The sequence below is a fragment of the Rhipicephalus microplus genome, chromosome 6, assembly GCF_043290135.1.
Source record: "Rhipicephalus microplus isolate Deutch F79 chromosome 6, USDA_Rmic, whole genome shotgun sequence".
NCBI lineage: Eukaryota > Metazoa > Arthropoda > Arachnida > Ixodida > Ixodidae > Rhipicephalus > Rhipicephalus microplus.
This window is the reverse complement of record NC_134705.1, coordinates 147,360,990-147,421,937: the sequence shown is the minus strand read 5'-3', so window position 1 is coordinate 147,421,937 and position 60,948 is coordinate 147,360,990. Positions and strand designations below refer to the sequence as shown.

The following is a 60,948-nucleotide window of genomic DNA, read 5'->3' as shown; positions in this document are numbered from 1 at the left end:
AGAACACAGTGCAGATATGTCGAACACCGACTAACAACAGAAGAAATGCACAACGGCAGAGGAAAAAAAAAGGCACACTGTTGAATACGTGTGATGAACACGTATCAACTAGTTCAGCTCTGTGTAATTGTTAAGTTTTAAACGCGTACCGGAATGTCTGTAAGTTGCTATTGTTGTGTTACAGGGGGTATCTATTCTTTTGAACCGAAAGGCTTTTCCCAGATCACTACTCATATGATAGCCCTGATGGCTTTCTTTCAGCTTCCTAAATTGTGGCTTACACGGCTGGCAGACAATCAGGAAGTGCAGAATTTAGAACGCATTATACTGCACCGCTTCCAGAATTTTCCAGGGCCCCTCATACTTATCAAGAAAGAATTATCAAATGACAAGAACGGATGCAATGTCAAATGCACTGTAGCCCGAGTTAAATAAACAAATTACGTTAATAAAATACCCCCCCCCCCTCTGCTACCACTACTTTTAAATTAGGTACATGCGAGTATATTATCGAGGAATTAAGACAACATTTCCATCGTGGGCTAACAGTTTTTCATGTGGTTGGTGTATACACCTAGGATTTCTTCAGCGAAGGCCGTGATGACGCTCACAAACGCTTCACACTGCGGAAACCACAACAAGTGCTTTGTCGTGTCTGTGCGCTGCACGATAACGTGCTTCGTAAATAAATTCGGTCGCACTAAATGGGTTTGCATCGTCGCGAAACTGTGGGGCCAGGATAACCCAGATTCTTCAAAAACTTCAGCAGAAACTGGACAAGCATCTGAGTGTCCACTTGCTTGTCCCAGTAGCCCTGCTCTTGACAAATCTTACGTAGGTCATTTATGAGCATAAATTCGTTTGTGATTTTTATAATAACAATACTTGTTGGGGTTTAATGTCCCAAACCCACTGTATACTTGAGAAACGCCATAGTCGAGGGCTCCGAAAATTTCGACCCCCTGGGGTTCTTTAAACATGTACCTAAATTTAAGCACGTGGGCCTCAAGAATTTCAGCCTCCATTGGAAATGCCACTGCCGGTTCCGGGATTCCATCCCCTGACCTGCGAGTCATCAGTCGAGTGCTTTAGCCACTAGATTACCGTGGCGGGTATCTGTGCATTTCACGCCAGGGTGCATTGGTCGTGGGTGGTAGTATGCCTTTTTCCTTGCGCATAACAAGCTTTAAGTATAAGAATCTCTTTAAAACGCGTCATCATTCATCTGAGCGCACAATAAATTATTCTAATGATGACAAACACGCAATTAACCTTCTCGAAAGTTCCTAATTTCTGCTCATATTCGAACAATAAAAATAAAAGCTTGAGCTGGGATAACGACCCTGTATATTTCATTTATCTCGTAATATACACCACACCGATAACACATGATTTCGATGTTGTATTCACCAATTATTTGTTATCCTGACACTCTAATACAGATATCTCATACTCTTAACGTCTTTTCAACAGCAAAGTGCCAGGAGCCACAAGATTTTCCCGGAGGACTCAGCTGTGGCACTATTCGGAATAAAATGGGTGCGGGACACGCTGTTCTGAATGAGAGCGGCTCGTCTGTTCCAGATTGTGCTTCGGTAGTCAACTTTCATTCTCGGAAATGCTATATCTGCGCATAAACATCAAATTGCGGCGACAAGTAATCACTTGCAAAAGAGGCAGCACGTGCGTCCACCCACCGTTGAATCATTGTTTTTTTTTTTACTTTTTACAATGTGTTCAAGCTTCACGAGAACAGTAAACCATAATTTCTGCTGTTTCCGAATATTTTCATTTTGCGAGTCCCATGTAACTGAAATGTTACAAAACTTTATTAAACGTTAAATGTACCCCACTTACCATGGGAATCAATGCTATGCGAAGCATGCATTGGAAAGGTGAGTTTGGTGTAGTTTATTATTAAGTGAAACATTACGAAATGCCTCTATAGATATGTACAAATATTTTGTACCTTAGTTAATTGAACGTGGTCTTAACGGAATACGCATATACGAACGTGTCTGCGTTTTGAAATGAGTGGCTGACATCAATACCACGAATTCATTATCATGATCACAACTTCTGACGTCCCATGGCGATGTACGCTTCGAACATGCAATATTAGTGTGACATTGCCTATTGTATTGCGAAGCCTGTATACACGACGCATATGTTTGTGAAGCATGGCGTTATTTTCACTGCGTTTCCAAGAAGAACTGCGTTTCCAAGAAGAACCCCACACCAAAGGTAGGGTAGCCAACCGAGGCAAGCTTGGTTAATCTCTCTGCCTTTCCTCTCTACTTATCTCTCTCTCTATCTTGCGTAAACCTTTTTGCGACGATATCAAGTCGCAAGTAAGGCATTTTCCGGTATCCTCTTTTATCGTCTTACCTTCAGTGTATTCTGTTTAGACAGATACCAAAGCTCTGCACTTGTCAGATGCGTAAATCAACTAAATTATGTCGCAACGAACATTTAAACTTGCATTCATTTTTTTTTATTACCCGATAGCCTCGCTTCTGATCTCTGCAGGCGAATGCGATCGCACCGATGTGCATTCTGTCCTGTTGTAAACAGTGTACACGTGTTTCGTGACGCAGTTACGCAAGAAGTATTCTTCGCAAGACGCATGACGAGCGTCCAATGCGTCTTGCTTCACCCACAGCACGCAGTGTCGTCCGTCGGTATCCTCCTTTGTCGACTCTTTCTCCACCTGTAGCACTGCAAAAAAAAAAAAAATGAACCCTCGTTATTGAAATGTTGTATCGCGTAAGCTGTGCGTGGTCGCTTGTAGAACAAGCAGCCCATCTCCTACCAACGTAACCAGTTTATCAGTGGTGGTGCATTTTCATGGGGATTTTTTAATAGGGTTTAATGGTCCAAAATCAATTCGGGCTGCTGGACACACGGTATAAAAGGCTCTGAAAAATTTCAACCACTTGAGCTTCATTAAGGCGCACTTCTGTTGCGCAATGAGGAGCATCTGTAGGGTTTGGCCCCTTTTGATATGTGGCTATAGGGGAGACCCACGCCGAGGGAGCCGCTGCGGAGCGTGGCGCTGTCAGTCAATGCGGGGAGAAAACTGGTTACTCGAGTCGTCGCCCCTCCACTGTCCTATTCAACGTGCCTTGAAAACGCGTTTCTTTGCTCGCGCGCAGCACGCGTTCTGCACGTGTTTTTGAGAGTTTCGCGTCGCGTACGGTGCGCTCTGACCGCATTTATTAGGATGCCGCAATTGAGGATTTTTTTTCGTGGCAGCAATTTAGTAAAAGGGCAGCGAAGCGAGTTGTAGCAAACGACGCCGTCCTCGTCAGAGCGAAGTGCGTTTCGCAAGTGAAAGACGACGCTGTTTACGACGATAGAGGTGAATAAAACTTTCTGTACGTTCATTATTATATACTTGTTTTATTTGGTTTACTCTGTGTACTATGCACTATGTTTGTTCCTAGATGGATGGGTAAGGCTGCTTCTCGTGCTTTAGGTTAAGCGGTGCTTTAGGTTAAGCGGTTAAGCGCATTGCTACAAAGGCATTTTATCTTGGTCACGTATCAAAAATGCACCGTGTTGTTCGGGCTGCCCCTGCACACTCAGTAACAATTAGTACACTGTATCTGCCAACGAACGTGCAACAACGGCTAATGCATTTTTTTCTTTTTTTCATAGTTGTCCAAGCTTTTGGCAACCACACTCTTCCGTCGGCGCTACGTAGATTTAAAAATATATAACAACACATTACCAATACCACATGTGCACACAGCTTCAACTACTACGTCCCCAACAATATCGAATAATAGTAGCAGCATAAAATATTTATGCACTATTTTTTAACAGTGCTCTAAAGACGGGCGTTGAAAATCTATACTTCTAAGATGGGGACGTGCATCTCCAAGTAACTCGATAGATAAGAGAAACGGTGGCGCTGTAATTAACACACGTAATTTTGAATGTATTGTGCGCGTGCTAATGTTTATGAAAAAAATTGTTTACATACTTTTTTCGGCGCACTGCTTTAATCCATTTCTGTCGTCTGCTTGTTTCGTACCATCGGTTTGGGAATTGGTAGAATTTCACTGGCAGAGTCGACCTCTTCGTGTTTGCATGGTTATTGTGACAGTTGACGACGCAGCGATGTCACCCCCTTTTCTGTTGGGGTGACATCGCGGAACGAGGGACGTTTCACGTGCAGCGCGTGCTTCGCAAATGCGTGGAAGCCAAAGGGAGCGGAAGGGTCGGAAGGCTTTACTGTTTTGCGCTTTTTCTGGCAGGGGAAAGGCAAGCGCTGGCGTCGCCGGGCAAACTTGAGCGGGTCTCCCCCATATCCACGCTGTAGATTTTTCGGGGCAAAGATGGCGGAGTATATATTCTGAAAAATGAATTTGAACCTTTTGACGAACAGCTCACTTGTATTTTCTTGTCCTCCAACGATGGTAGGAAAAAAAAAAGAAGAGAGGGAGCGTGACGTCAGGTGGTCGGCCTTGAAAAACCGTGTCATTTTGAAGCCGGCATTGTCGGCCCAACACGTGACCTTTTGCTCAAAATCACGCCAGCAATGAGACTTGCAGATAGTTTGAAGCACAGCACCCGGTGGCTTTTATTCGAAACGCACTGGTTCGGCACAGACAGGCTGGCTCACGCAGGTGTTTCAAAGGCTGTGTTCCAATACTCCCCGTAGACGGCTAAATACACAGCTAAATGGACGGCGGCCATCTTTAGTCCCGTTCCAATTCTCATGTAGCCGGCAAAGTAGACAGCTCCGAGAAGACCGCATCGTAGACAAATACGATGCAGGCTACTTTGCTGTCAAAACAAGATGGTGGCTCAGTGAATCACTCAGGTAGATTGAATCTCGCCAGAATGGCCGTCTGCACACAAGCAGGCACTTCTCCAGAAGCTCAACGTGAGTAGCGTTCAATTTTTTTTCAAATTTTACCACAAATTAAGCAAGAAAATACAACTTTTTTGTTTGTACACTTTGGATTTCTCTTTTCGACGCGAGGTGACGCCTCGTCGCGTAAGAGCCGTCTAAACGTGTTCCAATTCTCGGACAGCATGGGCTCGGTGCTGTCTTCCAAGCAGTCTGCCCAGGACTGTCTACGTGCTGTCTAAGAATTGGAACACAGCCAAAGACGGAACAGCACCGAGAGTACTAAAACCTACCGCAAGCTCTGATGTTTTAATCGCGTGTTGGGCCGGCACGATGGGCTTCACTCTCGCGACGTGACGCTCCCTCTTCTTTTTCTTCCTCTATGCTTCCAACAATATCTGGCCCGGGACTGACTTCCTGTTTTACCCCTTCCCGCGTGTACGGTAGCAAACCGGGTGCAACTTGGTTAACCTCCCTGCCTTTCGTTTGCTGTTACCTCGCTCTACTTCCAGTTTTACAAATATCTATAAAAAGTCACCTCGCAGAAGTAATGAGCTTATGTAAAAAAAAGGTTACCTTCAAACTACCGCGCCAATTTTAACTTCTGGCGAGGTGCCCGGTTGCGTGTAGTCTCTTATTTGTTTTTTTTTGTATGTGTAAATGCCAGAATATTTTTGTTTGAAGTGCCGAGATGACGGTGCTTGCGAATTAGCACAAGGTCTCTTGAAGGTCACTGGCAATGGATGCCCAAAGCACTTCACGCCTAATTTTGAAAAAAGGGAAAAGGACGAACAAGAAGTCTTTAACACGATCGATTGAGCCGAGGGAATAGCGTTTCCTTGCAAACCCTGGTTTACTATACACTACGAACTAATTCTGGGCAAGCTTCGGTGTGCTTTAGTTTTCTGGTCATGGCTCTTTAACTCCCACCAGTGTAACAAAGGGAAAGTCTTTCCACGTGGTAGCTATAAGGCTCCGGATCTTAACCATAGACCATTTTGGCGTAAGAACTACACTGAAAGTTTGAAGATGCTATCGGTTGCGATTGTCTAGGGGTAATGATGCTTGATATGCTATCTCACAGGTAGCGCCATCTAGTCCCGACCATGGCGGCCATTTCGATGGAATTGAAATGCTGGAGAGGCTCCGGTGGTTAGATTTGGAGCCCGTCAAATACACCACATTGTAGAAAGCCCCGTCCACTACAGTGCTTGTCATAGTTACAAGCAAAACGCCAACAATTCTAATCAGTCACTATGAATAATCTGGCTCCACAGATAACGACAATGGCTTTGTCGCCTGGCAAAAGCAGTGTAGCAGACCATGCTGCAATTTTAAATTGCTTTCTGTTTCTGTTCATACTATGATCGATGTCGGAAATCATCTATACGTCGTGAGGAGATGAGACACTGTACAGTCTGTGCTGCTCACGAGACGAGAGAAAATATCCGCAGATTCTACTGAGTTGACCTGGAGGTATTGTTTCGTGGTGGCGGTAGTGGTTGGAAGGAAAACAGAAGAGGCACTTAGTTCTGCAACCCTTGGGAGACCGCACAAATTCTGCCTTGACACAGCCAAGGCACGCCGCAGTTTGACTGAGTCGCAAGCAACGCTTCCCGCTGCACTCTAAGCCAAAAATGGCCAAAATGGGAGCAACGGCTGTTTTTACTCCTTCAGACCGACTGTTACTCTCCGAAAAGACCAAGCGGAACAAGATGGCCGACTTGTTCGAGAATGGGGGAGGAACTGTATTCATCTTAAGTTTGTAAGGGAGCAACGGAAGGAGGAACCGCTGTAAATGCTCTCGTCACGCAACGGTTACTCCCCGGCAGGACACCGCACACAAATATGCATGCCGCCCACATTGATATTCATGGGCCAGGTTATTGTTTGTTCTGTGTGCCAAACTTCACCAAACCAAAACAGTGATTTATTTTAGCATCCGTAGATAATAAGATAGCAGCGCTGGCTGAACACAGAAGGCCTGAGAATACAGTACGGCAAATACCTAACACACGCAGCAGCAGAATGGAGAGTTGGCACGTCAAAGCGGACCGAACGACGAAACACGTGCAAAACAACGATAAAAAAAGCCTAGACACGCCGTTCGTCCGCGAAGTAAGGGCGTCAAAGTCGATCAAGCACCGAAACACGTGCATAAGGACCCCCCCCCCCCCCCCGCCCAAATATATCGGAGAAGAAAAAAAAAAGCGGACCCAGACGCGCTTCTCATCAGCCATTCACTTAGTAGCACGCTTCACCGTGTAGTTTGAGGGCAGAATGACAAATCTGCGCCATCTGCGCCCGCACGACAAGTGTGGCGCTAGTGTAGCAAACGATGTAAGTTACAAAGTAATTTTTATTCAGTGTTTATGTTGACTAGCACTAAACGAAAATTACACTCAACTTTTTATATTTATTTATGAGTTTTAGTGTACCTCAGTTTTTTTTATAATTGTATTAGGAGAACACACTGAAATTATTGCGCTGACGCCTGTGCTGCCACTGCTCGACGTTTTTTTTTTTTTTTTCGGCGCAACTAGGTTCGCGTTCGCACTACTTACTCATTTTCATATGGTCTGTGGTTGGCGAGCACATGGACGTGCGAGCTTGTCAGCTATGTTTTGATCGTGTGTGTGTGTCGCAGATTTGCGTTTCTACTTATTCGTGATGAAGGTTAGTGTATATTTATCTTTATGGAGCGCGAGGTAGTTGTGGATTTTGCTGCTGGGTGGAACAAACACATCGTAAACACGTCTTCAGCTATCTGCAAGCCTGTTCGCTCGTCGAACAAAGGACTGTGCATGCATCAGCGTGCAGGTGAGTGGCATTTCCAGCAACATTTAATGCTCTTACAATACATTGTTGAGTGGTTGCGCTATTGAAAGAGAAATGATTTGCTCTTATTCACCGTATCCATTGCTAGCCGTATCGGACTAAATTACCTCTATTACCGCCTGCATACCCTCTTGCTTCCCCTGTCACCACTGCAGTGCCAGTGTACTTTTGCAGTTAAAAGTTCATTTCCGCAACACTACCTCGCTTGAAAAAACATTGCGGCGGGGTTGTAGCTGCATTCATACTGGCACTTTTCTACCATTGGCTTTATGTAATGTTAACGGCTGAGTGTTGGGGCCTTGGGCCACATTTTTTAGAGATGTAAAGTGTATGTAAATCAGTAAGTGAACAAATCATTGTCGCATCACTTCACTGGCATAGCCAGGCGGTTGCGCACAGAATTTTTTTAGACCGGGCGTAGGGAGCCCAAATTGACGACCATATTCGCTTGCCCGGCCTATTCAGATAAGCGGACCCCCCCCCCCCCCTCCCCGCACGCCTAAAAAAAAAATAAAAAAATCTGCCCACATCACTGCGTCACTTGCTTCACCTCTGCGCTGAACGTACTATTTTATAAGCGCACCATCAAGCGAGCAGTTTACATGTTCTGTTTACATATTGACAGAACAATTGGAGAAGGAATGACCCAAATATTTCAGATTTCTTTAGTGATGCAAAACCTTAGCAAAACTGAATATTGCAAAAGACAATCATAAATGCTGTATGTTCTCGTTAGCGCTGTCATTATTCTGCATCATGAAATCTTTATGCGCTGTGAAAACTTGGCATGCCGTTGAAGTCACATATCGACGTTAATACCAATCGACGAAAATTTCGACAACCTCAATAACGCTGTTTGGGATTTGCCGCATGCACATAATTAGGCTGATTCCCACTTGGCTGTTCTTAACCTGACTTCACTGCTACCAAATGAAACAATATTTGATGCATGTCTTTAAATTTTTTTCAGGGATATGACACAAATTTGGTTATACTGCAGATAAAGATGCTCCCAACGATGCTAAAGTACAGAAAGCAAGTGAATTTTGGTAAGTGCAGACTTTTTGTACTACGTATATGAAAGCATCGCTTTTTAGGGGCAAACTGTGCATGTGTTGGCCAGAGAATAGTTCATTATGCCACATGGTTACACTGGCACTGACAATTCGACATGGCTCCGCTGGCCTGTGTGTGTGCTCACACTGTTACCGTTAAGATAAAATGTTTATGTTTTCATTGCAGGGATTGCTGTTTGTACTAAAAAGCCAACTGCCAAGATTTGTTTACGCTGGCACTCCTAAAAGTATGCTTTCCCTATTTACATGGATTTTGGCTTGTACAAAGCATAACACTTGGGCCTAGATTCACAAAGCTGTCCATGCGCAGGCCTTCATAACAGCGTTTCTTGACTTGCCTTTACCCTGTTTTCTGCAGATGTTTCGTGGGTTTAAAAATGCCACAGCATGTTGGCCTCCCCCACTCTGAAATATTCGCGTTCAAAGTTCCGCAAGAGTGGGCTTAACTTTCTTGTGCACCTCTTTGCTAGTCCAAAATACTGAAGTGTTATGCTCTTACTAGAGGTGGCAGTGTTTCTAATGTTTGTATTTCTATCACATTGACCAAGTATGCGATCTTGGCTTGACTGGTAGCACATCCTCAACAAATGTCTTTGTGGCACATGTAGAAGGCAGTACAAAATAAATAGGCAGACATTCACACCGGGAGCTAACTTCTAATAATGCTTTTTTTTTTTTTGGAAACCGTGGTGTGCTTATTCCAATTTGTCTAACAAGCAGTAACCTGTTTGGCTGTGAACCAACAAGACGTTGAGCTAATAAAAGCTTCACATCTTGTTGCTCTCAAATATATATGTATTGGCAAGCTATCTGTGACACTGCCAAACAAAGAATCAGAATATCTGTGCATGCCTTAAGATATATTGCTTCGTTTACATATCTCGTGGCTGTGACTCGTCAACCGAGTGAACAAATGCACCCTAGTTTTCTAAATTTAAAGCATTTTTTGAAGGTAGCACGGTCTACATTTATTTGTCTATAGTTTTGTCCAGCCGTTTGCGTCAGGTACAAAGAAATATACTGAAGATTATCATGTAGCCTCTGCAAATGGTTGCTTTCAAGCAGGCTTTGCATGCTTGGCTTGTGCCTACAGGTATTGCACAATTCAAGGCGCAGCAGCGTATGATAGAACAGTGGATTTGAGAGCAACTATGTGCACGAGCTAAATAAGTATTTTAACATGAGCGGACGGTACGTGTTATTTGCCACACACATGACCTCATTTAGAATGCCCATTGGTGAATGGGCTCATAAAAATGTCACTCAGCTGTGTATAGGAAACAAGTTAACTGAACCTAAGGGTATCTTTAACTGCTACAAATATGCCTTGTTGAGGTGCTGCACATTTTCTTCCAGAATATTGCTGTCTGAGACATCATGTGAAGAGCGTCTACCACATCAGCATTTATATGGCTTGCCAAGTAACGTTTGGCCGAACCTTCCTTTTTTTTCACATTTCGTTTTGCAGTAGACATCCTAGAATGTAAGCGCTGCTGCAGTGTGTGTGACATTGTTATGAATTGATTCTGGCATGTTTAACCTCACACTTCTATTTTTTTTTCTTGCAGCAATGAGATGCTTCACATATGCCTGCGGTGACGTTCTGCTGCGCTAGCCTGATGGAAACACCAGCTGCGAAACTTGAGTTCTTCAGAATTGGAGAAGTTGCCCTTCTCTCACCAATGATGACACAGACTGCCCTATGCTAGAAATCGAAGATTGTTTTTCCACGGATGACGCAGAAAACCTTTGATGTATTATGGTGTTTGTTTAGTGCTGGCTGTGGTGTGGCGAAGTCTACTTTTACGTGTGGTCACACGTCGCCTCATAAAAAGAACAAGAAAGCATTTATTTTCCTTTCAATATTGTCCACTTTTTGTGTTAGAAGCACCCAAGCAGTGCTCTTCCAAGGAGCTCTCGCCATGTGTTAAGCGTATGACAAGCATACTCGAGATACTCATTTCCCCAAGGAGTAACTGGAAGCATGTGCAGTTGGTTTTCAGAGAGTAACTGCGAACACGTAGGAGGAACGGTAAAGAGTAACTGTTGCTCTTAGAAGAGCAACTGGTGGGAGTAATGGTTGGTCGGCGGGGAGCAACTGGTGGGAGTAACTGTTGGTCTGCAGGAGGAACTGGAGGGAGTAACTGTTCATCCCCCGAAGGAGGAACTGAAAGGAGAGCAACGGTTCCTCCCTCTGCAGTTACTCCTTTTAGGAGAGTAATGGGAGTGGCAATGCAATTGCTCCCTGAAAGGAGCAACCCCTATACCCCTGTTGCTCCGTTTTGGCTCAGAGTGTGTTTGCGTGTCTTTTCACTCGCGATAGTACGTACCTGATGAAGTCGCTTCCGCAAACTGCAGTGCACGTGTTCTAGACACTCCGGTCAATCGAATGAGGGCTCCTCAACGTTTCACATCAGCACGAAATTTCAGTAGAGGAAGAGCACAAAACATCGGTTTGTAAAGTTTCGTGTTTATTTGCGGAGCGTCTGCTTGCGTGACAATGCAGGGTGTTGCTTCGCCGCGCTCGCAACAGATGGCGCGACCCGCTTTTCAATATAGCAGCACTGTCTGAGCTTGCTGTGTTATGGTGTATAGCACCATAGAAGTTGTACCTCCTAAAACTGAAGATATATGTCTAGTGGCTGAAGTACTCAGCTGCTCTGCCGCAGGTAGCGGGATCGAATCCCGGCTGCATTTTCAATAGAGACGAAGGCCCGTGCGCTCAGATTCGGGTGCGCGTTAAAGAACCCCAGATGCTCAAAATTTCTGGAGCCCTGCACTACGACGTCTTTGATAATCATATGGTAGTTTGGGGACGTTACATCCCACATAGCAATCAACGCGCACACCTAATCCTTGCTTAGCTCAATGCTCACTGGATCATGTTTGAAGCAGCGGTCACAGCGCCATACCTATATTTGGTTAAGGCCAAACCTCATAAGCGCGAAAGTGCACGCGACAGCGACAAGCGACGCGGCGTAGATCGGCTTCGCACGATCAGTCGCTAGCGCAGGCAAACCTCATTCACGCGACGGCTTCGGCGAGTGAATTCTCCTGTTGCTGGCATGAGGCCGTCTACTCGCACCAAGAAAACCGCGTAGCGAGCGGTATGCAATTTAAAAATAAGATATATTGTTGTGTAATGAAACGGGAAGTATTCATTATTGCCTTACAGCACTTTTTATATGCACATGCGTAATAAACACTGCGTTATTTTTTGTTGCGCATACGTGACTCGGGCAGGGTCACGTGCACCTATGTAGTCTTTGTCTTTTCCGGTATTTCGCTATTGGCTGCTTGAGCCCAGCACTTCCGGGCGATGAGCGACGGTCTCCAAATCTGGAGAACCGAGCGATCGCGCGAAAACGAGCACGCGACACGTCGCGCGAACGCCCTGTTTCGTCGCTCATAGCGTCGCTCGTCGCTGTCGCGTGCATTTTCGCGCTTATGAGGTTTGGCCCTTACTGGTTGCACCCGGTAAATCTGAGCGAAGATGTCGGCTCACGTAGCCAGACAAAGATAATTAGACTCACCCGTCCTCTTGGCTCCAGCGTAGGTCACCTCCATAACGCAGCAGCTTTTCTCCGTATGCAAAAATTTGTACGACATTTGGGGGCCGGCTAGAAAAAAAGTAAAAACGCCCTGTAGAGCTTACCTTCGAAATAGCTATACTCCCAGTAATACAGCGCAGCCAAGCGAAAATGACGTTGTTCTCATGTGGTACGGCAAGCGCTTCGCACATGTCCGCCTCGGTGGAAAAATAGCTACGCTGCTCGGCTGCTAACACGATCGTCATGGGTTTAATCCTGGCCCCGGCGGTCGTATTTCGATGGAGGCGAAATGTTCTTAGTCCACGGAATCTTATAGTTAAAAAAAACATAATGCACGGAACACTGAATTCGTCTAAGCCCTTAGAAGCTACAATCTTCCGGTAAAAGGAGATCACGGGAATTAGTACGTTTTCGTCAGGCGGTGAATTCCCAAGTGGTTTTCTAGAATAACGTCAATCTGGAGCTTAGTCTGTCGCGCCTTTTCCCGCGTAATGAGAAAGAGGAGACTTTAATCTATAAACGACGAATTATACCCCGTAACAACACTAACGCTGCTAATTCCACAGCTTAATGAACAGTACTCTGAAAATGAAAAAAAAAATACGCTGAAGTAGATTTGCGATAACGATGATCACTTGCATTTTGCGGGCATCTTAGTTAACCATAGCGATGGCATAAACGGAATAAAACACCCCACAAGTCGAATCTACGTACCCGAGTCTTCTGCAGTTTTCATGAAATTAAATTCTCCATTCTCATCAGGAAAGGCTACTAGTCCCTGGTCAATGGACATCCTGGAACGACAGAATAAACAAAGACTGCATACCAACTCGTTGTAACGTAAAATCAGGTTTGTTTAAAATGCGTGCTTTATTGAGCGAAACAATTAACAGGAGACATGGCTACCACATAAACGACTCATACGAGACAGACCGGTGTCAAGGAGCTAGTAGTAGTAGAACTAGTAGTCTTGACGTGGTATAGAAGCAAAATTTTCGCAGCTATATTCATTTTGCTAGATTTTTGTGTGTGTTCCTGATATTACGACACAAGCTATTCACCTGCCTCGAGAAAGGACTTGTACTTTTTTTTGTTTACATAAACATATATGAAAACTTGGACCATCTCCCCGAAGGGAACCCTGATGGAATGCGACGCTGCAGCGTTGCGCACGTGTGGCGTCACGGTTTGAACGGCGCAAACGCGGATGCTGCTGTGAGTGCTGGAAAATTCGTTTGAAGCGATGGCCCGCGTAGGTTTTGTAGGTGACACGTACATACGTGTTTCAACGCGTACGTTCGGCGTGCGTCTTGTTTACTCCGCGTGAAACGACGAGTCGGCGTTGTAGGGAGATGGTGCGGGCGTACGGACGAATCACCAGCTGCGGGAGCCACGGCGAGCGTGACGAGGGAGAGCGTGGCGTCAGCGCGTACAGCGAGGGGAGCGTAACGTGAATGCGCAGCAGCGGTGTGACCTACTTGGCACCGCCCCAACACTTGCGGCACGCGGCGCGTTGTATGGAGGGACAGCGTTACACATGCTAGTAAAAGAGTTGTTCGCATCTGATAAAAGTGGTTCATGGCCATCAATTTCTACACTAGTCGACAACTTTCCTTGGCATTAGAGCGAAAGCTACAAAGCCCAATCGCGTGCGTTCTGCCACCAGTGATTGTCGTTGTACGTTAGCACCCGTATTTTCAACGTGAAACATATCTTTATTTTTTACGTGTAGCTATTTAAGGCAGGACGCAACTCGCACCATTAAAATATTAGAATTTGCTTTAATGTATTTGTTGTGATTTCACGCTTTTGAACACGCGATAAAGTCCTGCCTTTTTACGTGTACCACAAACGCTGATCGGCGTCTGCGTCTACGTGAAGCGCTGATGGTGCACTCCCGTCACTTTTCATAGCGTTACATAAACGCTTGCCAAATAGGGCCACTTCGCGTAGTGCTACGTGTGCATACGTTACGCGCCCTGTAGCTTTCCCTTAAGTGCCAAGAAAAGTTGTCGCCGTGTGTATATGTCCGTGTTTTTCCGCCGAGTTTTCATCACGAACTTCCACTCATTTCGCTGCCAACTGATTCCCTAAACTGACTTCCATGATACAATAACCGAAACTTTATACATGGCAACGAGTCAGAAAAAACATCATGCAATTTGAAGCAGGTCCGCGCCGGTTGTGCCCAACTGGAAGGAAAACTACGGAGCTCAGCAGCCTGCCTCGTTTATTCTTTTTTTTCATTCTTCTCCGTGTTCTTGCTATCTCTTCTTTCTCTCTTTTTTTGTTCTCTCTTTTTCTCTTTACTTCTTCATTTTTTCTCTTCCCAATTGTTATTCTCTTCCTTCCCAGTATTCATATCTCTACGCTTCCACTTTCTCTTCCCTTTAGTTTCATTTTCTTTTCTCACTTTATTTTTTTATTCTCTCTCCGTCTCTCTCTTTCTCTTCCTGTCTTCTCTTTTTTTTCGCTGCCTCTTTTTTATTTTTTCTCTTTTTTTGTCTTTAATCATTATCTCACCCATCGGAGCTGTTACAACATCACACCTGAAAAAATCGACTTAATCAGCTCCACAGTCAAAAACGACAAGTCCTGACTGGGGCTTAGAAAGTCGGAATAACATTGGAGAAAACAAAGACGTACCCTAATTTCATTGCCCTGAAACGCGCACATCTCCGGTACCATCGACTAAGTGACGCTTACTAAAAGACAACAAAACTAGTCATTACAGGGGCAGCGTGTTACCAAAACTACGTTAACGTATTTTTGGTAGCGTCGCACCATTCACCAGCCTTGTGATTCATGAACGTGACCACTTGTTTTGCGGTGTGGTTCTCGCTGTTCTTCAGGACTGTGGTGGTGCGGAGGCAGTCTGACACGTTGTTACCCAATGGATCATAATTCCTCGCGATCACGTGCAGAGTCACTCCCTCTTCTAAAAACTGAAAAGAAAAAAAGTCTCCAATGTTGTATAGGTGCGACAAGTCGGTGACGGCGAGGTGACCGGAGCTTCAGCAAGCTACGGGAACACGTTACGGAAATACGGCACTGTTCCTTTCCGTATGCGCGTACAATGGTCGCACTTGCGCGCTCATCAGCTGGTCTCGTGTTGCCGCCTTACCGTAACGTGTTTCTGTAGCTTGCTAAAACTCTCTAGTGTACAGTAGTCAACACGAGAGCTCCGACGCGCGACCTGGACTACCTTGATCTATGCCAGCCGCCAAGTGCTGGGCGCCGTTGCCGAAATAACGCCGCAGCATGCTTGGCTAGTCTGTCTGCACCCGTGCGTAACATCTCGGCAACACAGCCCAAAGCTACACAGTCCTAGCGTCGACCAACCTGTTTCAGGGCACTTGCTGCCGACTATACTACGTACAATTTAAGCCTGGTGACTCGCGCAATAAATGCGCATGAAATGTAGCTGTCGACGCTGCTCACCTATTTACTAGAACCAATTGTATACAAAAGAAGCTGCTATGGCAGTCTTAGCATTGCACTTTAAATTTGCAAACACTGTACAAGTGAAATAACTCTCGCACAGTGAATGTGGTCATATGCATATATATTCACCATGCAGTTATGTCAAAACTGAATAGCTTTTCGCTCTGAACGAGCCTGAATTGGCATGAAAGAAATCCAGAGAAATGCTTGTAGTTTTTTTTTTATCGAACAGTATGTACGCTTCTCCGTATTTCAAACTAGATGAAAGAAACAAACTTTTACAATGTTTCGTAGACATTGCAGAAATGTAGAAGTATATTCGACTTCAGTACTCTGCAGTGTGTTCAATTAAAGCCTTCCTTCCGATCTGCATGACACAACGTTGATATGGTAGCATTGTGTACTCATCAAACGTACTGTCTTAAATATTCATGCGCACTTCAACACCTGCTCTCTCTTTCCCTTAATACTCAGAATTTGTGAAATGTAAGGTATACTCGGAACATTCCTATATTGTTGCAGAGGGTATGATGAGTGTTTAGGCGATCATTACTGTTTTGGAGCCTCGTTCAATGATTACTCACATTAACTGCGAAGCATTTCTTAGCAAACTTCGGCGACATTGAACAAACCAATCTATCCATCTATCCATCGTCTATCTATCTATCTATCTATCTATCTATCTATCCATCTATCTATCTATCTATCTATCCATCTATCCATCCGTCTGTCCGTCCGTCCATCCGCCCATCTATCTATCTATCTATCTATCTATCTATCTATCTATCTATCTATCTATCTACCTACCTATCTATCTATCTATCTATCTATCTATCTATCTATCTATCTATCTATCTATCTATCTATCTATCTAATCTATCTGTCTGCCTGTCTGACTAGCCGCCTACGACTTTTGGCTCTCCTGGCGGTTTCTATAACGGTATCAACACCAACATTGGTATGGCATAACGTTACTGTATGACGAACATAAGTGACTAGTCATAACATGAAACTAATGGCATGTATGTCATGAATGCCATGATTTACCTTTCATGGTCTTGCTGCTCTTGCGGTGGTTTCATTCACATGACATGCTACAAAACCTGTATGATATGACACGACTGCACGGCGAACACAAGCGAGAGACCATAACACGATAATCATGACGACAAAAATAAATGACACGTCCAACCATGATAACCATGACATGTGTGTCACGTAAAACTTGATTACATGCTACGCTCTTAGTGCGCTCGCGGTCGTTTCTCTAGTATCACATACACTAATCTTGATGTCACGTGACGTCAATTAATGTCGAAGGTATATGATTGGTGCAAACATGATAATCGTCACATGCGTGTCGTGTAAAACATGACTACATGCTACGCTCATATTACGCTCACGGCCATTTCGCTAGCTCCAAATATATCAAGTTTAGTATCACGTGACGTGAATTGACGACAAAGGTAAATGACACACTTAAACATGATAGTCATGACATGGAATTCATGTACGGCATAATTTACGTCCGCCTCGTAACGTTGTGCTGATTTGAAAGTGACGTATCAACCTTCCTCATACGTCATTCGCATTTCATCGATTTCCCCTGTACGTTGGATCTGCCAACTTATTTTTGAGATTTCGTGATTCTTTCGCGAACCTCTTAATCCAGAATTCCACTTCGTTTGTTTCACTATGGTCTGCATTGTTTCTTGCAAAGTTATTTACGAGCACACTTACACATTTTTTTTTAATTACACTGACATGTTTATAACATCCCCTTACAATATGCGAGAAAACGTTTTTTTCGTATCCCAGATAATAGGCCGTCCACTTGGTTATAGTAATTTGGCCTTACTGTGCAACACAGCCGGGCTGTATAACAGTATTAAGGCACTTGGCAATGCATGGACAAAATATTTAAATACATATAGATTATACAAATGTGATCTCATTGTTGAAAGAACTAATCATCGTATTTGAAACGAGTTGGACTATCCCTAAGAAACATTGACCTGTAAGCACGACTAACAAGCCAACTAAGATGAGGTATTCTTAGTTTTGGGACGTTAAACCCCACATATCAATCATATTCTTAGTACGTCTCAGATCAATCGCCGGTAACAGTATTACACTGTAAAGTAATCGTACCTACGAAAACAAACTTCGTAACTATCATTGCCAAAACTTTTATTCCCTTCATTGGTGCTGATCTATTCTTTTTCACGTGAACGCTACTGTATACTTACATTCCATCCATCCAAATGTGATTTCGTGACTACGCTGACACCCCCTACAAATCCAAAGGCAATGCACCCGACGAGTGTGCTAAAGGACAGCAGTGTAGTCGTGCCCATCGTCGCCGCCTTGTGAACACTTCCTTTCAGAGTAATTGGGAGTGACCTGCACGTAAATAACATGATGGCACAATCACGAACACACACGCATGCATTATATATATATATATATATATATATATATATATATATATATATATATATATATATATATATATATATATATATATATATATATATATATATATATATATATATATATATATATATATATATATATATATATATATATATATATATAAACCTGGGAGCGTAGTTACCGACTCTTCTTTGTCAACTGGACATATCATTTCCACACACAAAGTCCTCATCTATACACATATGATAATGTACGTGTGTCAGCCCAAGCTCTACTCGAAAAAGCGGTTCCTCACAAGTGGTAGAGGCGCTTTGTGATCCCCTAAAGCTCTCGCTTCAGGCCTGCTTGGGTCACCATGCACTACTGCCTGCCACGGCCACCCAAAACAATTCTGATTCGTGCGACACGACCACCTCGCTGCCGCATCCGCCTTCCAACTTGACCACCAGCAGCCGCCAGCGTGACCCACCAGTTTTCTCTGGTATGCAAGGTCTTGACGTCAAACTCTGGCTACAAAAGTTAAACCATGTCGTACAAGTGGAGCAACTCCAAGAAGTTGCGAAAAGGGCCTTTCGAACAATCGAAAAAAACATTGTAATTCTCAATCACAAATCTCAGTGTAGGCATCAAGCCATCACTATGACTGCGACGGCTTGAACATGTAGAGGAAATAAATTTTGCCTCTTTCTCTCTGCTGCGTAAATCTGTTGCGTTCTTCACCTTCGAAATATGCGAATTCGCGGACAAAAATGTTAATGCTTTAAATGAATGAATCCATTTCCTTTTCACGTCGTACTTGCCACCAACTCAAATAAGATGCTGTCACTAGCTTCCTTTTCAAACTGCCACCTCAAATCAACAGAAAGCAAGGTTCGAGAAAAGTGAAAAACTCTGCGTTCGAAATTTCGCTCTCGAAAGAATTCGACTGACACAACGGCAGCACCCTTTTAACAAAAGTTGTTTTCAAGAGAGCCGGTGATCCCTTTGCTTGACGCAGTTAAGAAGGCCGACCGAGCACGACGCGGATCTTTCTAGGCGCACGGGAGCAGCTATTCACACAAGAAGGTCAACAGGTTCTCTCACGCTCACCTTTAGTTCGAAGAGCGCAGCACATCGCACAATATCACGATATCCTCTAACAAGGCAGGTGTCACAAGCTTCATTATGGCATCGCCGATTCTGGTGCAGAAGTAATTCTATACACGTGGTCTATCATCCCAATTGTTACGCCCGTGAAAAACAACACAATGGCTTAGTTGTTTGAACAACGCACGAATCTAATCAGTGAGATTATATGTGGCATGCGGTATAGACATGCTGTTTTTTTCCGTTGAAATATTTTCGCTTATTTATTTATTTTTGTAACATACTTTTTTTAATTTTGTAATTGTATTTGTAGTATATGCTCGTTTATCATTCATCTTTCGAAGTAACTTCGAGTCCCTTCCATGGTGTTGAATGTCTTCAGGAAAAAAATAGGTTTGATACGGCAGCATTGAAATCTCTCCGTTATGAAATCAGTGCGTTTACTTTACTGGACATAGCCGGCCAACGAAATCCTTTCCTCACATTTCTTCTGTCGGGAACTGGAGAATGTAGGGGCTATTTAGCGTAGCTGGAAACAACTCACTGTGATCTATTTACTGGAGCTCACAAAAACAGCATCTCTTAATACGCGGCCCACGTGCTTATACAAGTGAGCGCAAAGACCGATAATAGGGGTTTTCGCTCTTTCCATGACTCCAATAACGCGAAGACGTATTACCCGATAACGTGCCCAGTAGCTGCCAACTCGTCAAGTAGCTCCATCTATGGAGAATGGAAGACAACCAAGAAACACGCAATCTACGAGGAGTGAGTCTCTGGGAACGCTACGCCTACAGCATTGACTATTTGAGTACGACTTTTGAGAACAGTGCCGAATAAATAAAAGTAAGTTTCTGTTGAAGCTCAAGGACATGAATGTCGAGCAAATCAGAATTAGGGGACCCTAAAGCTTCGCCTTTAGGAGTTGAACGTGATAGCGACATCCTGTTCCTAGTGCGTATTTCAAACACTTAGTGCATAAAACCTTTATGAATTCGCTATGCGCACCCACTATACGTAGCCTTAAGGAAATGGGCACAGTAGCGTGTGTCTTTTGTAGGGGGGTACCTGCTTTCAACCACGGAGCCATTATGATCATCCCATATTCTGACGCCCGTTGGCAATGGACGCTGATAGCACGCATTATTACTGCAATATTTCATTGTTACATTGGGGAACATGTATACAAGACGCGTGTGTTTGTTAAGCATGAAAGCCACTTTCACTGCATTTCACAGCAGAGGAAGCTCTTTTCGCTGTTTTCACAACCAGAGTAATATCCCTTTAGACATTGTGTTGTATAAAATTTACATTGAAACGTCCACTGCACATTTGTCGACTGGACCCTATGTATGCTGTATGCCATGTATATGTATACGTAAGCCGCATTTGTATTAAATACCATGTAAGAAAAAAAGGGGAGTGGCCAAAAAAAAAAAAGAGGAGTAACCAAGAGGTAGAGCTTCCGCTTGCCACGCCAACGACCCGAGTTCGATCCTCACTCGGAACAGAACAACCCTGCTTTTGTGCCCACTCTGCTCCTGGATATTTTTATCATTTATTTTATTTGCATCGTTCTCGATTTTTCGGTCCCGAATAAGATGATCATTTTTCGCTCACAACCAACAACGCCGACACCGACACCGACACCAGAATTTCTGTGAAGCGAGCTGTTTAACGCTATCGCTTTAAACGCATCAATTCCAAGTTAGCGAACTACAGAGCGCATGATAGCCACTTGATAGGTTAGAGGTACAAGGCATCCGCATTCAGCGGCGCGGCCATGATTTCTGGACGCGCGACTATATATGCCAGTTCACTCCCGGTATTCCAGTACAAGCAAAGTATCTTGCGTATAGCGGTATGCCAGATAGACTATAGGAACCTTTAGAGTGAACATTAGCATTAATCAACAAAACTATAGCTGGTATTTCATCCAGCTATTTTGCGGTCCGTAGTGCAGTACCACAACCATATTAACCAGCGTTGTCAGTGAGTGCCAGTGTTCAACAGTATATCAGGCACATATGAGCAGAGGCATTCACGCAGACAGCATACCACTAACCACGGTGTTCTAGTGGTTTTTGTGGTAGTAAGCAACTGACCCGCAGATCACGTTATCGACACTCGGCCGCGATGGTCGCATTTGTATGCAGGCAAAACGCTCGAATTGTGTGTGCACTTCAAAGGACCACAGATGGTCGCAATGCATACGGATTCCTCAAGTGCGGCGTCCCTCACGAAATTCCTGTGGTTTTGGGGGCGTAAAATACCAAGAACCATTGTTGCTACAGATAGCACACGGGCGCTTCGCGCCATTCAGCTCATAATGTCCTGCAGACTGCATGGTATAGCTGTGTAAGAACTTACACGTATACTGCACCCCTGCCGTTCTTGGGCTTCCGCTTCTCAACGTCGCACTGCGTTGCGCTCCAGAATGAGCGACCCGTCAAACAAACGGCGTTTTTATGCTGCGTTGGCTACGAATGGACGTCGCTATCGTTTTAGAAAGTGAGCGGACCTTAAGGAGAGCTGATTATGGGAGTTGATTGTGGAGCGTATGATTTTCAGTCCTCGAACAATGGATCTGGCCGATAGTGCATGGAAAGGCGACGTGAGCACATCACTGTTTCATTTAGCTATGACTCCCCTTTAGGATTAGATATGATCATATGCTGTACTTCATGTGATATATCAGTGTTGACTGCGTGGTTGCACTATACGTCTCTTTCCAAGGACACATGTTGCTATTGCGAAGCTTTCAGCAACTTTGTAATCTGCACAGATGTCTCAACAGGTTCCATTGCCGAAGTCTCTCGGTGGAGGCCTAATCGCAAGTGCGAGCATTCCACCCCGCACAGGCTACATCACATCCTGTGCGACTATCCGTTGTATGACATCCAGAGACAGTCACTGGCGTCCGTTCTTGCGCGCATCGAGAACAGCCAACTGTCTGTGGACACTATTCTTTCAAGTGCCCGAGAGAAGGCATTGCGACAGAAGGCGACAAAACATGTGTTGAAATTCCTACGCGACAAGGACTTGAACAAGCGGCTGTCACAGCAATGTGAAGACTGGACTATGACTGAGTGTGCGCGCGTGTGCTGCCGAATGTGCTGTGTTCATTTCCCTTCCCTCTCTCCTCTCTATCTGTCTCTCCCCATCCCCCTTCCACGTGCAGGGTAGCAAACCGGCTACCTATAGGCTGGTTGACCTCCCTGCCGTTCTTTTCCTGCTATTTCCCTTCCTTCCTTCTTACACCGCACAGTTAGATCCGTCATACTATTTAAAGTTTTCGTAGATTGGCAAATTTATTACGAGGAAGAGCAGGTAAATAATTAAGGTACCTTCGCATTAGTCAATGTTGTATAGGTTCCTCTAGAACAGGTACGAAAGCTCGTTCCTCGACAACATTGGAATGAGTTCCCGTTAGAAGTTCCCTAAATGCAAAAAGAACTCGCTACAGTTACAATGAAAAATGGGAATGTGGCGTTACATGAACGTTACAATAAAACTTTTTATTGAAACATAGTGCTGAATAATTTAGCGGCCAAATAAAGCGAGATAACTAATGTGTATTCAGCGCTGCGTATGTTTTACGAATTTAACATCGGCCGCGGCAGGTTATATGTAGACAGATAGAGTGTAAAGAAATGATCGTAGACGAACATTTTAGAGGTCACTGGTGATAATATAACTTTAGTCTAAAACTGCAACTTTAGGGCTCGCCTTCCCTACTATACCCGCTATCAGAAACACACAGAGTTTTTGCAAAGCAAGGACACCCTATAAACCTGCCTCAAGCTGTCTCGATACTGTGCAATTTATTGTTCCATTACCACGTATTACTATCCCAGGCCTTTCTTTTCTTAATATTTTACTGAGTTACTTTGTTATCTTATGCTGATGTTCTAGTCATTCCTGTTTTCTGTAGATTTATTTTGCGTGCCCCCTCTTGGGTCATTATTTTTCTCCCTCTATAATAATGCACGAAAGAACATCCGTCTATTTTATTGGTTTAGTACGCATTGCCAGGCACTATTATCACTGCCATATTTTCTTTCTTATCTTGACCGCTCTTTCGGCTAGTTGATGCACAACTACATCACCCACGTGCACACCTATGTGACCACACTAATGGAAAAACAGAAGAATGACAAAATCTTGATATATCGCACAGGCACTCTCCAACAGCATAAATTTAAGATATCGTGCTGCCTAAGAACCTCACCTCGCTATTATGTAGGGCTATAGAAGGCACGTTAATGCATTGTTTGTCCCTTTTTTATAATATATGCTTCAATTACTTCTTCCATGGTTTGATTTTTCTGTGTCTCTAGAACTTTTGCGTCATGAAATATAGGTGCGCAGTGGCACTGCGCAACATGTTGGGACACATTTGAGGGTACTTTACATTCCCTTGCAAAGAAAGTCTGTGTTCCAACAATCTAATGTCAATGCATCTATACTTGTTTGGCCTATCTATATGCGGCCACAGGAAAAGGGCAAAAGATACACGATACCCTTCCTACACTTTACAAAAGAAGTTGCGTGTTTGACCCCGCAGCTTTTGTTGCTTAATCCTAGCATGCGCTTCTCAAGTTTCTGTTGAATCATCCCACAAACTTCATTCAACTTATTAGGTGACAAAAAAACTACAATCACACCAAACCGGCTGGCAACAATCTTCAAATTGCGGGGTAGTCTGTGTTTGTACTAAACATTTTCTTTGCTCTGCATCTGGATGAGTAGTGATATGATCTGCGTTTTTCTTAATTCGCTTGGTCCTCTTGTGAACAGTTTGTCTGATGCCAGCGTCCGGAAAACATGTGTCTGTTAGCCTCGTCACTTGTTCCAAGAAACAATTGACCATCTGATGTGAGCAAGGCCTAAACCGAAACTTAAGAAGCGCGTGTCAGGATCAACCAAAGAGGGGTCATACACGTAACTCCTTTTGTACAGTGTAAGAAGGGTATTGTGTATGTTTGGCCGTTTTCTAGTGATCGTATACACATAGGCCAAGCAAGTTGATGCAACATGAGGTTGCTGGAACACAGACATTTTTTGCAAGAGAATGTATACCCATGTGTGTCCCAACATGTGTCCCAACAAGCAAAAGTTCTAGCTGACCTCCCTACCTTTCTCATATTTTTAAGGGCGAACCGCGCAACATGTCTTACGCTTTGCCCTGCAAGGTGGTGCCGGTGAGAGAAAGGTTTAGCTTTAGAAAGGTTTTAGAAAGGTTTAGGGAGCGTTGGGCCGCAGTGCCATGAATACAGTGAACTAGTATACACCATGAGCTCGAGGTGGTCAAAGGTGGGAAGTAAACACGAAGCGCAAGCCGTAAGAAAGTGTGCGTGTGCCACCTCTCGTTTAGTCCTTGGAATGTCCACTGGATGGAGGTGCTTCTATATGCGGGATATATGATGAAAAGATGCGAGATGGTGCTACGTGGAGTGCTGACTAGATGTACGAACGGACACACAGACAGATGCATGGACGGATGCACGTACGGCTTCACGGACAGACGGATGCATGGACGGACGCAGGGGTGGATGCTTGGACGAACGCAGGGATGGACGCACGAACAGACGCACGCATGGATGGGCAGATAGACGCACGGATGGTCAAACATACGGATGCATGGATGGACGGAAGCAAGAACGAATGAAAGGACGCATGCTTCAACCCACTCTCCATCATTCACCCCGCGGATATGCTGCCATTTTTTTCTCCTCTCGAGCGAAACACAGAGATCAAACCGCGCGAGTAATAATTGCAGCATGTAATATCAAAATAGGGGAGAACAATGCAATAGCGTGCCTTCTATAGCCTTGCACGATAGCGAGGTTAGGTTTTAGATAGCACGATATCTTGACTCTCATGCTCTTGCAGAGCACCTGTGGAATGTATCAAGATTTTGTCATTGTTCTGTATTTTTTTCTTTAGTGTGGTCGCATGGTTGTGCAGGTTGAAGTGTACCTTTTCCGTTTATGTTTCTCCAATAAAGATTCAGTTGAGAGACAGCGCTTCGGTTTGTCCCTTCTTCTCTTGTGTCCGCGTAGCCATGCGCTGTGTTAAAATATGTTAAAATACTGTCACCAACGAGCCCGGCTATCAGCAATTCTGCAATTTAAATACCAAGGCACGTATACACATTTTTCGTAAAGGTACGTTTCTGCAAGTAGTGTGGAGGTGTGTAGCTTAAAGCAAAACGTTTTCGCTGCTGGCGATATACACATTTTATGCACACGGTAGAACACATCATGGCCAGTTCTAGATAAAGATTCCTGTCGGTAGACAGGTTAAGGAGAAATGGTGCTGAAAAGTGCATCAGTGAGTTTCATTCTGCCTACACCGTATAGATATTCTAACGTGAATCTGGCTTTCAAAAATGCATATTATCAACAATCTATTTTATGAAATCCCATAATTGCGAGTTTTCAGCAACTATTGTCGTGACGAAAAGAAAAGGGGAGGTGGTAAGAAGGACGGTTCCGGATAAGAGCCAGAATGAACGGGTGACACATATCCTTAAAGAGAAAAAGTCACATCACAGTTTTCCCACAAGCAGCACAAGACTTAAACCTCCCTATCTCAAGCTGAAGAAAAAGGTTGTCTCTTCGCATGGTTTTCCCACGAAGAACTCAAAATAAAGCAGGCAAATATACTTTGAAATGCCTGGACATGTACGCGCGAGCAATGCGATTCTTGTAGAATGTAGACAGGTTTTCATGCAAGAAAGATATTGCATGCTTTAGCTCTCAAAAAAAAAAAAACGGAAAGATCCCGTCCTTGCTAAGTTAACACCTTTCGACAGATGGTGGTTATGTCAGACGTCCAATGTGGGGGACTATTACGTTGATTATCAAAAGGCACATCAAGATAATGAACCTGAGCTCCATTCCAACGAATGCTTGCAAAGACCGAGGAAGCTAGTGCCCACGCGCCCAGCCAGAATCCTGTTTTTTTTTTGTCGAAATATAAACTACCTCTAGAAAATTCACAAAAAAAGCATTGTAGTGTTTACTGCTTCCTGAACACTCGGTTTATCTACGCAGGAGAAGGCAATGCCATCTGCGTAGGCTAGAACTTTAATTTCCTCGGCTTCATATCTATATCTTCTAATACATCAATTAAGCAGTACACTTAAACAAAGTGGTTCCAAGTATACTGCAAAAAGTATTGATCAGTTGCATTGATCAATTTACCTCTCTTATACCTGAAAGCTTGCGATTCACTATCATTCTTGTGCACTTTTTATGACATAGTGATATGTCATTGTACAGTACATCACCTAACTGGAGGTGTCTGAACAGTGGAAACAAAATCATGTCGTACCTTATCAAAAGCCTTAGCTAGGTCTATCTGAAAAAGAGCAGCTACCAGATTTATGCTATCATAAATGCTCTCAAGAACTGATCGCGCTACATGGCGTGTATTTGTCTGTATATTCGTCTGTATGGAACAGATTATTATTTCACATATTTGATGGATGCCTACACATTTAGTGATCGCTGTTTTCAATCTGTCTGAGAGGATCTTCGCGAATATCTTAAAATCACCGTTACATAAAGAATAGGCCTATATCCAGTTTCTCTTTTTAATACTTCACTGTAGGTACTTTTCGGAATCAAAGTAGCACGGTCCTGATAGAAGAAAGGAGAAATTTACTCAAATTCCTAGGTTCCTTTTAAGCGTGTCTCAAGGAAAAAAGTGAGAAGTTCTTGAAATGTAATGTAAAATTCTGCGCTAAGGCTTTCTGGACCTGGAGTTTTGTTTCGCTGCAAAGTTCTGAGTGCAATCTTAACTTTCTACTTAGTTATTGACCCGCGAGTGGTGAGACGATCATCGGCCTGTAAACATGGCATTAATGTGATCAATCGTTCAGTTTATGTTTTCATTTTTTCATAGTGATCCGTAAGCTCAGTGCTGGCAAACAAGTTTTTGTAATGATCCTCAAGTGCTGCTATTTGCTATGTGTCTGTGCATATGGAGCCATTTGACTCAATTTGCAATACCTGCTTAGAGAGTGCGTATCGCATTCATTTTGGCAAGAGCTTTTTTTCTGGGCTCACCTTCAGTGAAACGAATAACACGAGAACGAATAGTTGATCCTCCATATGTGTTTCTGCACTGTATTTCTATATTTGTGCTCGAACTGTACTTATTTCGTCCCCGTACAACCCCGGCTCTTGGCTTTCATAAATACGCAACTTAATAAGTAAATAATAAAGATAAGCTTTCTCATATTTCTTTGTGCTAGCTCACATGAGACACTGACCACTTCGTTCCTAACTTTTTCTTTGAACATTTTCCATCGAACAGAAATTGGCAGCTGCCGATATTGGGTTACCACATGGAGCCATTTTTTTACTGTTTTACAAACCATTCCTCACGCAAGAGCTGTGCGTTTAGCTTCCATAATTACCAGCTTTACAGAATCTTGCAAAATTTTCTAGGACCCCATGAAATGGCCACCAAAGAATGGTCTGTGAAAATATAGGCTTTACAGCAGAGTTGGGAACGCGCGACCTTAGGCTTATAGAGAAATTAACACAACCGAGCTGAGCATGAGAGACGCCTAATAGATGTAGGAGAGCGTGAGGCACACGCTCTCCTACATCTATTAGATTATGCTCATTCATTATTTGCTGCAGTAAAGCGGCATTCGCATCATAACATTTTTTTTAATGACTGACCCCTAGAGTCAGAAACAATATTAAAATCTCCTAACAAATAAAATATCTATCAGCGTCCAGCAACAAAGCTGAAGACAGGAACAAAGTATTCCTTTCATTCACTTTTGATGGCACATAGGCACAAAGAAACCTCAAATTTTGATAATTAAACGATATATCACAGCAAACAGGTCAGCCCTCCCCATCAATATGCAGCGAGACCAAAAAGGAACCCAGCTGCTTTCTATCTATTAGAAGCATGCAGCGGAAGCACCACGCTCGTGACTGCGGTACATACCGTAACCTGTAAAAGTTCCCAGTGCAGGGCTGACATATCGAGCTCAAGAAATCGTCTACATGCGAATACATTGAAAATATCTCCTGCTTGGAAATGCAGTAAGAGTAACCTTCATGCTTTACTAACACGCGCATCTTGCATATATACACATGCATCACAATACAACATGAAATATTGCAGTAATAATGTGTGGTACAAGTGTAGAATGCCATTGGGCATCAGGTAATGAGATTGTCATAAATACTTCATGGTTTAAAGCCGGTCACCCATTACACAAGGCACACACGTTACTGCGCCTATTCTCTTAAAGTCACGTAGTGTGGGCGCACAGCATGTTCGAACAGATTTAATGCATTAAGTGTTTGAAGTACGCACTAGAGAGAGGATACCGCTATTCGGTTAAACTCTTGAAGGCGTTGCTTATTAGTCCCCAATTTTTTATATTTTCTTTTGGTGTAATTGCTCTTCCTTACTTTTTTCGTATTATACCTATTTTTGTGTACCGTATTGATCTCTTTTGCCCATCCCCCTCTAGAATGCTTCTTGTAAGCCCTGGGGTTATATATAAATAAAAAATGGCCCTATGTCTGCATCTTAATCTGCAAATGTCGTCGAAATACGATAGTCTTGCGTGTGGAGAGAGCGAGCAAAACATTTATTTGATGTTCTGCGCAAGAAAATAGGTGAACGGTATTCTGGAGGCGCTGCGTTAGAATGCCTCGAGCATGTAGTGGAGGCGAACGCACACATCAAGTCACGTCACACGTGAGACAGGAGTGACCTCTGAAAGTTTTCTTGGAAAACGAAGCGCATGACTCTTATACCCCTGTCACACGGGCACTTAAAAGTCTTTTAAGTGAGCGGTCTTTTTCCGAAAAGGAGTTCCTGACAGCAGACACACGGCACAGAGCGAACTCCTTTTCAGAAGCGGTCTTTTTCGTAAACGGCGTTCGTCGATCTCTTTTACGGCTCCGAATGAGTAGCCTCGAAACCAGTGGGCGCCAGCAATTTTCGAATGGTGGGAAAAAAAAAGAGCGAATGCTTATTTTTCTGTCACCAAAACTCTTTGTAAAAACAAATTTCATATCCTGCAGAAGGTGTAATGAACTCTTTTAAAGGTTATTTCCTTTTCTACTCTCGTAAGCAGCTACAACACGTCGGCAATATCACGTGGTGACGCTCGGTCTTGCGCTGCTTTATCCTCTCCTTGGCGGCTTTTGCAGCGTCTGCCTCGCTTTCCAGAGCGAGAAGGCAGGCCGTGAGGCTTGCGATCCTCGCTTTTTCTTCCGTACGGTCGCCCATAACGTGTCGAGAGCAGTCGAGAGCAGCGAAAAACAAATACGGTAAATAAAAGCACAGTGGTGCCAGACGGACTTGTGCACGTCGCTAGTTATGGGAATGCTTCCTTATCTAGTGCAAAAAACTTTCACATTGGTGTTTCTTCATCTCTTATTCTTAAATTTATTTGAAGAAACGAGCAGTGCAACAAATTGTTAATTTGTACATCGAAATACATCGTTTAATTTTCATTGCTTCTCTTTTAACTGCTAGCGCCACGCTTTCGCTAGCGTCTTCGAACGAAAACACTAAAAGGAGATCGTTGCTGCCGTGTGTCCGCGCCGCAAACACCTCTTTGTTAAAAGTCTTTCAACTTCGTAAAAGACCACTTACTTAAAAGACTTTTTGCGCGCCCGTGTGACACAGGTATAAGACGGATGTGGGTGCCCGTCTCAGAGGTGATAAGGTGTAGAACGCAAGGCGACGGTAGGTGCCACCACCGTGTCGTATTAGCAAAGCGTTGGAAACACTCGCCTTTTTCGTGCAAGCGTTGCATGGTCAGCGCAGCGTGATAAGCGCTACGGTCCTTAAAATTACTTATCTATGCCTTTTATAGTAAAAGATGCACATGCAGAAAATATACGTGTTGTTATGGTGCCCCAGACATGCGCAATAATTGTTTTTTTATTGACAATTGCACAAGTATGAACGCTGAATCTTGAGCAACAGTGGTGGTTGCTGCTGATAGGGTCGGCCGTTTTAGGTACCCGATGCCGTTGTCGTGGACAATCAAACAAGTGTACAGACAGACTGACTGACAGACAGACAAAATTTTTGGCGTCGAAGGTCCCCACGAAAGACTATCGTCTTTATGAGCTCTTTCCTCCGGTCACGTGTGGCACGTATACCCGCTTACAACACCCGGCGGTATGCGGGCATGCGCCACAGGGGGCTGACATTTGGATCTACGCAGAAACGGTGGGAAATGCATTTGTAATTTAAATTCCAGAGCGTTAAGAAAAACTGGCATCAGCTGCATTGACCTGACGAATGCGAAGAATAACTACCAAGGTACAAGCAGGAATCAGACCCAAGCATTGTGCGCACTCTGGATGCCAATCAAGTGTTCTGCTACACAGCCACGGCAGATTCCTGAACTGCTTTAGGGAATGATCATCCGCAGTGGTAAAACGTCAATTATGGCTGCAGTGCTGGCTATCTACCTTTATTTACATACGTAATCGTATAATACAGGCATCACGTCGGCTTAACGTCCATTCTATACTTAAGCGTCATCCACTAAAGTTGGTGTACGTAGCACTAGCCACGGCTACCAATTTGGCAAGCACAAGCGCTACCTACAAGCTTACTGATTCTGATGTTAGTGATACCTATGCTGTTGGCATCATAACGCAACTGCACACAACTGGCTGTAAAAACATATGCAACAGTTCAACATATGTGTGTGTGTGCATATATATATATATATAAATATATATATATATATATATATATATATATATATATATATATATATATAGATATATATATATATATATATATATGTGTGTGTGTGTGTGTGTGTGTGTGTGTGTGTGTGTGTGTGTGTGTGTGTGTGTGTGTGTGTGTGTGTGTGTGTGTGTGAAGAAGTTTTTCCAATGGGCCAAACGTACTTGGGAAGAGAAGGACACAACTTAGTGGTTGTTCGCAACTTGTTCGCAAACCCTGACGAATATCGGTGCTCCGGTCGAAACTATTGGTAATAAAATTAAAATTAAGACAACCGCTAAGTTGTGTTTCTTCCCTTCCTATATATATATATATATATATATATATATATATATATATATATATATATATATATATATATATATATATATATATATATATATATATATATATATATATATGCACACGAGGGTCTCGTATTGGCAGACTTGATGCCTTCAAGTTGTATACGAGGGACTAGTGGTCAGCCGCCAGCTTGTTACAAGTTCACGAGCTACGTGACGCCAAACAGGCTCATAAAGAGTGTGCCACACTCGCCGCCATGGCTACTAGTTGCGCTGACTGACATTCCCACGTTTAAATTCACATATATACCCAATAAAGTGGCGGGGGGATGGCCACCGTGGTAGCTCAGTGGTAGAGCATCGAACGCGTTATTCGAAGGTTGCGGGTTTGTTTTCTGCCCACGGCAAATTATCTTTTCACCCACTTTTCTTTCTTCACATTTACGTTACAATTTGGTCTAATAACTTCTCCTATACTTTTCTTGGCATGATTGTCTGCTAGATCTCAATATATATATATATATATATATATATATATATATATATATATATATATATATATATATATATATATATATATATATATATATATATATATATATATATATATATATATATGCGTAATGTCGTAACGTATTGCTCAATAAAAATTTAAAACACAGCAGTCACCTTCCCTCCACATCCTTGGCATAGCATCGGTCCCCGTGGTACATGGCACTTGGCCTTTTTCTTTTTTTTTTCCTTTTGCAGCATAGGAATTATCATCATCAGCAGCCTGACTACGTCCACTGCAGGAAAAAGCCATCTCCAATGTTTTGCCAGTCAACTCGGTTCTGTGCTTGCTGCTGCCATTTTATATCCGCAAACTTTCTAATCTCATCTGCCACCCAACTTTCTGTCTCCCCTTCAGCCACTTGCTTTATCTTGGAATCCAGTCTGTCATCCTTAATGACGACCCGTTATCTTGCCTTCGCGCTTTATTCCCTGCCAATAACCATTTGATCTTCTTTATTTCGACTACGACGTCCTTAACGTGCCCCCTTCGTTCTCTGCTCTCTTCTTGTCCCTTAGCGTTATACAGCTATCATTTTTTTCCTCCATTGTTCGTTGCGTCGTCCTCAGCTTAAGTTGAACCCTCTTTTCAATCCTTCAGGTTTCCACTCGGTAGGTAAGTGCTGGTAAGATGCAGTTGTTATATACTTTTCTCTTATGTGTTAGCGGCAGATTACTATTATTGATTTGAAAATGCTGGCCGAATGTGCTCCACCCCCTTCTTATTCTTCTGTTACTTTAATTCCATGGTTTGGCTACGCGGTTACTACCTGTCCTAAGTAGACGTACTCTTTTAAAACTTCAAGTGTTCTGCTACCTATGTGGAAGCACTGTTCTCTTCCGAGGTTGCTGTACATTACTTCCTTTTTTGTAGATTAATTTTAAGAATATACCTTTCTGCTCTCCTTGTCTAATTCAGTAATCATGAATTGCAGTTCGTCCCCTGATTTACTCAGCAACGCAATGTCATCGATGACGCACTGATTACTAAGGTACTCTCCATTAACTCGTATCCCCAACTCTTCCCATTCGAGGCCTCTCAAAACATCCTGTAAGCGCGCGATGAGTAGCATTGGGGAGATCGTGTCCCCCTGCCTTGCACCTTTCTTGATTGGTATTCTGTTGCTCGATCCATTGTATATTTCTTCCAAAATTTGTACACATGCATCGCCAACACCCCGATTCCGCAGCGTTTAGATGTGTCTCAAACGACTGCAATTTCCATTTCACCCACGCGCCCCATCGTCCAAGGAAGGGCGCTTTTGTGTAGGGAAGATGACGTCCAGCGACTGGCGACGCAGCAGCGGCGCCGCCGCGTCTTCCCTCCCCTGTACCGAAGGGAGAAACAGGTGTTCGAGGAAAAAGGAATGACCTTGAGGTGGGACGAGACGTCCCGAAAGAGTTTGGACTTCATCGGAACGGGCAGTTGACGTGCAGCCAGCAAGAAGTGAGGTCGTCGGTGTCGCGAGTCTCGCGTAGGCGGCAAGCATATAGTGACCCGCACAACGTATTGAGACGGCTGCAATATTGGGCACTCTCGTTGTCTACTAAGCTGGCGAGATCTTGAGTGACACCTTCTGTTACATAGCTAGCCGCTCAGCCACGGCAAGCATACGCAGACAACCGCATACAAGGGCAACGAGATGACCGTTTATTGTCTCGCGCTAGCTTCTTTTGTAGCTTCACCTATGAAGCAGGGAGAGGGGGAAAAGAGGGGCGGGAACGGCTATCGCTTCAGCCATCGACAGAAAGACGAAGGGGGAAAGGGGGGACGTAGAAGTGGGAGAGTTCAGTTCGCAACACCTCGTCAACTCCCCTACGTGTACCAATAGCTAATCTGGTCTGTATTGAACTGTTTTGTGACTTTTTTAAACTGTTATTTTATTATAACCCGCTTTTAATTATTTGTAGTTGTGTGCGCTACGCCGCACTTAGAAATTCAGAAGCGCGACCATGTTCCTTCTGTAATTATTTTCTTGTATCTCACTTTCCTGATTTCCATCTTGCTGTTATTTTATTAACATTCCGCGTATTTCTCTTTTGTTTCTACCTCTTGTAGTGTTCTTTTAGAGCATTTCTTGTTTTGTAGCTGTTCGTTTCCATCGCGTATTAGTTTTCTTCCTCTGTTACTGTTGTTAACTCATGCCTTTGCCCTTGTTTTAATTAAGTGCTTTTTTGTGTGTAATCAAATCTCTGTGTCTGCTCTACGAGTGCGTTGGTCAGGCTCATACATTACCACACGCGCAACCCCGCACGGGTCGACCAACCTGCAAATAAATTTGATATGTGCCACTTCGAGGCCTTTCAGGCATCGCAGGCCGAAGCGTAAAGTGGAAGCCAGCGAGTGTGCCGCACGCCAATGTTAGATCGGCGGGGCTTCACCGGAAGTGCGTGACAGCATGACTGCTGATATCATCAACTGAATCAAATGCCTTCTCGTAATCTATATGTGGCTATGTATAGTGGTTGGGTGTATTGTCCAACATGGATATGCCATTGAACGATCGGCCTTCAGTGCTCAGCGGCTGCGAAGCAACTGACCACAGTGGCGGTGATATCTGTGACGCAGCAGAGGGTGCCAAGTGGGAATAATATTGACCAAAAAGCTTTTGTTCGTGGCTGTTGTAAGAAAACTACCATTGTTTCTTTTCCTGGTACTGCTGGTCCCGCTGTTGCTCACGGGAGCGTTAGATAAAGTGTTTTTCGACCTTCAACCTTGCTTCTCGTGAGCTTATCAGTATTTCGAGATTTATAATCTCTACCTGACCAGTTCCGCAACACATCATTCCGACAAAAGCCTAAAGTTCCTTCAGAACTGAACTAAATATCCGCACCTTCTAATTCATAATTATATGCCTCCCTGCAGTTCTAGCTCGCACAGCCATAAATATTTTGTCATGGCCACCTAGGATTGACTTGACCCTATGTACTATTATCCCTTAACAATTGAAAGCTGGAATGTGCCGGTACTTATGGCAAGTTTTTACTTTTCGCCCATGATTCATTCTCAGTCTGCGACTGTCGTGTATGTTATCGCTACTCCAGCCATATGTTTGATATGGCCCACAGGGAGAAGGAAAATAATAGATTGGTCGTTATAATAAAAAGATATGAAAACGTAACATAGTAATCTACAGTTACAATGCCCAATCAAGTGGTCGACCGGCAAGCAATTGCTATACAGCAGGGCATCGTTCTTGAGCGATTTTATCCGTTACTATTGGCCGACAAATCCTACAGCTTCAGCTGTGTTACAGCAATCTGGGGACATAGCGTGCTTCAATAAAATTTAAAAATGGGGGTGGAGTTCGTGCTGTTAGCACAGTTGTATTGTACAGTCCTGTGCGTTCAATGAAGTACACGTTCCGAAGTGCGATGCTTGTATAGGAAAATTGTATCTTTCATCTCACAAGCCAGGATACCTCATAGTGCTTGGACGTTAAATTAGAGTACAGAATGAATGAATTGTTTTTGTTTTGTTTTTTCCCGGTGCTCAGGTTAGGTCACGGGCAACAGGAAATGCGCACGGAAGGCATTGCTTATTGCGTTTCAATGATTGATTGATATGTGGCGTTTAACGTCCCAAAACCACCATATGATTATGAGAGACGCCGTAGTGGAGGGCTCCGGAAATTTTTGACCACCTGGGGTTCTTTAACGTGCACCCAAATCTGAGCACACGCGTATCGCGTTTCAAGGGCTGTGTACAAAATTCTCTTCAAGTGCAGTGAAACACTCGAAACAAATTCAGCCCTTATGAACAAAGATAAATTACCAATATCAGAAAAAGTTCGGTACAAAGCCGTGTTGCGCTCAATAGCAATATATATATAATCATTATAGGGCACTAAAAACCATATGGAAGCTATTTCACCAGAAGGCGCTTACCAACAAAATGATAGATTGACAATATTAACTTGCGGTATAAAAAAATTGCACCATCTCCCACTAAAAGAACCCATGATTAGCATGCGAAGCAGCGCATGAGTCTACATAAAGTTCCGTTCATCACGATCACCTTGCCCGATGCTAACGCATCCTTGGAAGCGAAGCACACCATCAATTCACTGTATACTTTCTGTTGCTCGTCCCGAACTTTTGGAGCACGCCACGCGGGTTCATCGCCACGCCACGAAGGGAGGGGGGGGGGCACTTATGTTCATCGCGCGTCTGCAGAATCTCGTTCCCTGACACAATCCAGTGATTGCTGACAAGTGTAAAGGGCAGAGGCCACAGCCTGTTACACGGCCACTTAAGCAGTCGCGAACGCGCTAGCACATGCCAGCACGTTCTGACTAGGGTACAACGCGTTGGTTTATTGCCCGTCTGCAGAATCTCATTCCTCGACGCCACCACATGATCACTGCGTTGTTGCGAAGCGCACCTCCGACGACGTTACGAAGGGCGCTACGAATCTCACCGCTGCAACCACTGTTTCGAAAGACGGCGACGCCGACACGGTCCCGAAGGCGCCACTGCTTCGAACTCAGCAGGGAAGGTCAACAGCCGTTTGGTAACGTAGGTTTCTCAACTCCCGACTGCTTCTGCGCAGAGCTGGGCCGCGTCCTTCTTTCTCCTCAAATCTGGAGAGGCTGCGCTGCAGGTGGCTGCACCCAAGGACGAGTGACGTCGCAAGGCATTGCGTCAGACCCGCCAGACAGGAAGGCGCCAGTTGTTTACTCGACGGGCTCACTTGCGGAGATGAATCACTGCACGTGCACGCCAGAAAGGTGCCGTTGAGTTGTTGATCGCGTCAGGAGACGCGGGCTGCCCTTGACACAGATTGCTTTTTTCACAGGCACGGACGTTCGCTGTCGACTCGCAGGCATAACAGCACCCCCGCCGCCAGACAATGCGCCGAAAAGACGAGCTGCTACCACGGGGCTCGGATGACAGGCGCGCTCGTTCGCCAGGTCCCTCCAGGTTCGCCTCCAGGGCCATGGGGAGAATGCAGCTCCAGACTCCGTTCCGAGAACACATCCCATTCTTGAGGACGGATCCCAGCTCCACTGGCTTGTCGACACAACTTGTTGACCAGCTTCGCTCGTCTCTGAAGATCCTTGGTTTCAGCACTTGTCGATGATTCTGCAACTTGCTAAGAACGGTTCGACAACAGACAACACACGACACAAGCAAGTGCCCTCGGTCACCCGACAGAACACCCGACAAAGTATACTACAACATATACCTATCTACGTGTCTATCGGAATTTCGTTCCCTCTACATCAAGAGGCACATGTGGGACACAAGACTCTTAAAATAAGAACTTGAATTTTTCACACTTACAACAACGCAACGAATTAGAATACCACATAAAGTTGGCCCCTTGAGATCACTCTGAACGAGAGCGCTCAGCCCAGGTCGTGATGAGGTCAAAATTTTGCCCCGAATCGCCAGCGAGAAACCGAAGGGTTGAGAAGGTACTAGCTAGAACGCACTGCTTAATGCACCTGCATTAGCGTTTAGCTTTCCTTTTTTTTTTGATAGCGAACGTCAAAGTTGCGCTGTGGAGCAACATGCTCCATCTCAGTAACCGGCCACTTTTAGGCGACGATACCTATGCGGTACCAAGAGCGGCTCACACTTGCGACGTTGCACAGAAAAACAACGATACGGCTTGCTACGGATTGGCTCCTCACCGCTTAGCTCGATATCGTGTTCGATCACCCTTGTGTTTCCGGGGTAGTCCGAAAACACGTCTCCAAACTCGGAAACAATCCTTCTCAGGTCCTCCTTCCGGGCTTCACTTAACCTAGGCTCTAGGTTTATCTGGTTTGATTGCTTTCGATCCCCCTTCGATTACCTCACAAGAACTAAAAATTTCTGCTTCCTCTTCCTCTGAAGCATTCAACAGCTGATTTACGACCGCTTGATGTTGAACGTAGGGTTTCATCAAGTTGTAAAGTTTGTTCTGCCGCCTTCTTAATTTCACTTCATAATTCGTATCGGGAAGCTTCGATATTACATTGGCAGGCCCTTCCCAATCAACCTCAAGCTTGTTCCTTTTAGATGGCTGCAGCAGCATTACCTGACTTTCTACTTCAAAAGCACGCTTCTTCACAGATTTCTCGTAGTGCTAATTCGACAGCACTTGTGCCGCGTTTTTGTGGCTTTCCACTAGCGCTTTAATCGAGAGGTCCTCGCGCTGCTCTTGAATGGGCGTCTCTCGATCATCCCTCGACAGCTCGCACCAACTTTCCGCTACAGGCGAGAGCGTTGCAACCCTCTCGCTCTGACTCGTTGGCGCCATGTCGTCTCCCTTACGCATACCGCGCCGGTCGCTTCGGCGACGGGCCGCTCGCGTGACTGCTCACGTGACTCACGCGGAAAATTTCCTTTCTGGGGTTCCGTCGACCCACCGGCAAGGTCACTTGAGAGTTCACCGCATTGAACAAGGTCAAGCTTCCGCGAAAGCTTCCGCGCTTGCGATCGCGTGAGGGCCATGTACGCTAAGGTGGGGAAGAACGATTTACCGTGCTCTTTGAGAAGCTGCTCTGAGTTGTTGGAGAAAAGATAAAGAAAACGATCGTTTAGCGCGGCAGACACAGCAGACACAGCCGCTTCGGTGCGAAGCTTACCGAACGGGCCTTCAATGACAACGGTGGCGATTGGTAAGCGAAAACTCTGCTCCTCGGCGACTTGCCTGATCCACGCGCATTCTCCTGTAAAGTCATCCGGAGACACCAATGAAGGATGGACAACATCCATGGTTGCCGCGGAGTCTCTAAGTGCTCGGCACGTTTTCCCATTCAGCCTAATTTCTTGGAGATACGGCTCCAACAACCGCATGTTTTTTTCTGATTCTCGGATTGTTGCGAAGGCAAACTTTTCCTGACAGTTTCTCGCGATGTGCCCTTCCTTTTCGCAGTTGTAGCAGATTAGCGGCTTCCGTGATTCAAATGCCCGTGTGGTATCAGTGCGTTGTTTAGAAACCTCACTCGATTTTTCCGCTTCTATTTGCCCTTCCCCTACAGTGTCCTTCGTAAGAGACGGGTCCTTTTTGAAATTACGGTGCGGAGCCGGTTTCCGTTGATCAGGTTTCTTTGAAAAGCCCTCTTTTCTTTCATCCTTTTCAACGCGCACTGCCCTGCTATGCAACTTTCGGTGAGTATAATACTCCTCAGCTAACTCTGCTGCTTTGTTTAGCTGTACTTCACCAATTTTGTCCTGCAGCCAAAGTTTGACATCCTCCTCGATGCCGCGGTAGAATTGCTCCAATGCAACGCATTCCACCACTTTATCGTGGTCGTCATAAACGCCTTCGCCCTTGAGCCATTCAATTAAATCGGCTTTAAGACGAAACGCGAAGTCAACGTATGACTCTTTCCCCTTTTTAGCATACCGGAACCTTTTCCTGAAAGCCTCGGGTGACAACTTATAACGTCTCAAGAGCACTTCCTTAATCTCGTCATAGCTCTCAAACGCTTCCTTCGACAAGCAAGTTATCGCGTCGGACACTTCGCCGGGAAGAAGAGCTAACAGGTTCTGCGCCCAAAGAGACTGCTCCAAAGCGTTTCGCTCACACAAGTGTTCAAACTTGACGAGATACTTCGCCATGTCTTCGCCTACCACGAACGGTGGCAGTTGGTCCCGAATTCTAAAACCACTGACCTGAATCGTTGGAGAAGCTACGCTAGGCGCCTGCGAACACTGTAGGATTGCCAATTCTATTCGTTTCAACTCGAGGCGCTCCTGTCTCTCGGCCTCCTCGCGCTCGCGACGTTCTCGCCTTTCAGCTTCTTCACGAGCTTCTCGCCTTTCAGCTTCTTCACGTTCACCAGCTTCTCGCCTTTCTTCACGTTCGCGAGCCTCTCGCCTTTCAGCTTCACGTTCGCGAGCTTCTCGCCTTTCAGCTTCTTCCCGTTCGCGAGCTTCTCGCCTTTCAGCCTCCTCACGGCGTGCTTTGATATCCACCCAGGCCTCATCGACTTCCTCAGCCGACACTCCCTCATCCTTCATGATCTCAAGGATCGCTTGCTTTCGTTTCGCACAGCCCAAAGTAATGCCGAGTTCCTCACAAATTTCGATGAGTTCCTTCACTTTAAGGTTCTCCATCGTTCACACTAGCCTCTTGCTGTTTGCCCCTGTTAAGAATCTACTTGCCGTACCCACTATAAGCCTACTAGCAAGACGCGCAAGCAAACTTTAACACTCCCGTGTTTACACCCTCCGCATTAACTTTGGTTTGAAAACGCTTCCACTTGGCTAGAAACAATCAAAGCTCACTTCAATGCTTCACACAGCCCTTCTCTAAACTACTACAACCTGAGCTAGAGTAGTCTGGTGAACTGAGGGGAAAACATCAGGCACTCACCGCATCGATGTCACTGACGCCGGCCGATCCCGCAGCTGCCAACCACTGTTGCGATAGACGGATCCCACCGCTGCCACCACTGTTGCGAAGCGCACCTCCGACGACGTTACGAAGGGCGCTACGAATCTCACCGCTGCAACCACTGTTTCGAAAGACGGCGACGCCAACACGGTTCCGAAGGCGCCACTGCTTCGAACTCCGCCGGGAAGGTCACCAGCCGTTTGGTAACGTAGGTTTCTCAGCTCGCGACTGCGCAGAGCTGATAGACGAGCGGACGAGACGACGGTGAGTTAAACAAGGCTTATGTACAGCATATATACAGAGGCATTACAAATTCGCCACTGGGGCCGACAGAGACTCGAAGAGCCGAGCTCTCCTCTCTAACACGTAGGTCTGCTCCTAAATGGGTCCGCTGTAAAAAGGGGTCTCTCTCGACGCGCCGCAGGGTTTCTTTTATATGCCCCGGGTCCAACCCAAACGTCCAACCCGAAGCGCCGCTGGTCGCGAGGTCAGAATCTTCCAATGAGGTCGCCACTGGGCCACGTCCTTCTTTCTCCTCAAATCTGGAGAGGCTGCGCTGCAGGTGGCTGCACCCAAGGACGAGTGACGTCGCAAGGCATTGCGTCAGACCCGCCAGACAGGAAGGCGCCAGTTGTTTACTCGACGGGCTCGCTTGCGGAGATGACTCATTGCACGTGCACGCCAGAAAGGCGCCGTTGAGTTGTTGATCGCGTCAGGCGGGCGACGCGGGCTGGCCTTGACACAGATTGCCTTTTTCAGAGGCACGGACGTTCGCTGTCGACTCTCAGGCATAACAGCGTGTAAAAGAGAGAGGCCACAGCGTCTTACCCAGCCCCTTACTTTACGGAACACGCTAGCACGTGAAAGAGAGAGAAAAAAATTATTATATCTATATATAGGGAGTATGTGGGTGGTGGCCCGGTGCAAGCCACTCCTCAGAAACACTATGTGGGCTCCTCGTTACAGAAGCCCATTGGCGTCGCGTTCTGGTATACGTAAGGGCGTGGGTAAGACGCGCAGTGGCCTGGGCCAGCTGTTGTGCAATCGCAGTAAGGGTGGTCACGCCGCGCACCGAATTGAACTTCGCCATAAGCTGCTTCACATCTAAAATGATGCGCAGCCTGACACATGTATTGTGTGTGATAGAAGGAGGTGATTAACGTTATCGGAAACTTGGAAAAGTTAAGGTGTCGACTGTCACTATGATGGCGCAATTCGCAGCAATGCCGTTAGCTCAGAGAAGCGCGCGAAGTGGGACGTTTAGGTAGTTTAACAAAACGCCTATATAGTATAACAACGAACGACAGAATGACTTGCTGTTATGTAGCATCTGCTCGCCGATGGGTATAAAATTTAGCGTTGGTCGATTGTTTACATATATCGCACTACAAAATATGTGTAGCTGACTTGGCATAGAATGCTACCAATTAGCTGCTGAACAGCGCTGAGCATAATGTTCTTAGTACGAGGCGTGATAACAATTACCACACACAGCCTTCGTTTTCCATTTTGCAAGTCACGCGGTTTTGTCTGAACGGGTTAACCGAATCGACGAAACATCGGATGCGCGCGCATACACCGCCGCAAATAACCCCCCAGTCGGAGCTTGAATTCAGACGCGTTCGTTACGAAAAATCAAACAATATTTCAGAAGTTGCCGACATCCTCGACCATCGCTGGTATATCGTACAGAGGTAGCACTATTGCGTCGTGTCCAGTAGTATTTGTTGGGGTTTCAATTACGTACCAAAATTACGGTCCGTTTATTCACGGCGTAGAGCTTCAGTCATGCTTTGAACACGCACATTGCATTACACGTCATACGTAAATGTTGATTGTATACCATGATACATTGTAGGAGTTGCATTCACGGCAACCGTGTGATTAGGCAACATAGCGACACGCATACAGCCAGTATTGGCGCGGAAGCATGCCTACTTAGAAATGCTGCTTGCTTTCAAGCATGACGAATCAAAAAGTAAAATAGGTCATTGCTAAGTCCAACTTCAGAATAAGGGCAAGCTTTAGGAAAGTTAGGAAAATCTAATGAGAACGCCCGCACACAGCATGCACCTATACCCCTTCACAACGTATTTTGAGGCGTTTTTACCCTCCTGTTTCATTACAGACCCGGCCGCAGCAAAGTTACCGACATGTATGAAAATACACATGGTTTCTTACTTCCACGAATTAACTTTCACTAACCTATTATTTGCCAAACTACCCACTAATTTACGTTTGATTTTCATCAAACTACTTCATGATCATGCTTTTATTCTCTTTTGAGTGACTTTTTTCTTTAATATCCGAGTTGTTTAGGCAGCCGTCATCTGCCCAACGCGAACAAAAAAAAAAAAAAAAACTCAGGCTAGTGGCGATAACGTCAACGCAAGTTCCCTGTCAACCGGTTGCACAGCTATGCGCAAAATTCATTTATTTGCTATGTGCCCGCTCGCCTGGATACAGAGCGCAGCCACATCATCGCGCTAGACGTGACGTCACGGCCAACAGCGCACGCGCTCCTCCGTCCTGTATAAAGCCGGCAGTGGAGGCGCCACGTGACCCCAGACGCACACATTCATTTCACTCTCACTCTCTAAAAGGCCACCTCAGGGAGGGGGAGAGAGGGTATGACATAAAGGGTTGATTGATATGGGGAGGGGGGAGTTCACGTAACAAAATCGCCATTTGATTAAGAGAGACACCGTAGTGAAGGGCTCCGGAAATTTCGATCACGTGGGATTCTTTAGCGCGCACCCAAATCTGAGCACTCGGGCCTACAACATTTTCGCTACATAAGGGGTGCACGGGTTTACAACATCTACACTACATAATTAGTGGCACGTATATACATGAAAATATTGACAAAAAAACGAAGTATAAAGCAGTGAAAGAAGGTGGGCAGACCAAAAAAGGCTCGCACTGCCAAAGGCGAAGCCGCTTACCGGGAATTGCGGCACGCTACTAAGAGAGATTGGTGGACTCGAGTTGTTTAAAGTAGTCAACAAGGTACGGTCGAAATGGTGAGAGGCGACTGCGCTGCACACTACTGGAACTTGGCGTCACTTGTCATCACTTCGCGTAGCTTGGCATCGCCTGCAGAACCAGCTATAGGCTTCACACGCTGGAGTTATTGTTAACACAATGCGCCGCCCTGGTGGCCTTGTTGCAATACGGATAGTATGACGGCGATGGCTACTGCGTTCGAATGCACAACGGAAGCCCCCACCCCCCACCCCTGAAAAATAAATCGCGACGGGAAATGATGGCTCTGTTGCGTGTAAATTGTCACACAGGTGAAAGGAGAGGGATACCACCGAAACGTTTTTTACTCATTCCCGAATAGTCCGAACGAGCAAGTGCGGCGGCAACGCTATAGATCTGTAAAACGCAACGAAACTTCTACTAGCAAGCACGTTGAAGCTTATAGGTATGTAAGATCACGCTGAGAATTCCACGTTTTATTTCAATAAACTACCACGCATACCATTCTAGACTTGCTAGCAAGAAGAAAATACTGGAAAAATTGCGTAGGCGAAGCGAATCACCACTTTTCACGCACACCGTGCACGCGTGCATTTTATGCCTACCCCAAAAACAGTTCCTAAACGAGCTTCTTTACTGCGTGTCAGGTTTAGATGACGGCTGACCCCGTGTTCGAGATCAATATGTTGACGATGGCGAATCGGCATCGTTTGCCTAAAGTATGACCGCTGCAACGTGTTGGCGATTTCCACTCACGCCGGCTTCGCAAGCGCACGTAAACGCGGACACATCGCGCTTTGCTGTCAGTTACGAAAAAAAAAAAAGTGAAACGAAGAGTGATTAGGCGGATGCTGTTCAAAACACCGCAAATAAAATCGCGAAATGAAACAACAACTCCTCGCCTTGTCGTTCAACACGATACGAGAGATGTAGTTACCGGTTGTGTAACAATTATCTACGTTTGGTGCTTATACACTGTTCGTAAGACCGCTATGGAAAGCACGATACGAGATTCTCACCTGTGAGTTGACGAACCACGGACACTATAACTACCAATTATGCACGGGGCTTCTGCTCTTGGCACTGCTTAATACATCAAAAACAAGAACGCGAAAAGAAACGCAATCTCACCTGCGCGTTCACACGCTACGAAAACTGAGCGACTACGTAAATGACATCGTGATCGTTCAAATGAGCTGTCACTTGGCCGAACGCATCCTCAGTTATGTTGAGATAATAATTAGGGAGTTTTAGAATGACGTTTGCAGGTGCTGCGGGCGTTGCGGGCATAGCGGACACCATATCAAGTTTTAGAATAGCGCTTGCTGTCCCTAGGGAAAATTCTAGGGACTTTTGCCCCAACCGCAAGCCGGAAGCTACACACAGCACTTCGCGGGCCTTGTGAACCGCGATCACCGCACGCTATTTCGTATTTTTTGCGAGCGGGCCGCGAGCGCGAACAGTGACTCGTGTTACGACGCGTGCGCAGAGGCAGCGACCGAACCAGAAGGGCTCCCGGTGCGATCTTCTAAAACTCCCTATCATTGAAAGCGACAAAATAACCTGCAGGCAGCACAGACTGAGGCGAGATCGTTCATGCGTGATTAAAACTCACGTATACCTGAACTTTCACGTATAGCTGTCCCTTAGTTTCCAACACTCATAATTTTCCGAGCAAAGCTTGTGTCCTTTCGACAGTGGACTGTCGCGAAAGTACCCCTCCACGAACAGGACACTGCTGAAGTCGTATATACGGCAAGATAACCGGTGGCATCGCTCCTCGTTCGGTACACCAGCCTGCTGCCCAGTCGCAGCTCCTGATCTGTTGCATTCTTTTGAGTATTCGCGCAAACTCGGTGTTTTGTGCTATGAATTTCTCCGAAAACAAAAAAAACGGCACAAAAGCAAATAGAGCCGTTAAGATTTCGTGCATCATTCTGTATGCGTTTGAACGTGGCCCTCTCCAACAAGAACTTTTTCAGCCAGCTCGTTAGACGGCATCACGTGTGCATTTTCGACGCGCCACCTGGGCAGCGCTGGTTTGCATGAACGGCGGTGATGCTATGCACTCTGGGTAGGCAGCCCTTTTTTTTTTCTTCAGTGGCGGCCGGGGAGTGCAGCAGCGTAGTCGTGTTTGCGAGCATTGGTGTAGCTTGCAGGCATGATCGAGTGCGAGCGCGAAAGAAGTTTAACTACAAGAAGTGTCGAGCACGATGTCAGCTTCACCGAAAGATTACACCACAACGCTGGGCCAGAAAGACCTCAAGTGTGGTACGAAGAGACGAGAATTCCCTCCGGGTAGGCCCATTCACGCTTCGTGCGGGCGACTGTGTAAGCGACGTGGACTTGTGGCCGCGTGTCGATAGCTCCGATATTCGTGAATTTCTCGTTCTGAGGACGAGTTTGATTACTCGGGAGCTGTTGAAGTCGAGAAAGTAAATCGAGGGACACAACTTTGTGAATACTGGCTCGGTGTGAGCCTTGGGTAAGGAAAGTTGCATGTAGAAGAGTTTACAGGCTATCGCGCTGATGCCTGTCGAGATAGCGCGCACCAGTGATCGACACCTTACAAAGTTCACAGCTGATGCTCGAGCAATCACAGCCTTGACGAAACCGAAACAATCTCAACGAAATTTCAGTGATGGGAAAGCTGCTACACTTGCTCCAAGCTGCTACATTTCATTTATGCTGCTACATCTACGCTACAAATGTACACTATTGCTCCAACCTGCTGCATTTCGTGAAAGCTGCTTAAGCGACTAGCAGCAGTTTAAGCCATCTTGTATTTTTCAGCTACGTCCACCACTGCGTCGTATAATGATCGTGTAACAGCCAGTGAAGCACTGTTCGTCCTGGCCTGGCTGTCACACTTAAGGGGATTTTTTATAGGTGGGGAGATGCAGCTACACCTCTCTACCGAGCAATGTCTCCAGATTCGAAGATGGCAAAAGACTTTTCGTGTAGCAGAATAAAAAGTGTCGTATGTCATGTCAGATGGCCTTGGACTTAACTTTAAGAGGCTTGTGCTTAAAGAAATCAACCGGCCGAGTGTTTTCTACAGCATCTCTATAGCTGAGACACCTCTTCCGGAACAGCGCTGTCAGCAAATGGACATCATTATGTAATACTTTTCTGATGCCCAGGAATTGGTGGTTGGGGAACACCTGCAGTCATTTCGGTGAAATAAGGCAGCTGCGAACGACCTTCTAAAATGTGTAAATGAGGCTATTGGGAGTGTTCCCAGTGCTGGCTTCTTTGCATTTTTTTAGTGATGGAACAAACGTAGTGAAGTCACTAAAAATAAACTTATCCCACAACACAGTCCCCTGATAAATATTGGGGAGTGAACCATACATAAGGTGCACAACGCCTTCTCCCGTGCCTTGGATTCATTCGGCAGTGAGGCTGGAACTGTCGTAAATATTGTGTATTACTACTTCAAACACTCTGCTGCACAGCGTGGCCTGATGAAGGAGCAACAACAGGTGCTTGGATTGCCTGAAGCCATATTTACGGCATGTAAATTACCACTGGCTGTCACTCGTGCCAGCAGTATACAGACTGCTTGAACAGATTTATGCCTTGCAGAGTGTCCTTTCCGCCAATACTCCAGTACGTGCTGGAGGCAACATTGGCAAAATGCTAAGGAGCAGTCTTAATGACAAAACCATCGTGTTTTCGGTTTTATAAAACAAAAATAGGATGTTTCAGTCGCCTTTTCGAGCACAGGACATCTTGCAGCTGAATTTGGGTGCTGTGATGCAGTACGGCGCAGATAAACGAGTTTGGCGCAAGAAGGGCTTGTCGGCGTAAGATGGTGCAAGTAAACATGTTTGGCGCACAATGGCGCAAACGGCTCAGCTGTTTCACTCCTGCGAAATGTCTTTTCCGTATTTTTGCAGCATCGGCTCGATAAAATTTTCTAAAGCTTCATACGCTAAGCCCATGGCACCCACAGATGACATTGTACTTCAATTTTATCAGTTAGAAGCTACGCGTGACTAAGTATACGCCGTCAAAAATTTATGACGTCACGGTGTTTGGTGCGGGAATCTCAATGTGGCATCTCCACCCAGATTTTCACTTATGCGTCTTCTCGCTTAGCAAGCGTCGTGTCACAGTAGGTGTGGTGTTTTCGTTATGAAATTGCACTTTCATAATACATGTAAAATTGTTTTTCTCCTAAGTGTCCCAGTAAAGGGGCCCTAAAACACGTTTTAAAGTAACCATCGAATGTATTCACTAAAAAGGCCTATTGCCTCACGAATTCAACACCGTGAAAAATTTTAAGAATCTGTCCAGCACGAGAGGAGTTACGAAGGTTTGTCGCACGCTGCAATCAAACTCTCTCTTCCCTCGACTCGACGAAAGCGCTGCAATCTAAGCAGAAAGAGATGGCAGAGACAAAGAAAATGCGTCACGCTCACTTAGTGACCTTGAGCACTTTTCCTTTTTTCGAATAAACGCGCCTTTCTCAGTGTGATCGCTAGCGCACGCTTGGACAAGTTGCAGCCACCCACGGCGATTCCTGTAACGACCGAGCACACCATGTTCAAATGAGCTAATGGGTAATATAAAGCCTTCTACGCCTAATTTTTGTGCGCCTTCCGTCACTCATTGAGAGAAAAAAACTGTTTTTAAGTGACTACGATAATTTATTGTAAATTCCAGGCCACGTGCTGCGCTATATTATTTGACTCGAATGTTCTCGGGAGCCCCTATTACCAATCGGCAGCGTTTTCCGACCATTGTTACGAAGGCGCGACGCCAACATGGTCCCGAAGACGCCACTGCTCCGAAACTCGCCGCCAAGGTCACCAGCCGTTTGGTAGCGTGTGTTTCTCAGCTCGCGACTGCTACTGCGCAGAGCTGATAGACGAGCGGACAAGACGACGGTGAGTTAATGCGAGGTTTATGTTGTTACGAAGCGCGCCTCCGACGACGTTACGAAGGGCGCCACGAATCTCACCGCTGCAACCACTGTTTCGAAAGACGGCGACGCCAACACGGTCCCGAAGGCGCCACTGCTTCGAACTCCGCCGGGAAGGTCACCAGCCGTTTGGTAGCGTAGGTTTTTCAGCTCGCGACTGCTTCTGCGCAGAGCTGATAGACGAGCGGACGAGACGACGGTGAGTTAAACAAGGTTTATGTACAGCACATATACAGAGGCGTTACAAATTCGGCACTGGGGCCGACAGCTTAGAGACCCGAAGAGCCGAGCTCTCCTCTCTAACACATAGGTCCGCTCTCAAATGGGTCTGCTGCTCGCGACGCGCCACAGGGCTTCTTTTATATGCACCGGGTGGATTCTTTGAGTAACCAAATGTCCAACCAGAAGCGCCGCTGGTCGTGAGGTCAGAATCCTCCAATGGGGTCGCCGCTGGGCCGCGTCATTCTTTCTCATCGAATCTGGAGAGGCTGCGCTGCAGGTGGCTGCACCCAAGGACGAGTGACGTCGCCAGGCAATGCGTCAGACTAGCCAGACAGGAAGGCACCAGTTGCTTGCTCGCCGGGCTCGCTGGCTGAGATGACTCACTGTGCGTGCGCGGCAGAGAGGCACCGCCGCGTGTTGACGCCGTTGAGTTGTTCGCGTCAGGCGGGCTCGCGGGCTGGCCTTGACACAGATTGCCTTTTTCAGAGGCATGGACGTTCGCTGTGGACTTGCAGGCATAACAGCACCCCCGCCGCCAGACAATGCGCCGGAAAGACGAGCTGTTTCCACGTGGCTCAGATGTCAGGCGCGCTCGTTCGCCAGGTCCCTCTAGGTTCGCCTCCAGGACCATAGGGAGAATGCAGCTCCAGACTCCGTTCCGGGAACACATCCAATTCTTGAGGACGGATCCCAGCTCCACTGGCTTGTCACCACAACTTGTCGGCCAGCTTCGCTCGTCTCTTCTGACCATCTTTGGTCTCAGCACTTGTCGATGGTTCTGCAACTTGTCAAGAACGGTTCGACAACAAACAACACACGACACAGGCAAGTGCCCTCGGTCACCCGACAGAACACCAGACAAAGTATAGTACAACTTATACCTAGCTACGTGTCTATCGGAATTTCGTTCCGTCTACATCAAGAGGCACATGTGGGACACAAGACTCTTAAAATGAGAGCTCAATTTTTTTCTTTACACGTACAACAACGTAACGTATTAGAATAGAACATAAAGTTGGCTCGTTGAGCTCACTCTGGACGAGAGCACTCAGCAAAGGTCGTGATGAGCTCAAAATTTTGCCCCGAATCGCCAGCGAGAAACCGAAAAGGTGGAGAAAGTACTAACTAAAACGCACGGCTCAATGAGTCTGCATTAGGGTTTAGCTTTCCTTTTTCATAGCGAACGTCAAAGTTGCGCTGTTGGAGTATCACGCTCCATCTCAGTAACCGGCCACTTTTAGGCGACGAAACCTATGCGGTACCAAGAGCGGCTCATACTTGCGACGTTGCGCATTTGTGTAGCTCCGATACAGAAGCCCTGCTTTTTCAAAAAAAGAAACCTTCTTTTTCTTTTTTCTCAAGTTTACGCTTTCCATTAGTGCTTTAATGGAGAGGTCCTCACGCTGCTTTCGAATGAGCGTTTCTCGATCAACCCTGGACAGCTCACTCCAACTTTGCGCTACAGGCGAGAGCGTTGCAGCCCTCTCGCTCTGATTCACTGGCGCCATGTCGTCTCCCCCTGCTACGGAAACAGCGCCAGTCGCTTCGGCGACGGGCCGCTCGAGTGACTGCTCACATGACTCACGCGGAAAATTTCCTCTCTGAGGTTCCGTCGACCCACCGACAAGGTCAATTGAGAGTTCACCGCATTGAACAAAATCAAGCTCCTGCGAAAGCTTCCGCGCTTGCGATCGCGTGAGGGCCATGTACGCTAAGTAGGGGAAGAACGATTTACCATGCTCTTTGAGAAGCTGCTCTGAGTTGTTAGAAAAAAAGATAAGGCAAAAGATCGGGAAGCGCGGCAGACACAGCCGCTTCGGTGCGAAGCTTACCGAACGGGCCTTCAATGACAACCGTGGCGATTGGTAAGCAAGCACTCTGACCGGTAGCTAAACAGGGTACAGGCGGGCTTCGAGGGGCTGTGACGCGTCGCCCCAGTGGTGAAGCTTACTCTGCCTGGATACCCCCAACACGCTGAGCGGGGACCCCGGCATCAGCAAGCACTCTGCTCCTCGGCGACTTGCCTGATCCACGCGCATTCTCCTGTAAAGTCATCCGCAGACACCAATGAAGGATGGACAACGTCCATGGTTGCCGCTGAGTCACGAAGTGCTCGACACGTTTTCCCATTCACACTAATTTCTTGGATATACGGCTCTAACAACCACACGTACTTTTCAGATTCTCGGATTGTTGCAAAAGCAAACTTTTGCTTACAGTTTATCGCGATGTGCCCTTCCTTTTTGCAGTTGTAGCAGATTAGCGGCTTCTGTGATTCAAACGCCCGTGTGGTATCAGTGCGTTGTTTAGGAACCTCACTCAATTTCTCCGCTTCCGTTTGCCCTTCCCCTACAGTGTCCTTCGTAAGAGACGAGTCCTTCTTAAAATTACGGTGCGGAGCGGGTTTCCGTTGATCAGGTTTCTTTGAAAAGCCCTCTTTCTTTTCATCCTTTTCTACGCGCACTGCCCTGCTATGCAACTTTCGGCGAGTATAATATTCCTCAGCTATTTCTGCTGCCTTGTTTAGCTGTACTTCACCCAGTTTGTCCTGCAGCCAAAGCTTGACATCCTCCTCGATGCAGCGGTAGAATTGCTCCAATGCAATGCATTCTACCACTTTATCGCGGTCGTCATAAACACCTTCGCTCTTGAGCCGTTCAATTAAATCGGCTTTAAGACGAAACGCGAAGTCAACATGTGACTCATTCCCCTTTTTAGCATACCGGAACCTTTGCCTGAAAGCCTCGGGTGACAACTTATAACGTCTCAAGAGCACTTCTTTAACCTCGTCATAACTCTCAAACGCTTCCCTCGACAAACAAGTTATCGCGTCAGACACTCCGCTTGGAAGAAGAGCTAACAGGTTCTGCGCTCAAAGAGACCTCTCCAAAGCATTTCGGTCACAGACGTGTTCAAACTTGACGAGATACTTCGTCATGTCCTCACCTACTACCAACGGTGGCAGTTGGTCCCGAATTCTACAACCGCTGACCTGAATCGTCGGAAAAGCTACGCTAGGCGCCTGCGAACACTGTAGGATTGCCAATTCTATTCGTTTCAACTCAAGGCGCTCCTGTCTTTCGGCCTCCTCACGGCGTTCTCGCCTTTCAGCTTCTTCACGTTCGCGAGCTTCTCGCCTTTCGGCCTCCTCGCGGAGTGCTTTGATATCCACCCAGGCCTCATCGACTTCCTCAGCCGACACTCCTTCATCCTTCATGATCTCAAGGCTCGCCCGCTTTCGCTTCGCACAGCCCAAAGTAATGCCGAGTTCCTCACAAATTTCGATGAGTTCCTTCACTTTAAGGTTCTCCATCTTTCACACTAGCCTCTCGCTGTTTGCCACTGTTAACAATTTACTTGCCGTACCCACTATAAGTCTACTAGCAAGACGCACAAGCAATTTTTAACACTCCCGTGTTTACCCCCTCCACATTAACTTTGGTTTCAAAGCACTTCGACTTTGCTTGAAACGATCAAAGCTCACTCTAATGCTTCACACAGCCCTTTTCTAAACTACTATAACCTGAGCTAGAGTAGTCTGGTGAACTGAGGGGAAAACATCAGGCACTCAACGCATCGATGTCGCTGACGCCGGCCGATCCCGCAGCTGCCAACCACTGTTGCGAAGCGCGCCTCCGACGGTGTTACGAAGGGCGCCTCGAAATCCCACCGCTGCAACCACTGTTTCGAAAGACGGCGACGCCAACACGGTCCCGAAGGCGCCACTGCTTCGAACTCCGCCGGGAAGGTCACCAGCCGTTTAATAGCGTAGGTTTCTCAGCTCGCGACTGCTTCTGCGCCGAGCTGATAGACGAGCGGACGAGACGACGGTGAGTTAAACAAGGTTTATGTACAGCATATATACAGAGGTGTTACAAATTCGGCACTGGAGCCGACAGCTTAGAGACCCGAAGAGCCGAGCTCTCCTCTCTAACAAATGGGTCTGCTCTCAAATGCGTCTGCTGCTCGCGACGCGTCACAGGGCTTCTTTTATATGCACCGGGTGGATTCTTTGAGTAACCAAATGTCCAACCAGAAGCGCCGCTGGTCGTGAGGTCAGAATCCTCCAATGGGGTCGCCACTGGGCCGCGTCATTCTTTCTCATCGAATCTGGAGAGGCTGCGCTGCAGGCGGCTGCACCCAAGGACGAGTGACGTCACCAGGCATTGCGTCAGTCCCGCCAGACAGGAAGGCGCCGGTTGCTTGCTCGACGGGCTCGCTGGCTGAGATGACTCACTGCGCGTGCGCGGCAGAGAGGCACCGCCGCGTGTTGACGCCGTTGAGTTGTTCGCGTCAGGCGGGCTCGCGGGCTGGCCTTGACACAGATTGCCTTTTTCAGAGGCATGGATGTTCGCTGTGGACTCGCAGGCATAACAATGTACAGCTTAGAAATAGAGGCGTTACAAATTTGGCACTGGGGCCGACCGCTTAGGGGCTTGAAGAGCCGAGATGTCTTCTCTGACGCGTACGTCGGCTTCTCTCTGACGCATAGGTCAACTGCTGGCGACGTGACGTTCGGCTTTTTTATGGGCACCGGGTGAATCTTATGCGTCACCAACGTCCAACCAGAAGCGCCGCTGGCCGTGATGTCAGAATCCTTCAATGGAAACCCACCGCTGGGCTGCGTCATGATTATCAAATCCGTAGCCGCTGCGTGGGGTTGCTCCCAAAGACGAGTGATGTTGCCACAGATTGCGTAAGACTCGCCAGACTGGAAGGCGCCGATTGCTTCATCAGGCTCGTGGGCTGAGGGAGCTCGCTGTGCGTTGCGTAAGACAGACCGGCACCGCCGCTTGATGACGCCGTTGTGTTGATCGCGTCAGGCGGGCTCGATCGCTGGCCTTGACACAGATTGGCTTTGCAGAGGCATTGACGTTGGGTGTGGACTCCCAGGCGTAACACCATGCATGCTCAAAAAATGTTCGAGGGCCCCTTTGAGGACACCATGCAAGCAGCCTGTTTCAAATAAAGGAAGGGGCGGTGGTAACCGTGATGTGGGGAAGTCGTTAAGGTACACTTTTCCGCATATTCCCTAAAAGCTCTCGAGTTGGTAGATTGCTATAAAGACAATAGAGTTTTTGATTTCACATGTTTGGAGGACCTTCATCTCTTGAACATATCAACAAACTGAATAAGGCGCTTTTTTGCCCGGCAAGGGCAGTTTGAAACCCCTACAACACTTCGATGAGGCCGTGTACATGACACCCTGGTGAGGCATATGATTATCAATTTAAATGAAAGAACCTCTGGGGCCACCAGCAATGAGCATTTTGTTGCAGAAACGTTGACCAATAAGATCCAGAAACCTGAGACGACGTTTTTGAAATGCGTACATTTATAAAGCCAAATACGTTTTTGACGCTGCTGAGGGGTACTTCTTCCATATTTGCTTGCTTTGCGGATTATTTTTTTTCTCAAATAACACTTACTAATATACGGTAGTCTTGCGTGTTTTCAAAAGTTTCGGAAACTCTTCAACGAATGCATTTCCGACACTTCAAAAGTTGAACAAATGCATTTATTTATTGCCACTAGAGTTGGAATATTTTTCGCTTTGCATTTAGGGGTTGATGTATGTAGTTGTTGTATTTCGCTTTGCATTTAGGGGTGAAGTTTAACCCCCTTTTTTTTAACCTTTCAGTATGGATGTACTTCCTACAGGTGTGCACCTTTATTGTGGTTATCCGGATAGCCAGAAAAGAGGTGTGTATCTGTAGGAAGTAGATTTCAGAAGGTAATTGAGAACTTTATTAGGCGGCAACCGCAAGAGATTTACCTGCAGTCGTTTGATGACTATAAAAATGTCCTAGTAATGTTACGCAGGAATTGGTGGGATGTAGTCGAACTTACATATTTAACCGTGATGTATTCGGCTAAACAGCAGCCGCAGTCATGCTGACATAAAGCTGGTGCTAAAGAATGCATCGCGTTTGATGTGGTTCTAGTGACCACGTGTGAGGAATATTTTAGTGTCCGATGCTGCATGAACACATCACTTGACTTGCACATAGCAAACTTGCGAATTCTAGCAGCTCCTTCTCTGCTAATCGTGTCCACGCCAAGTAGGGATGCTAATCGGGCGACATGTTGAAACAGCAGAAGCCTTAATAATCAGACAAGTCTTGAAATGAAGCTGCCAGTAGTTATACATGAATATTGCCCATGATACTGCTTTTTATCTAGGCTATAACAGTGATATCGTGGCGCCTAATGTGCACAACACTGCCGTTTTGCGATAACAGCACAAATCAGCGGAAACATATCTCGCAAAGAGCTAGACGCTCGAAAACTCGAGATAATGAGACACTGCATAAAAATGTAAACCTGTACTGTTCATCCCTTGCGACAGAATGAATCTTTTGAAGAGACGCCGATAATAGTTATATTCTGCGGACATTGCGACACCTTCGTGGTAGCAGTGCAAGCTGAAAGCAAATTTTACCTCCGATGATAGCATAAAGCAATGGATAACAGACCGCATATCGTACCACTCCAGATCCTGTTACGAAGTACGATTCCAACTGATTAGTGTTTCACAAAGCACGAGGCTCTTGAAATTTATCCTGCTCTACATAGACTATTAATTTGTATCTGTGCAATTCTTTTCATGTTATCGGCTGACGTGGTACTTGTACTTTAATAAAATATCACGGAATGTCCCTACGCGGTGACTTCGCTTCTCAAGCATAGATTAGATTAAATCACCAGTTGACACTCAAATAAACTTTTTATTAAATCAATTAGTCATGTTCTGTTTATGTACAATATACAACAGCAGAATTAAAGGAACATCTTGATGATTTTGCACAACTGCGTTTGAAGTTAGAACAGGATGAATATCACGTCTAAGGAGTGTTGTGTATTTTCTTATTGTACGATACACTTCCTCTCTAATTCATAAGTTACTTTCATTACGGAGATAACACAACACTTTACAAAGAAGCGTACACCATCCAAACGTAAAGAATTTCTGAGCTGCACAAAGATACCTGGTTCCAAGCAGAAACGAAAAGTATGGCATAATCAACCAAACAAGTAAACATGTGGGTTCCAGGTACAGGTGTAGATTTTAGAGGAAGTGAAGGAATTCCCAAAATCAGACGATACATATGTCTAAATAAAGATGACTTCCAAGAGAATAATAAGCTCACCGTGAAAGAGCATACGTAGAAGTTTGATTTTCGTATTAACAAACTCTGATGCCGTTCTTTGAACGAGCCTATGGCACCCTTACAAGGCTGCTCATTTTAATGTTGTCCTGTCAAGTTATTATGTTATTTTGTTGGTGATGTATATGGCGGCACTTCCACCACCTTTTAGTTGTGAGCGTGCTCCAGACACTGAAATACTTCTATCTTAACAGGGGAACGATTCCAGCTCACGCCTTAGTTTATAATCACGGTTTGCAAAATCCAGCGCCCACACCTCCCGTAATTATAGGGTTACAAAGCCAATAAATAAAATTAAAGAGGAGCGGTGTGGATAACCATAAGCCATATCGTTATAAAATCACAGTAACAAAACAAATATCTGACAGTAGTAAAGAACGCTCGTACGGCGATATGAATTAGATGCAGAGCCTTATGTCATCTGCGGAACTTGGAAAAGTTCTATTTATGGCCATTGAACATGCTCTCAACGGGTTAAAAGGAAATAATTTTTTGTCGCTTGACGCGTTTACTTTGACCTAGATAGGATGCTGCGTTCCCTTAGAAGTCGTTCTGTGCAGGTATTCGAAATTTAGACTGCATTTCGAATAGTGTTTGCTAATCGATTCGCACTGGAATGTTTACTATTCGAACCTTCCCAAAGACCAATGCAGTCGACGTCTAATTGAACCCCTTCAAATCTTTAAATAAACTTCACCTCATCACTTCTTGTACTGCTGTAAAGCGGTCTATTTAGTTTGCGCTACAGTGGAACTTTTCAGACAGGTACAGTTGTTTGAATTAAAGTGACCCCTTCCGATTTTTTTAAAAGCTTCACCTCGCCACACACCCGTACTGCGGCCAAGCTCCCTTTGAGGTTCCGCTTGGGTCGCAGATGCATTGACTCAAGAAAACGCTGGTTCCAACATGAAAACAATAAATGTGGCATATGGGGGGAGGGGGGGGGGGACTCGTTATTGCTTTTTGGACCTGAAATTTGGACAAGAACTCCAAACAGTCAGACACCGAACATTTTTAGCATCCAAATATCGCATTTTCATGCATGTTGACATCAAAAGTTGACACAGGAGGCCAAATAGAAAAAAAAATAGCCTCTTAAACTTTCTCAACTAACCAAAGTGTTGCCCGCAACACTTTACTGTACCAAATCATTTACATAAATGCAATTAGGCCTCTCCCTTGCCTCATTCTTGCTAAGATTATGAATCACCACACCGCCGGTGCTTCATCAGCATTTGTTTGCGTACTGCAGGTACATTTAGCATGTCTATTTACGTATCTGCGGGCTGCAGGTTTAAAATACAAGGAAATATACAAGTAGAAAAACCCTTAGAAAGCTGGACTTGAATTCGTCCCTTCCGGTGATTTTTTAGGGGCGAAGCTTCTTGAGGCGTGGGTCTGTCGCTCCTCCGTTATATGTAGTACTACCTAACCACCGGTGGCACATACCCGCTCTAGAGCGGGTATATGTGCCACAAGGGATGTGTCACAGGAGGGTTGCATATGTGTCACAGGAGCGTTGTACAGGGGCGTGGCCCACGAGATGGCGCCAGCGTCGAAGAGTCAGCGCATCCATCTTTGTGGGCTCTCTCCCTGCCACCGCGGGCAAGCAGTCGCAGAACGTTCACTAGTATGTAGGTGTCCTGTGGCACACTCACGGGTGCGCGTTTGTGCAAGATTCCTGTGGTCATAACGGTAAACTGGGCCGTATTTGGTTGCTACAACCACTCGAGTAAGAAGGCTGGTCATGAGAATGCGTCTGATGTCGGCTTTTTTTTTCCATGCCTAAGATGATTGTAAACCAATCGAAAAGGTTTGGATGACTCAGCCACACACTATACCGCGCGTGCGTTAAGCATTTCATTTCCGATAAGTGTTCAGAACCTATGCAACATCATAGAGGTTCGCTTTTGTGGTGAAAAACTTGAGTTTTCACGACGTGCTACAAAGCTTTGTTTACGCAGCAGAAGACGAGCACGCACACTATATACGACCGCGATCGTTGCTTATCAGCGTTATCATTCTTCTGGTAGGTGTGGCGTGTTACTGATTTCGGTGTGTTAGTAAACAGTCAGCGACGCAGTGCGTTCTCGTTCACCCATGCATTGACGAGCTGGGCACGTAAACGGTGATATCACATTGACGTCGATTAGTTACAATCAAGACCGTATGTGGCCTCTGGGTGTACAACTGCATGCCCTATGCCACTTCCCTCTCACCACTCTCGGCGAGTCGCGTGAGAGTGGCGAGAGGGAGGCTCGCTTCCATCCTACCAACATCCCTATCGGAACCCGGCCCGCAACGCCCCATTCCAGCGCCGCGCCGTTCCATCCCGCGGTCGCCGAGCCCGTCAACTACGAGCCCACCCCCCCTCCTCCCCCGCTGAGCCCGCCGAGGATTCGCGGGACGCCCTGGTGGCCTCCCTGGTCGCTGAACTGCGCGCAGTTGGCGACGCACTTCCACCGGAACACCCGCTGCGTGCTGTATGTCGTACAGCACTCAGGGGGCACTCCGGCACCACCCTGCTCAACTAAGAGAGAGCCCTGCCGCCGGGGCAGAAGTGCCCCACTACCACCGAGACGTTGCACTGGACTCTCGACTACGCCTGGCTGCTGTCCGTGCTGTGGCGGTTGCCCCTCTGTCCGAGTGTTGCGACCTGCGACCTCAGCCGACTGCTTCTTATCCTACCTTCCTCTTTTCTGTTCAATATTCCCCTAGCCCCATTCCCCTACAAGACGCTGTGCCGAGCTCCCGTAAAAGCTGCAGAAATAAGCGTCTTTTTCTTTTCTTCCCCGAGCCACTACCACCACGTCCTTACGGACGTCCCATCCTACCGAGCCGGTCAGCCGGAGTTAACCTCTCCGACGGAGAACACTGCCGAGTGGCTTTGGTGAGCATTCCCTAAACTTGGAACATCGAGAATAGTCCTGTTCTGAAAACTGCATTCCACAGCATATGCCAAATTCTAGTCATTGTATACATCATATGCAGCATTAAGCTCGACCGCAATTGTTTCGCTCGATGAAAATAAAGCGCAAAAAATTGGCAGCATATCCACGGACTGAATGATGAGAGTGGGGCGAAGCATTCGTCCGTTTATTCGTTCTTGCTTCCGTCCGTCCATGCGCCCGTCTGTGTGACCATCCATGCGTCCATCCACCCGTCCGTGCGTGTGTCTGTTCATGCGTCCGTCCCTGCATCCGTTCATGCGTCCATCCATGCGTACGTCTGTGTGTCCGTTCGTCCATCTATTCAACACTTCAAGTACCACCATCTTGCATCCTTTCATCATATATTCCCCATATAGAAGCACCGCCATCCAGCGGACATTCTAAGGACTAAACGAGAGGTGGCACACGCACACTTTCTTACGGCTTGCACTTCGGGTCTACTTCCCACCTTTAACCTACCTCGAGTTCATTATATATACTATTAAAGAACCCCAGGTGGTCGAAATTACCGGAGCCCTCCACTACGGCGTCTCTCATAATCATATGGTGGTTTTGGGACGTTAAACCCCACATATCAATCAATCAATCAATCATTATATATACTAGTTCACTGTATTTATGGCACTGCGGCCCAACGCTCGCTAAACCTTTCTAAAACCAAAGAGACTACGCCCAGCGTATATATGGTAGCAACCTTTTTCTGTCAGATAGTGCTCAGTGTGCATGCCAATGGCTGCCAATGGGAAATGAGAGACAGGAGAATTCAGCTTTTACTTTGTTACGGCTTGCACTTCGTATCTACTTCCCACCTTTAACCACCACGAGTTCATGGTATATCCTAGTTCATTGTATTCATGGCACTGCGGCTCAACGCTCGCTGATGATGATATATGTTGTTTAATGGCGCAAGAGCCAGTGATTGCCAAAGAGCGCCAGGAAATTATATCGGATGAGAGCAATGGTTATGGTAAAATACTGTATAAGGGCCTAAGAATCTGCGCTCTAAAGGTGCGTAAGACATATATTTATTAAAATCATGAAAGTGAAGTGAAGCATGCCTGGTGAGAATGAGTCTTAAGTTATCATGACACCATAGAATAGAAGTGTTATATTAGCACCGATACCTCACCAGCGCCCTTGATCCCAAGGGCCGGGAGACGGGTGCTCTCTTTGGATGTAGCATCCGCCGCAGCAGCCTCCTTTCAGAGGCTGTGCTACCGATCCCTTGAGTAGATAACATGGAAAGTATTTACTTCCTTTAAGAATGCATTCAATGCATTATATTTAAAAAGAGGTTCGCGACCAATAAACATAGCTGGGTGAAAGGGCATGTGTTCCTTGTACGCTAGTGGAAAATGTTTTTTCCTGTGAGCCTCTAGCTCAGAGCATTCAAGTAGTATGTGGAGTACGGTAAGTGGACGGCCACATCTGTGACAGCTGGGTGGGTCACCCCCGGACAAAAGGTGTGTGTGCGTGCTGTGTGTGTGTCCTATTCTAAGCCGACAGAGACTGACCTCTGTACGGCGCGTTTTCGACGTGGGTGGTCAGTTACCGAGGTATGGTTTAATCAAGTGTAACTTGTTATGAGTTTGTAGATCCCATAACTTCTGCCAGTAAGCCCTGAGCTTTTTCCGTATGTTTGGTTTTAGGTCCATTATAGGGACAGCAACTGAAGAGTTGGCAGAGCTTCCGTTAATTGACTTGGCGAGCTGGTCGGCCAACACATTTCCTTCAATCTCGCGGTGTCCTGGCACCCAGCACACAACGATATGTTGCTTGGAAGCATAGGCCGCGCAGAGTATTGAATAGAGGGATATAATTATAGGGTTTCTGTGTTTTTTTTATTTTTCAACGCTTTTACGACACTCAGGAAGTCTGTGTATATAACTACCCTTGGCGTATTCAATTCTTTGATGTGTTTAACGGCTACGAATAACGCGTAAGCCTCGGCTGTAAAAATGCTTCTGCTGGTGGACATAACGCCGGCATCCGAGAAGGATGGGCCGACCGCCGCATAGGACACGCCAGTATTGGACTTGGATGCATCAGTATAATATTCTGGACAGTCATATTTATGTTGCAGCTCTAAGAAATACATCCGAATGTGTATGGGAAAGGCATGCTTTCTGACAGCTACGAAATATGTGTCACAGTCTATAACCTGCCACTGCCATGGCGGGAGCCACAGAGCGGGGGGGGGGGGGGGCTGAGCTGGTATTCAAGCAGTGGGACAACTGTTTCTTCAGCTAGGTCTCTAACACGCAGCGAGAAAGGGCGTGCCATTGCGGGCCGATTGCCAAAAAGTTGAGAGCTGGACAGGTCGTTGATGGTGGAATATGCGGGTTCGCATTTCGCACTGTTCGCTCTGTTCGCATTTACTTTAAGGAAATATATGAAGGAGGATTATGTTCTCTGCAGATGGAGGGACCACTCGTCCGATTCTACATAAAGGCTTTGAACTG

General features: G+C 45.9%; 1 protein-coding gene across 2 annotated transcripts; it reads right to left on the bottom strand.

Annotated features, from left to right (window-relative positions):
- Nucleotides 1-2,471: 2,471 nt before the first annotated feature.
- On the bottom strand, nt 2,472-21,791 carry LOC119167951 (uncharacterized). Of its 2 annotated transcripts, none has more exons than XM_075866850.1 (6): nt 21,663-21,791; nt 18,020-18,173; nt 15,111-15,271; nt 13,041-13,120; nt 12,309-12,395; nt 2,472-2,718 (listed from the first exon to the last, which is right to left on the bottom strand). In XM_075866850.1, exons 2-6 carry the CDS (start codon nt 18,125-18,127, stop codon nt 2,498-2,500), a joined length of 657 nt encoding a protein of 218 aa, XP_075722965.1. In that variant the 5' UTR covers nt 18,128-18,173; nt 21,663-21,791; the 3' UTR covers nt 2,472-2,497. The 2 variants fall into 2 exon arrangements, with proteins under 2 accessions (XP_075722965.1, XP_075722966.1); XM_075866851.1 differs by lacking the exon at nt 21,663-21,791 and adding an exon at nt 19,296-19,314.
- Nucleotides 21,792-60,948: the final 39,157 nt, after the last annotated feature.

Bases quoted from the DNA above. Each gene is read 5' to 3' on its own strand.
- LOC119167951 (XM_075866850.1), bottom strand. From the start codon at position 18,127: ATGGGCACGACTACACTGCTGTCCTTTAGCACACTCGTCGGGTGCATT. The intron at 13,121-15,110 runs GTGCGACGCTAC...CTGTCGTTCCAG, and splicing joins AATCACAAGGCTGGTGAATG to GATGTCCATTGACCAGGGAC. The intron at 12,396-13,040 runs GTACGTAGATTC...CTTTTTTTCTAG, and splicing joins GAAAACTGCAGAAGACTCGG to CCGGCCCCCAAATGTCGTAC.